The sequence below is a fragment of the Rhea pennata genome, chromosome 4 (genome assembly GCF_028389875.1).
Source record: "Rhea pennata isolate bPtePen1 chromosome 4, bPtePen1.pri, whole genome shotgun sequence".
Classification (NCBI taxonomy): domain Eukaryota; kingdom Metazoa; phylum Chordata; class Aves; order Rheiformes; family Rheidae; genus Rhea; species Rhea pennata.
This window is the reverse complement of record NC_084666.1, coordinates 20266194-20327141: the sequence shown is the minus strand read 5'-3', so window position 1 is coordinate 20327141 and position 60948 is coordinate 20266194. Positions and strand designations below refer to the sequence as shown.

General features: G+C 35.7%; 1 protein-coding gene across 3 annotated transcripts; it reads right to left on the bottom strand.

Moving 5' to 3' along the window:
* Positions 1–583: 583 nt before the first annotated feature.
* Positions 584–46649, bottom strand: TBC1D19 (TBC1 domain family member 19). Of its 3 annotated transcripts, XM_062574595.1 has the most exons (21): positions 46520–46649; positions 35685–35757; positions 34235–34280; positions 32451–32526; positions 25393–25467; positions 24360–24423; positions 23426–23472; positions 22303–22413; positions 21288–21360; positions 20465–20503; positions 18303–18415; positions 14086–14160; positions 13395–13457; positions 9369–9453; positions 8774–8818; positions 7525–7557; positions 4952–5061; positions 3640–3731; positions 2757–2872; positions 1982–2052; positions 584–968 (listed from the first exon to the last, which is right to left on the bottom strand). In XM_062574595.1, the coding sequence occupies exons 1-21, from the start codon at positions 46616–46618 to the stop codon at positions 894–896; spliced, it is 1581 nt and encodes a 526-aa protein (XP_062430579.1). In that variant the 5' UTR covers positions 46619–46649; the 3' UTR covers positions 584–893. The 3 variants fall into 3 exon arrangements, with proteins under 3 accessions (XP_062430579.1, XP_062430580.1, XP_062430581.1); XM_062574596.1 differs by lacking the exon at positions 25393–25467; XM_062574597.1 differs by lacking the exon at positions 46520–46649 and having other exon boundaries at positions 32451–32500; positions 35685–35750.
* Positions 46650–60948: the final 14299 nt, after the last annotated feature.

The window sequence follows — 60948 nt, the reverse complement described above, 5'->3', positions numbered from 1 at the left end:
ATGCTCCCACAGAGGGCGTGGGGCATAGTGAAAGAACTCCTGGCATCATTCGCAGGAAAAAATTTTGGCTCATGTAAGGACTGGCTTCAACAAGTTCTGAAGGAAGCTATGTTCAGTTCTTCTCTGCAGGGGAACATATTTCTGCAACATGGGGCCTTTCATGGGACTCTGAGTAGGAGTTTTCTTAGACGACACCTGAGAGAGCAGTGGATCTAACTGGAGATGAACATGAAATGAGCAACTTCATCTTTTGGACAATTTGAAACTTCTACCCTTAAATATGAACATTTTAGAAAAGCTATACATAAAAAGAATAAATAGAAGTAACTGACATGGAAAGAACACGGGGAAAACTTCTGTGGGGAGAATAAGATAGAGACAGCAGAACTGATGTATTTTTCTATCCTTTCCTTAGAAAATGAGAAAAAAATCTTGCAAGTTAAAGTGCCATTATTTTCTCATTTTACTGTACTTGAGATGATAGCCTCTGCAACGTGAGCTTGCAAAAGTAATTTAATGTGAAAAGAAAGCTTTTACAAATTTGACATTAACAGACACTCAAACATCAAACTCAAATTGGATCAAGAGTTACATTACCTTTATTCAATTCAATAGTACATGAATTTTAGACACTGATTCATATTGTTCACTTGCACAAGTAATCATTTTTGTACAAATAATAACCATTGCTCTTACTGTGAAATTCAGTATCATGCAGTGCACAAACCATTGTGCAAAGTTACTGCTTTCAGTTAGAAAACTGTATTAAGGACATGATTTCTAAATGAATTCTATACATACAGTTTAATTTTGGTTTTATGCAGACATTGCATAGTTGATTATCAGTTTCTAAGGAAAGACTGGAAGTGTGGTATCAGTATTGTTGAAGCAGATCAAGTGACAGTAGCAAACAAGAAGATCTGAAGAAGAGGCATAACCTTCAGGGTTGAAAGGTCAGCAAGTACAGCCTGAGATAAAAAAACAAAAAGGCTTGTTAAACTTGACATTTGAATCAAATTTCTTTAAAGCAGCTAAAGAAGTCTGAAAAAGATTCAAATGTAGACTACAATACTAACAATAATTAGGCTGTTTGAATCTGTCTGGAAACAAATTGTGCTGTTTTATGCTAGTGTGAAGAGGTTTCTCTTGCCTTATTTTTCATTTTAACATTTCAAAGAAAAAAAATACATATCTAGGTATATAAACCAAGTAACTTTATTGTAGCCTTTAGACTTTCTTCAAATATACATGGCATCATGAGTGTGTAAGAGGTCTAACATTTCAACTTGCTTCTAAAAATAATTGGGAATTAAGAATCCTTATCCTGTGGCTTGGCTAGTACTTGTAATGCAAGTCAATGTACTGACTCAAATAGTCAATGTCTTCTGATGAAAGTATGTTTAAAAAAAAAAAAAGAGGAGGAGTCATCACAAGCCTTCAATGTTTGAAAAAATATATATCATCAGATTTTTGGAAATAATATATTTTAACAAACTACTAAACAATAATCATCTTCATCTTAATCATTCTCTTCATTTCACATCTGTATTTACATCAAAATTTTAGATTCAATATTGATAAAAGTATTCTTGTAAAATATTCATAATACGAAAAAAAACCCAGATGCAACTACATTAAAATGTACTGACCAGAAAGGTACAAATTTCCCCAACATTTTAAAAACAATATACCTCACAAACATTAAACATTACACATTGAAATAGTAAAAAAAAATTCTGATTTTACAAAGTAACTTGACAACACTGAGTTTTTGTAACAAATATAACCTTTTACATCCTTTCACTCCAGAAAAGCAGTGTTATATATTGTGTGTTCATAATTTCCATGGGTTTTACCTAAGGCAAGAATTTAAGCAGAAAGATTTGCACTATGTACCACGTGCCATCTGAAGCTTAAGTTACTGTGGTTGGCAAAGCATCAGGAACTATTTCAATCTCCTTTAAGTGAAACTTATCCTTACTTCAGCTGCAGCCAGTGATGTCACCTCCATCAGGTTGACCGCTCGGAAAGCAAACACAGCAGCTGCCAAGACTGAAAGAAAATGCCCAATATTTAAGTTGCTGACCTGGTAATTAGTAGTTAAGAGTTAATCTTGTTGTAAAACACCAGTTCTTACTTATGGTAATTGTTTTGATTTTGAAGAATAACATATAACGGACATCAGTGTTTGAGTTTCTCTGGCTATCCTTTACGAAAAAGATAGGAACAACAGTATATTCTTTGTGAAAAGTTTGAGTGAAAATGCTTGATTTTAAAGTGACTAGCTTTTAATTATGAGGGACAAGGTGATTTACAGTTCCTTTACTTTTAAGCCATTAATTTGCATTTATTTAAATAGCAATTTGTAATAGTATTCTAGTTGTGAACAATATATAACATGAAATGAGAATGTCTTTTATTTTATACTATCTAATGTTGCTACATAAAACATGCAAGCTGAGAGAATATCCTATATTTTGATCGGAGAGCACTTAGCATTTTTGGACTGCTATCACAGCAAACAATAACAGTAAAGAACAAATATTAAAAATTACTTCACATATTTTTGTTAGAGATGCAACATGTCTACAGTTTCATTTATCTAACAGTTAGCCTCTGACTTATATGCCATCTGTTTTCAACATTCAAAGAGCAACTAAATTTTCTTCTTTTCACAACATATATTTTAAGCTAACAGTATCTGTCTTACATCCATCTAGATTTAACATTAAAAAAAATAATAATAATTTCATTACCAGCAAGAATTTCTAGAGAATTGTATCCTAGGATTCTGTCCCACAAAAGCAAGAGCTGGTCTGTAGCTAAATAACCAGAAAATGCTCGTACCATCCATTTAAATGAAATTCGTAGCCTGCAAACAAGTGATAAACAGTAATTATATTTCTATCTCCCAACATGATCAGATGCTTTAAAATATTCTAAAAGGTGAAATTATGTTGCTATTTTCCTCTATTTCTCTCCTAGTGAGAATAGCCATTTTCTCTTGCAATATTAATAATCCTTTTTTCCCCTATATTCTTCAGAAAGCTATTCAGCATCCTACTTGATAAAGCACTAGTTCCCTTAAATGAATTTGACAAAACAGTCACACTGGAGGGATCCTCAACTATCATCAGCCCAAATGTTTCATCCATTTCTGCTATTACCATGAAAATCAATTATAATGCACTAAGATCTTCAGATTCCATTACAGTTGGTGCTATGGCACTTAGGGCCATGAGTACGCTACAGAAAGTTACGGTCTCCTGCTCTCTCTCCTTCCAATAGCTTCTGCAGTAACTAGTATAAAAAGCAATGTTTAAAAAAAAAATCTTCCTCTATGAAGTAGACTACTTTTCTTGGACAAAGCCCATCAGATATGAATCTGAAAACTTAGCTGAATAATATAGCATTCCTCATATAAACACAAAGTGCAATTCTCCTTTTTCACACAACAGGCACAAAGCACATCTATGCGGGTTAGACATAGGACTTCAACTGACTTTCAAGGAAAAATGGCACATTGATGTTTGCATTTTTGAAAAATTTCTCATAGCTTTTAAATTAAAATACTACAGAATAGCATTTTCAGAACAATTAAACTGCAACTTTTGCAGCAAGCCAGAAGGAAGTACTTACGGTTGAGCCCCAATTTCTCGAAGGTGGTAAAAAAGCTGGGGCAGATGGGTTTGCAGAAGAGTCTCAAACAGCAAACATAATGACACAATGCCCTAATAAAACATGATCATATCCTGAATACTAATACTCGTGTTGTAAAATCTGAGAAAACAGTATCAGTATGACATTCATGAATTTTTAATTCAAGCAATACGATTATTAAGGACATAATACACAGATCAGGTGGATAGGGCACAACAGCAACTCAGTATCTTCAGCCACTACAGCCTTGATCCTACAATTACATGTATCAGCAACATACTAAGTTGTGACAGGCCCTTTTAGCTATAAGTTACTTATGGTATTTGTGTGTCAGGGGCTAAGTATCTACTGGCTTAGTTAATATACTTTATCACAATATTACTTAAAATATTTCCACTCTCATGAAACAGACTTCAGTTACATTGTACTGAATGTACACAAGCTAAAAAAAACCTGAGGATGTGAGAAATTATTTACCACTGATAACTAAAAATAAATAGCAATGGGTACAACTACAAAAAAGTTAAATGTAAAAAAAAAATATTTTTTATAAGTTACCATGAAAATGTTTACAGATTCCTGCCTGATCAGTTTTGCTGCTACTAATTACTCAAAGCACATGCCCAGTCTTATAATGCTTTATTAATAAAAGCATTACCTTTTAAACAGAAAATGTTCTTAAAATGTAATGTAACTATTCAGCACTTTGCAAAGGAGTAGAGAGAAATATTTAGTACAAGCACCTTTTCAAAAAAAGAAAATAAACAAACTTTCAACAATGTCTTACATTCAAGACAGCTGGCCATGAACATAACAAAATGTATTTAAATTCTCTCTCCAGCATCCGGTAATACTAAAGTGTGTGCTGTCACACAAAGATACATGAATTAACGAATGAGAGATTAATTTGAGATTACTGAAACTATATAGCATCTTACATTCCAATCCCTCTACCCTTGGAACACACTTAAGTGAGTACTTATAAATATGTCATCAATTAAAGTGAGATTAAGTTCACACTTAAGTGACATCTTGAATTGAGAAGTATATTACACAAAAGATGTGACTCCAAAAAAAGACTAACTAAAGCAAAGACTAACACTAAGGTAGAAAATTAAAATATCCAAACTAGTGTTACGTAATATTCTTTCTAAGGTTGTTTGAAATATTTTATTAGATTTAAAAGCATGTATTTTAATCACATGTAAAAGGAAAACCATGTCACTATATATTATCATCCCATGGCAAACAGAATATCAAGTGAGGGGGTTTTAATTCTTAATGAACTTACAGAGGGATGAGAAGAGATGGAATGGAGTCTGAAGAAAAAACGCACATACATCTCACGGAATATTTGATACAGTTTGGAAGGTTCATGGTACAGAAAACAAAGTGGAGCAACTGCAAGGATAAAAGAATTTAATTGACTCAACACTAAGCTGCTAAAAGAGTTCAGTGATTAAGTGCATGAAGTATAGGGGAAAACAAGCAATTTATAGCAGTACAATTAGCAAAATAATAACAAATCAAGTATTTAGAAAGATATTTTATATTAGATCCTATCATTTAAAGTAAAAGAAGCTAAACAAAGGAGAACAGTATGTTCTAGGTAATAGCATGATGTATTTCAAGAAGCTGAACTACTTAGAACCTGCTTACTACAGTGCTGGCTGCCTAAGCGTAAGGAATCTGTTTTGAAGATAGTGTCACTGAGCAATAGTAAGTTGAATAGTGCAAGTTTTGGATTCAAATGTCTGTGACTTCCAACGTGTTCCTGGGCTAGTGACCCTCTCCTACCTGGTTCCCCCTTTCTAAAATAGGAATAATTTTACTCTTTGAAAGTAGTTGTTGTTTAGTATTAAAATACTAAAAACCAGATTTTGTTTGCCATAATAACATCACATGACTGGTTGACAGAGACCTTTTTATTTCTTCTAAGATCTGAAAAATATGGATATTTTGTAGGTTACAATTTAGAAGGCTTCAATATAGCTGATTCAAAATCAGAAGTTAGCTACATTTGTAAAACAGCAGTTCTCAAACCTTTTTTTCAGTTGGTCCCATTATTCTTTTTGTAAAGGTCTGTAATATAGCTAAATTTATCTCTTGTATGTATACGCCGCACAAATACATAATCAGTTTCCCCTGATATCCACTCTGCTCATTCAGTGCACATTTCACAGCCAGTTACCCTGTATACATTTCAACAAACAGCCTTTGCATCTGTCCACTCAGTCCTTGGATCCACCTCTTGATTTTACAGATGCATTCATTCCACATGACAGCTTGCACTTAAACAGGTTCATAGTCTCTATCCGTACACTAACCCTCCCTTCCAGCTCTGTTTACACCGGATAGGCATACTGATACATTTGTCTGCATAAATATATGTACATATGCAAATAAATATACATACCTTTAAATATATGAATATATGCATGTGTGAATTCATATATATGTGTGTGTGTGTATATGTATATGTGTATATATATATATATATATATATGAATCAGAGAAGGTGGCTTAATAGAAAATAATGCATGTAGAAAAACTCTGTATGTGTATGAGAGGCAGGGGTGGAAAGGTAAGTGAGATGTTCACAGAAATGCATATTTACATAGGGGTGAAAAAAGTGAAGGGTGTTACTAGTATTTATGTATGAGGAAAGAAAGCAGAGGTGGAAGAGTTGTCAGAAAGGCCAGAAAAAGAGCAGTGTCTGGCAGTTGCCTCAAGCAGGCAAACAAAAATGAGTAAGATTCACGTAAGGCCCCCGATACTTCCTCCTTCATATGAGATGTTCTGCTTGGTCCCAGCTACTGTACCCACAGCTTGGAGGTACACTGGAGCTTCCCCTCCTTGCTTTCCAGCCTCCCACCAGTATATTCTGTGCCCTGTTGAAGAGGAAGAGGAAAGGAAGGAGGGAAGAAGCTCACGCCCAGTTTGAGAGCTGCTGTTCCAAAGGGCAGAGTAAAATCCAAACATTTTGAAAAGCAGTTGTGGAAAGCAAAGCTCCAGTTGCACATAGAAAGTAAAAGCCTCCTGGTGAGCACTTAAGGAAGAGTTTGTAACCAAGCTGTTCACTACTTCAAAGACTTAGATTCTCTACTGAGGTTCAAATTTGGATTTCATATTTAAATCGTCTCTGACCTCTTAAGAATCAAACAGAGGAGAGTGTGATCATTAAACTTTCTTCTTGGTGAAACATAGTGTAATCCTGAAATATGATTGCCCTGAGACACTACAAGCATCTTTGACAAATCGGAAAAAAAATGGAAACCTGTAAGAAATATTCTCTCACTGTTTGAATATCTCTGCACTAACTGCCTTATTACAGCTAAGAATTGGGCGGATTTTCTGCTCTGTTCTTAGAAATCTTGTCGACATTTAAGCTTTCATCTTTGCCGTGGAGAAGCAACCACTCTATCATTTGTTACTCCCCAAAAAGCTATTCAAGTCATGTGGATACAGCAATAAGCCTTTCACATAATTCATGTTCATAAGAACTCCTTTCACAGTTGGCTTGGTCTACCCAGAAGACACGGAGCGCCAGAGAAGAGCATGCTGCCACTAAACTTCCTCCCTCTATTCAGATACATTAAAATGCAGCTTCTGACTTGGAGGCCAGCTGCTCAGCTACTAACTCCCAGAGAAGGACCTCCCACATAATAGCAAGCTATAATATAGAGTAAACAGAAACAGGCTGTAATTTTTAAGAGTTATCTACAGCAATCTCAATACACAAAGAAAGAGAACACAAAAGTTTAAAAGTTGCAAAGAAGCATACGTAATTTTAAACTGCAATGTGATAAAAAGAAATCCTGAGTTGTTACGTTGTACAGTTAAGTCTGTATTTGTTACACTTACCATACATAGAAAAGCCATGAAAAGGAATTACACCTACAAAACAAAGAGATTTCTTCTTTCTTTTTATTCTTTCACATTTCTACTTATCCATGCAAAAATGTATTTTTTTCCCCAAGTTTCTAAATTGTATTCTGCACACCACAGGAATATTTCCTGTTACAGTACCTGAGGTCTTAGGTCTTGATCATTTAAGTATAGGAATTGTATTGCTTACTTCAATACAACTACATGTTTGAACACATGCTGTCGTTCCTAGAAGAGCCAAGCACAGCTACATTTCTATGAAGTTCTTAAGTATAAGCTTTACTGAAATCAGAACCTAATTTCAGCTACGACCAGTAGATGTCATGCACTGACAAGGAGGGAGCAGGAAAGGAGGAGGCCAGGACCTCTAGTAATTCATGTAGTACTCAGATAAAACATTTAGAGGACTTGGCAGTTATACCACGACAGTTCTCTCCTCCTTCCCAAATGATCTTAGCTCCCTTTCATTAATTTTCACACAGGACTCACGAAAGGCTATGTAAGGAGAACACTTCATGATTATAAAGCTGCAAGGAGGAACTGTGCAGGCAAAAATGAAAGAAGGAAGAGCAAGCGTATGTGTTATAATTGACACCGCTAGAGTAGGGAAGACACAGAAAACAAGGTCAGAGATACAGATTTAAGATGCTGCTCTTTTCAAAAGAAAAGAGCTGGAACTTTCAATGCACTGCAAAAATAGGGAATGGATTGAATAGACAGTGGTTGCAAAGGTTGAAATAAAAACTGAGAAAAGAATTTTAGCAACTGAAGTAACAGCAAGGGCAATGTTATTAAATTTATATACATATAGTTATGTCAGAATTTAAGAAAGAACGCAAATTTCCAAAGGAAAACACAACCACATGGTCCATATGGTTTGTAGGGTACTGAAAAGCAGGGGGTCAGATGGTTTCAACACGTATCATTCAGATCCTCTAAGTGGTGATATACAACCAGAATACAAGCTGCTGCAGGAGAAGTTGTTTCCCCTCTCCTTCCCACATGCCTAGACAAACTCAGTATGTAGCTACTAACACTAGGCTGAATGTTGTTTTGGAGCAGCAAAAACAACTTCAGCCCAGTTTACCGCCTTAAATTATCAAATTTAGCAGAAAAAGAGTGAAATATAATTTGTAATAGAAAAAGAGGTCAGCATGTATTTGAGGGAAAAAAAACCTGCATCTTTCTGATCTACCACTAGAGGTGGCAATAGCATAATTCTTACCATTTGGTGGATAGAAAACAGCATATTCTTCTATTCCAAGTTTTCCTGTGAATCATCAAACCACAATTAAAATGCAATTAAACTGTTAATGGTGTGAAGATGTAAATTAAAATATAAATTTTATTCTGAGTGAAAATTGTAAAAATTATAAATAGTGGCATTATTGACCATTTGATATTGTCTAAAAGTATGCAAGGACAAATACAGTTTCAAATGTAAAATGAAAATGCAGCATCAAGAAGGGAAGATGATGATCCATGATGATCCATGTTGTTGTCAACATTATATCACACTGTCAAGGTTCTCTTTTTAATTTTATTTATTTATTTTATTTACTTATATTTATTTGGTAAAAAAACGGAAAACTATTCACAGAAAACTACAGTAAAAGAACATCACCATAGCCTTTATGCCGTCTGTTTAAAAACTGTGGCAATAGAGCCTGTGCACATGGTAACTGTATATATGACTTTCTTACCAATATTCTTTTAAATATAGTCTACCCCACGTAATGAACATAAAGGAAATTCATAGACTGATTAGAGTAGCCAACAACAGAAATTCATACATTCTCTCTTAGAGCAACTCCCTTTACCTCGTATGTATGATTTAGGAGGGGTGGCACTACTGTAAGAAAAGTGCTCCAGTACAGATGTATCTCGGGAAAAACAGAGCAATACCTGTAGAAGACATTATCCAAAAATCAGCTGACTTAACAAAACAGTGTCAAACAGCTACAAGCACCTGGCTTAATTAGCACCTTTTAAATGTTACTGAGCAAAGCTAACAGAGTTGAAAGCTCCTGACCAACTTACTTTACTCTCCCCTTCAAATTTTTGGACTGGCTTTGAACCTGAGATTATTTTATCTTCACATTCATTCACTGTCAATAAAACATCCATGTTCTCCAAACCTTCTCTTTGCAAGAACATGGGTTTATGCCCTTCTGCAATGTCATATTGACCTACATGTGAATAATCAGCAGATCGGAACATTTTGAAATGTTTTCTAAGTATTCTAAGTTCGTATTTAGAGCTCTTTTACACTCTTCACGGTTCTCGCAGTGGCTGTGCATGCAACTGGCTGTTTTGATGTCTATTTGGTCATTTTCCTATTCATTTCCTATGACTGATGGAAGTTCTAGTAAATGAATAAACAGATGAAGAATTCACATTTTAGCATATGTGCAGATCTAAAAGCTGGCCCTTGCATTCTCACTCATTCCCATAAGCTTTACAAAATGCTTGCACTATATTCACTTATTTCAAAAATAATAGATTAAAATGCTCATCCTGCATTCATAAGTTCCGAAATGCATATATTTTGCAAAAATTTCATATATTGTAATATATATATTTGCATTTGTCATTGCTTATTTACATAAAGGAACAACCTTGTATTCACAGCAATTGAGTATAAAATTAAATATTAAAAGCATTTCTATAAAAATTCAACAATAATGTGATCGTACATACACTTGCATTATAAAATATATAAACATTGTAATAATTAGTTTTATACTTGAAAATTTTAATGTTTTCATGCAGTAAAAGACTGCACCATCATGAATGTACACAAGAGGGCAGAAATGAGACAGAAAACGTGATGCTGTTTCTGCACTCTCCTTCATTCACTCTTCTGTTGCAATTTTTAACAGAGGGTTTTTTAACTATACCCAAGGTATAAATTATCAATGTTTTAAATGCTGTTTCACTACATATTTTCTTGTTAATAAAATATATCTTTCAATTGATTATTGCAAATATTTCCCAGATGCCAAGGAAATATGCAAGACTAACTGTGATATCTGAACACCACAAGTGCATTTTTTTGGAAGCAGATCATATTTTGAGACATTTTCCTCTTTTAAATCTCAGAACTACTTCTTAGACACAAACATCTTTAAAAAAATAAATAGTTTCTTATCTTGAACAGTTTAAATTAAATATTATTTCTCTGCAACACAATCTTTTTCATAGCTGCCAAAATATAACTAACAATAAGAATACCCAGGCAAATATAATACTCTGTATATGTTAACTGAGGTAAGAGAAAGAAACTAATCTAAAAAGGACGTAAATTATTTTCTCTCTCATAGGGGAAAGAATGTAACCTTAATCTGAGGCCCTCTTTTTTTTTTTTTTTTTTTTTTTTTTTTTTTTTTTTTCAGGAATACGATGTCCAGCGCTTGTATCTGGAAGTCTTTAAATTAAGACCAACTACCTTTGTAAGAGGTAGACTATAAGACTATAAACATAAGTTATGACTGCATGTAAAAATCACTGAGTGAGGTTCTTTGCCATGCATTCGTTATGCAGGATGAAAGATTAAAGTACTTACGTTGAACCTCTGGCCTCAAGTTATGTATCATGAACTATTTTCTCATTTGCAAAAATATAATGCTAAAGGAAACAACGATAAACCCCCCTTTTTAAGTATACAAACTACCTCTAAGTTTGGCAAACTACTGAATAACAGGAACCAAAAATCAAAAACTATTGCACCCAAGCAACTGATATTAAGAAAAAAAGCCAAAACTTTTTTCAAAAACAGATGACTTTATTAAGTAACTATTCTATTTCAATAATAAGTTATCAAAATGTTAGTTTTGGAATAAAGAAAGCATATTAAAGCAAAAAAAACTACGTAATTTCACAGTGTTCTTCTCAAGAAGGACTGCATGCTACTGAAGAGCTACCAACAATGCAATATATCCTCAATATTATTTTAGGCCCAGAGGTTCTGGTTTTGATGGCTGCTTTATCGGTCAAGTTATATACAGACAGATGCCAATGTCTGCCCAAAGGCTTGGAAAACTTAGAGGCAGTAATTAGCCATAAAAAAACCCAACCTTCTGCGTAAGCAGTAATTTATCTGTTTTAAAATAATTTCATTATCTATTTTATGTACCTTTATTTCCAGTTATCATATGAAATCAATAAATAATATTTCAGATGACAGAGACTCATACTGCAAAATTTTTCCCAGGGGATTACAGAACAAAATCATTCAACAATAATGCGTTCACAAATAACATTGGAAAAGAAAATTATCAGGAAAAGTGGGTGACTTTCTTCTAGAAAATAGTCTGAAGAACACAAGAAAATACCAAACAAAACTAGAGCAAGTAATATTTAGAAGTTTGAGGTTTTCTTTGCTTAAAGCTCATGGAGTAAAACAAATCACTTCCTTTTTCAAAGACTGTTGTTTGATGTTGCTAAGGAGAGGCTGACCCTTTTTATGCTTTTCATTCTATAAAAGAATTCTTACAAAAATAAACTCTTCAATTGTGCTACATATTGAAAATGACAAGTAAAAACTATTTCTGAGTCTTAGATTACACAGTAAACCAGTGCATACTCCTTTAAGGATTATAATCCTATGTCCATTGCAACTGTCAGTTAATGACTAACTAATATGCATTAACAGCATTTATGATGAATGAAGCAGAAAAAAAGAAACCAGATTTTCACATCCGATGATGAAATGTGCAGCAGTAATGAAAAAATTCTTTGGTTCTTAAATTAGGACAAAAAGCTACACATACTTTTTTAGTGAACAAATATCAGTATTTGAATTATCACTATCTGGTCACTTCTCAAATTTTAATTCAGATACAGTTTTAATATCTTACACACTTTATATATATATAATTTCATGAGGTTATTCCTTTAAGTGTTAATGTTTAATTGCTTATTATGTTAAAAATATTACAAGTAGACATGAGTGAACAGTATATTTAAGCAAGAATGCATATTTATACATACATACATATATAGAGAGAAACTAAAACCAAGGACAGTTCCTTGCAGTTTTACTAGCAGTTTATTAGCAGTTTTATATATTACTGCCAAAGAAGTTACACAAAGCACTAAAACAAAAAAATAAGATAGTCTAACCTAACAGATATGACTAATGAAATTGAAAGCACTGTAGAAATAGTAAGTTTGCTGCATGACATTTAGGTTGACACTGTAATCAACTACACATTAGAAAATTCGTAAGTGTAATCTCCTTCTATTTAAGGGCATCTAATGGGCAGCAAATAAGATAATTCTGTATAAATTCGCTGGTTTCTCTGTTGCTAGAATCAGTTCTAGAATGCAAATAATGCTGAAAGTAATCATACATATCATTATCATTCTCAGAATCAATGTTTTCAATTTAAATATATGTCAAAAAATACCTTTTATTTTTATTCCAGTGAGCAATATTCCTATTTTTGATCTGGAACCCTGAATACCCTTCTCAAGTCTTACTTTCTTTGCATGTCACAGCTTCTGTCAGTATTTTACTACTGCAAAACTGAAAGAGGAAACATATGGCTGGCTTCATATTTTCTAGCACACTATATTGAAAACACATAGTGTAGGATCCTTCAGAGTAGGAGTTTCAGAGTCCTTCTTGCTTCATCTCTCTAAAGGTACTTGACTAATTTACAGTATTGTTATTCAGAAGGGAAAAAAAAATGTAATAGAGCAAACACAGATGCACCTCTCCAAGGTCGCGTAATATTTTGTCTACAAATAAAACACAAAGGTGGTCCTTACTCTAAATATTGTTTTATCGCAGAAAAGTACATTTTCTAGCTTTTCAGACGAAAAATTGGTTAGTTACATACCTGATATAAATAATCCTCAAATACAAAATAGTAGTCATCATTGCTTGCTGTCAGTTTTACATCCTGAAATCAAAAAACATAGCTGAAGCAGTTAGAAGCTGAAAGGCATCTTTTCAGACTCTCATAGAAGTTAAATTTTACATGGTGGTAAAAGAAACTGTTTCACCACTGAATCATAAATGAGCTGTAGTCAACCATGTACTCCATACTGTAAAATGCAAAAGCACTATATTAACTTGATTATAAACGTACTCAGAATTGAAACTCAGAAATGGAAAAGTTTGGACCCTAATGTTTTCTTCCTTCCAAAACCAGTTATTCCTTCAAGCCAACAATTTCCTAACCACTTAACAGTTCAATTCAAACATATTTTTCCTTACCACTTACTATCCTATCACTTAACGTTTCAATTCAAAAAAATGTCTTATATTAGAACTTAAGGTTCAATTCCATAGAACTGGTCTTTTGAGGATTTCACACAGGATTGAGTCTACAATAATAAATTCATACTAATTATTCCCACTCTCCTTAAAACCAAAGCATCTAGCATTTTCTTTGTTAAAATATATATATATATATATATACACATACACACACACACACACACATATATATATACACACATGAATACACACACAGTGTTGTGATGAGTACGTAATCACTTAATCACTATTTTTTATGAATTACTTACTTTATAAATCAGGCTGTCTACTAAAAGGTCATGCTGAATCACATTTGACTTAAGTTGTTCATAATACAAGACATCCTAAAATGAAAAATACTATTAGTTTCAGTCTGACAAAATTTAAATTTTTACTTAAATGAGTTATTAGTTATCCCTAGTTATTTAAATTAAGGAAGCAAACTGCTAATAAAAGTCTGGAAAAATTATAAATAGGCACTCAACTGAAAATTGTATTATTGATGAAGCATCATATCACTGTTTATTCTAGCTTAATTCATAAGAAGTGGGGCAGATATTTGAGACTTTATAAAATGATATCCTTTTCTGTTTATTCATATTTTATTCATATTTTAGAAAATTAGCAAAATGAGAATGAGGTAAACTTATTCAAACAGAAGATACATATTTTCAATCTTTCGGTCTCTCTAGAGCCAAAATCTTTTCAGTGTTCAAAATCATTACGATTTTTTGTTACCTTCTATTTTCATATGGCTCTTCACTAATGGGTTTAGTCATATTCCAGAATTAGTGAGATGCTATCAGAATTTATAATGTAATCTAATATGAATCTCTAGACAGTTTAATCTTATAAAAAGACAAAATGATAAAAATATCAAAGATCATATGAAGGATACAAAGAGAAGGAAGTCAGACACTTTTAAAAAACTTCAATTATTTCTTGAATGTCTACAGAACATGCACTAGGGTGAAAGAGCAGGAAAGCAAGAGCAATAAACACTTCTCTGCTTTTGTTTATTATATCCCTTTCTTCTTAGAAAGGGCTTGCAAGGGAAAAAAAATGTCATACTGTCATCCTGCAATCCCTAAATCCCCAAATACCTCCCTGCCATTACGCCTACAAATGAATACTACAGTTTCAAATTGTTTTCGATGGATTTGGATGATTTATAAATTAAATCTGCAATCCCAAAGGTCCTTCCCACTTCATGAAACTATTTTAACTTCAGTGCATCTCTACAGACACCATAAAACTGCTTGTATATTACAAGACTTAGATAATATTGTGGGTGATTTCTCTGCAAAAGAGATAAGTCTGGAATAAGGATTTAAAGAGCAAATGGGAAGTAAGATGAAATTTGGAGAGAGCATTATAATGAATGAGAACAGAAGAAAGCAGGGAGAAAGCTAGGGGGAATTCTAATTGTTGTTTGTATTAATCCAGTAGTGAAATGTAGTAAGTAGTAATTAACACATTTTTATGTTAATTTGACTGTTAATTTGAAATGAGGACAAAGAACGTATTCTTCAACTACTGATAACTACCCTGAGGAAATTTTTCATTTTGCTAAATGTAAATTAATTGCAGCATATATATATCACTCTGATCTTAAAAGCTATGGAGAACTATTCTAATATTCGAGCCACAATAGTTTAGTCTGGTTTAAGTGTAACACTGCCACATGAACAATCTCTGAAGAGTTTTCTTTTTTGCCATCTTAGATAACTGTACTTATTATAACAGAAGGAGCTAATAAAAAATAAACTTCATTTTTGTGCTGGAATTCTGAATCCCATTCTCAGTTCATACGTAAAAATGTAAAGTCAGAGAGAAAAGTATCTTAAATTGCTGCCTCAGAAGTTCAACAGCAGATGAATGGGGCTTTTACTTTGAAAACTCAGATTCTGAAAATCTCACCTTCACCCATATAATTTTCCAGATATACCTGTTAACCTTTTTACCTTAACTGCCCATCTGTAAGGCAGGGAAAATAGGATTGTCTACTACCACACAGACCTGTGAAGCTTAATTAATTTATGATCATATTTCAATGTGAGCTCTTAAGTTGCTACATATATGTAAATAATACTGTATATTTAAATTGCTTATATTTAGCGATACTTGAAAGCCAATACCATAGTATTTTCAGTTTTCAACTACAAGAAAGACCTACCCCTTACTTTTTTTGTCCACCAGAGAGCTTAGGGGAAAGGGAGCTCTGAAAGTAGTTCAAAGGCAAGAGAGAACAATGTCTTACAAGAGTACCCAGGATACTCAGCAAAGCTGACTTCAGCAGAATCTGCTTATTCACTCTCTTTGAAATTACATTACTCAGCGGTCTCCGTGCAAAAGCAGTCCACCTGTCTGTCATGAAATCCCTGGCACAGGAGCCGCATTATCACTGCTGAATTGTTGGCAGTTCATGATTCATTTGCTGGTTACCCTAGTTATTTTATTGCAGTACTTGTAATTATCTCTCAAATCTAATATGAGAAAAGGGAAAGTGAAGCATGGAACTAGGAATGTGGAGAAGAAAGTTTGAGATTGGAGGTCTAGAAAGGAGACACTAAGATTGTAGCATTTGGAGGAAGTCTAAACAAGGAAAATGAGAATTAATTAAGCAAGCAGTAGGTTTTGGAATAGGAGGACCACAAAAAAGCATTAAAAAAAATAAAAAGATTACATACAGAAATAATGGACAAGAGAGTTAAAGATATTCCTTCTTTGAGAATCCTGGAATAGGAATAAAGCTTATTTTCTTTTAGGCAAACACCTATGAAATTTACTTGTGAAGAACATCCTTCTCCAGTCAAAGATGACAGTGCACTACTGCTGCTGGTTTCTCTGCTGTTTGAATGGTAGAGGTCTGGGTGAGGTACCTACTGATCCTAATCCTAACCACCATTACTGGTTATGCACACAGTTGCATAATGCCACATTATGAAATTACATAGGAAATGTACAGGAAAAATGTACATAGGAAATACACAGGAAATTACAGTCAACAAAAGCTACAGTAAAGCAAAGCATTCCTACTTTCTGCCTGCTGGAATTTTCAGAATTAGGCTTGCTTTTCAACTCATTAACCCAACACCACAGGAGGAAAAAGAAAGCCTATTGGATAATGAATAATGTTGTCTTCTAAGCACTGTTTGAACAGCATGCAATGAATAAATTGTAGGGTAATAACACTCAACTGAAAGGATAAAAAGAATAGTAAACAGATTCTCTACAAGCGTGTGCCATCCAATTTTGTTAAATGAATGAGGCAGACGTCTCATAGGAAAATACCGTGATTGTGTGATTTGACATCATACTATAAAATACATACAAAAGAAATCAAATTGTTTGAACAGATGATATGAACTAGCTTTTAAATTTTTGACTTTTCAACCTTAAAAATGCTCTTGTAACGTTGTTTCCTTGAAATGTACCATTATATAGGAAGACTAATAAACAATTCATTGCTAGGTAGTATGTTTACACATTTTTAGATAATTCTGGATATGAACTTAGAGTTTATAATTTTTACTATTATGAAGCCAGATTACTGGAATCATCCCTTACTTTGTTGCATATTAGCTTTATACTCAAACTAAGCTTGAGAATAAAGAATAAAATTTCCCAAACAACATTTTGATGCTAACACATAACAGTGCCACCGAGAAAAAGAATTTAAATCAACCATTGAGCATCTCAGGTAAGTTTTATAATATTTCATTATTATTTCAACAACTCTTCTCCTACAGAAAATTTAATCTATTATTTACTACAAACAAAAGCCCTTTTTGTTTCTTCAAGAAGGAATAAGCTAAGTAATCCAGACCAAGTAACTTTACCAAAGACTTCTCTTACCATGACTGCTCCTTAGGTAAGCTGCCAATGAACAAGATCAGTATTTCTTTTCAAGGCTAAGAATTTATTGCTGTAATATGCAGTTATCAATAAATACCTTGTAATACCAGTATTACAAGAAAGTAACCACATCCTCAAAAGATACAAAACATTATAAAATGTTCACATTTATGTGCAAATGTATGTATCTTATTTCTTATTGAAATAGGTGGGAATAGGCAGAAAAGTTATAGCAAGTCTTTTTACAAAACTTAGCAAAGATAACACAGGTTCAGCCCTCTTCCCAGGCCCTTTCTCTTGTCCCCTTCTGAAAAAGTCAGCATCATGAAGGAAAATATCAGGAGCTAGTTGGCTGATTAGATCAAGCAAGCAGCTTTGTTCTACACTATTTTGTTCATATATCTGTTTAAAAACCAGGGAAAAGGCTAAGAGATGTCAGCATTGCATTGAGATTTTTACCCACGTGTGTGTGAGCATTGTGTGCGCGTGTTTTTCTTGTAAAATGTACATCAGTTTCTGTGACGACTCATTAAAGTATTTCTATTTTGGAAAAAAGATCACTAGAAAATACGTTTGTATTTTGTGCTTTCACTTAGCCTTTATATTTTAATCTCATTTTGCTCCTTACCTCTGGCTGATTAGAAATGTTCAGAATGAGGGCCCACAAATCAGCTCGGAGCGCTGTTGGACATCCCTGACGAACATACTGTTGAGCTGCAGCACTATCTTGCTCTGTTAAAACTGTAAGAAACAAAGAAGGTAATGAACTGATGTCATTTAATATTACCAAAGTTCATCAAATTATCAAGTTATTTAAATCTTAACTTTATGTTCTTTTTTAAAAATTGAGATTGATACACCTTCCATAGCCTATGCCAAATCTGCACCAAAAGTACCAGAAAAAAAGTTCTGCAGCCAACATTTTTTTCAAATGGATATTTATCTACTAGACTAGTGTAAAAAATCAGAGGAACAAAAGATCATACTAATAACAAATAACCTATTCACTGGAATTTGATGCACTCATTTTGTTCTGTTTTTCCAAACCTAGATTAGTTTATTACAGTTTTATGTGCAAACAATGTTTTGGTAAGATTTATTTTAGGCAGTGTTTATTATACTGAGAGAATTCAAACACTTATTTAACAAATAAAACATATACATGCAGGCATCAAGAAAGCAAGAGAGAGAGACTAACTAAAGTTTAACTATTTGATGGATATTTGGAGTGCAGTTTTGTCCTACATTTCTGTAAGGTGGCAGTTCAGGAATAGGGCATACAATCTGGTTTACCCTGCTGTAAGCATTAGCTAATGTGAAAATATCTAAAAAGGTCTGGTTTCCACAATGTAATTTTGAAGTAGCTCACTGGGAAACAAGGCAATTGATGCTAAGAAGCAAGGCTGTACTACCTTCTATCATAAAAACACTTAGTATGTACCTTTTATGGATGGGCAGCAAGTGGAGCAAGCACAGCCACAAAATACTCCTTTATTTTATAACTCTGACTACCTGAACATAGCTTCTGCTGATACTACCTATATAATTTTTTTTTTCCAGAGCGGTCTCTCATTTTAAATAGGAGATTGCCATGTATTTTGGGTTTTTTGTGCCTCCTCCATTTCTATGTTAACTATCTGAACATCTTCATCAATTGTTGCAGGCAAGAATTTTCCAGTTTGGAGTGTACTGTCATGTTTTCCCATTCTTGGTGTACATATTCAGGCGATTAAAGATTTTCTTTTTTCTGCAGGTTTTGCTTTTCCTTCAGGTAGATATGCAGCTAAAGTGCTACTGTTGATAAGTTTGCCTAGATGGGTCATTGATGGAAAGTTTTAGGCTCCTCTGTTATAATGGCCTCATTGTGAACTGAATAATGTGTATATCTTAAAACAGATTATTTCATTCTTTACTTAAATCTATAAAGTTATAAGGCAGGCATCTTTAGGTGTTCTAGACCAGTAAAAGTGTTGTCATTGATATTATGCAATCAACTGTACCCTCATACCTGGATAAGGAAACAGAAGATGAGGGATGAAAGAAAGACCACAGAAACAAAAATAAGAAAGGTCACTGCCCTGTTAGCACAACACACAAAGGGATGGAGGACTTTTGGGAAGCTATTCAACCTTTTTCTTTCTTGATGGTGATGATGTTTAGCAGAAATCACAAGAGACAGTAAGGAGCAAATATTGATGGCTTTCAAACATACTTTGTACGTTTCCCCTATGAGCAAACTTGGGTTAATGAATGATTATTTCTTTTTCCTTTCACGGGTAATTTCTCAACCTACAGGAAAAACAGGAATTTGTTTAGAAAAAGCTGTATACAGAGACAAATGAGTGAATTTTCCATGGTGGATATGTACTGCAACAATTTATCAAGCTCTGCACTTGCACATAACCATCAAAAAGTATCTGTTCTGATGCACAGGTGTAAAACCCATTACACTAATGAGAACTGTGTGTGCAGAAAAGGAAGTACAGAGCTTTTGATTTTAAAATGAAATTCAGTAATGGCATAGGTTAAGTTGTCATCAAAAAGTTGTGTGTCTATCCTTCCTATTTAGTTTTTAGTGAATCCGTGAAACTATTTATCTGTATCTACTGGTAGATGGCAAATGCTTGCTTGTCTGTCTTTGTCTAAATTACAGTGCTATTATCCACTATGTTTTGTGTTAGTTTGTCTAAATTAGTGAATTACCAAAGCTATATGTAACTGAGATAAATATAAAATCACTAAATGTATTCCTAACTTCTCGGTTTATTACAGATGAAAACAAATCCATACCTTTTTGCCCAACACGTACATGCTCATTTTCAAAGAATTCTAGAAAATAAATAGAAATTAAATGCAAAAATTAAATAAGAGATATTTTGTATTTTCACTGCATGTCGCAATGCTCCGTTCGTTTTTATAGCTAATGTTACTAAAAACTAACTTATATCAATGTTCTTTTTCAAGAAATAAGAAAAAGAAACTAAAGAATTTCTTCTTGTTTAAAGAACACAAGTATAAAAGTAGCAATATACTGCAAGAACCAAGACTCAAATTAGGTCACTTTCCATTAAAAAAAAAATCAGTTGATACTATTGCGTTATCCATTTTTATACTCTGTAACACCTGTTTCTACAGGAATAATAGTTTAATGGTTGCATACAAGAAAAAAAACAGCAATCACACTTTATATAAGATACTGAATGTTAGCATATGCATATTTTCTACTATCTTTTCTTAAAGATACTCATTAAAAAGATGTTAGATATATGCCCATCTGTGACAGTGGTGTCACATTGTGATTTAACATTTACTGATATTTTCTGTGTTTGTGCAGATAGTCAATTTTTTCTAGATTTGATCCTGAAGTATATAAACACCTGAACATATTTTCAACTTAACTTGATGATTTTCAATCCTCTTCAAATCCAACCCTTCACATTTGCAACATTGTCTAGTATTAGCTATATTTTATCCAGACAACCACTACAGTTGCAACTACAGAAAAAGTATTCATGGTTTATAATGGAAAAAAATACACAAATTCCTTGACGATTGCATAGTATTCTACTCATTAGTGTTCTATTTAAATGACAGAAGCACAGCATTAGCTAACCAGGAGGCACTTGTGCTGAATCATCAATACCCAGCTGTCCTATATTTAAGCCTAGCTCACTGAAGTCTTCTTTCTGAAAAGAAACAAAACCATAAAAAGTAATTAACAATTTTTTAAATTCTTTCAACCACTAGAGATTTCTTCTGAAAGAGTTAATGTAAATAATTTTTAAACCAAACATACTTTTTTTAAATGCATATATGAGAAATATGAGTTCAGTTTTTTAGAAAAAGAATCTTATACCAATCCTTACTTTAGTTTCAGTTACAGGTCTCAATTTTCAAGTCAAGTATGAGCTACATCTAGTTGAAATAAACTGAAAAATGAAAGACCAGGTTAGAGCTCTCTAATTTTCTGCTGTTTTCCAACCCAAATACAAGTTTTTCTACTAGCATAAAATCCTCAAGAACCTTATTAGTAGAGCTTTTAAGAATAGCACTCCTATTCCCCAATGTTAATACTGGCACACAAACACTTCCCTGCATCTACTGCTTAACAGTAAAGGGATTTAAATTGACTTTAAGGGGTGGAAAAAAAATAACTGCTCGTCAACTTAATGATTTTGTGCAAGTAGAATTAATTAACACAAAACTGAAAGTAAGAGGTCTGTAAGATTAAAAAGAGATGTTACATACAGAATCTGTATTTTACAGGCATAAATCACCTATTTACAGTTGTTTCAAAGAAAAAAATAAATAAATGAAGAAAATGTGCAGCAGTGAATTTTATGGCACAAATTGACTGTGAACTATATGACATAAAACAAAATCTTCCTTCCTGGCAGATATTTACTGCTTATATTTTTCATTAAAATATATATTTTCAAAGATCTTTTATTTCATCTGTATTTTAACTACTAACTAACTATGACTATGTTCATATTGATTCTGATTTTTAAAAAGAGAAACTTAGCTCCATATTAATATACTCTACTAAACTACTATGTTTAGTACCTTATTGATTAGGCAGGCAAAACAATTCTTACAGAAAACTTTTGTAAGAAAGAATTACTTACCAATTCTGGAATATCTTTAACTTTTAGAGGAACCTGAATTAGCCCTAGATGATTTCTGAAACTTGGCTGTTCTCCATTTTCATAATTTGGGTTTCGGAGATTCATCAGTACCTTAAAAACAGTAGTTCTGTCATTCTTTGTACATATTTAGAAATTTACATTTAGAACTGTTCTTAACATCATCAATATTGCACACTGTATTTTAGGCATAAAACCATTTCCTGTAACAACCTTAGACAGGTCCGACTTATCAAATTATTATTGATGCACTTGGATCATTAACAGGTATTCAGCCCAAGGCACCAGCCTAGACCTAGTGTAAAGTAAACCCCCTTAAATGTCTACAGTGTGAATACAGGGTCATCATCACCAACAGATTAAATCAACAAATCCACTTCCACTGCACTGTAACCTGCTAATGTAAACATAACTCTTTTTTTTTTTTGAGAGAGAGGCTATTTTTCTGCCATTATTCTTCTATTTTTGCAACAAGAATTGGAGCAGCTACAAAGTATAAGAATGCCTTTATTTATTCTACAACAAGGTAAGGTACACATGCATTCTTAAAGATGCATTGTCTATAAGCAGATTCATAGAGAGGCCACACACTTTACACAGAAGGAACAAGCGGGGTTTTTTTGGGGGGAGGGGAGAGGGACTTTAGAGATGTTCTCATGAAGGCTATATCAACCTTAACTAACAGTCCAATCAGGCAGGGGGCTCTTAAAAAGAGGAAAGATTGTGACTAAGTTGAGGAAGCCACATGAACAAGAAATGGAACTTTCCTCTATTGTAACTTGTAACATAGCAAGTGCAAGGGAATCGCATGCATAGGTCTCACTAGCAATGCTAATAACTTTGTCACAGTATAAATGTGCATATGGTGAATCACTCAAAAAAAAAAAAAAAAAATCAAAGATACTGAAAATCCTTTGTATCAGCTTCCTGTGACATCATCCCATGTACAAGGATCTCCATCATATCAGTCCATTTTTTTTTAGACTAATAGTAATTTGTATTGCTAACCAATCTGCCCAAGACTTACCAATTACTCTTTCCACTTCACATAAATGACTATAATGAATTCAGTCAATGGCTGGGTCACTGTTTCATGAATACTTACCTCAAGAAAATCTTTAGGCGCATAAACAGGCCGGAAGAGACTTAGATCTGAAATAAGATTTCAATAATGCTAAGTTAAAACTAAAATAGATGAAAAAAACATGCAATTTTACCATATCTGTGAGACTTTTTAGCAATCTCAATAATATGTTACTGCAAAGATTAAAACAGCATCATTGCAGATATCATGGATACAACCAACATACATTCTCCAAGGTTATGGTACTGCTGGTCACTGCCTCAGCTGTCTAAAACATACGTATTTATCTGAACAGTAGTCACAGGAAGCTTTTTACTTATTCCACATAAGTCTTTAGATTGAACCATTCTTAGCCATGTAGGTGACATGATATTCAGAAGAATATTTTTTAACAGTGTATATTGTTTGTTGAATTAAGCATGCTACAATCAAATGCAAACGGAGAGTAGTCATAGACAATACATGAAAAGTATTTGCCATCTCTTAGGTGGCGCTAAATGGGATACAAATTACTAGCTTTGCAAAATCATTTCTCAAGAGGAACTTAGATATTAACCAACTGTGGTTAGTCTGCTCTCCCAAAGGATATGACTATTCTGTGTGTTATTTTTATCTTTTGTTAATAAAACAGCTGAGCTTAACTCTCTGTAGTTATGAACATTTTTTTTCAGTGAGTCTGATTTCATAAAAACAGGAGCTGTGTATCAGCTGAATAAATCATTGAAGCACTGGAATGATAAGTATCAGACTATAACCTCCCAGTGAAGATTCAGTTAGAAGAGTGACTTAAAAATAAAGTAACAATGAAGTATATATTTACCTATGCACAATGAAGCATTACAAATTAGAAAAGAAAGACTGAAAGCAGATTTCTTTAAAGTGATTATGTTAATCTTTGACTGATAAATAAGATGTATATGTATAAAATAATGCACATAAGTATAGTTAATCTTACCTGGCTCATCAGTTCCCATTTCATTCCATTTATTAAGCAGTTCTTTCTGTTCATTTACGGGCCTCTGAAAGCACAAGAAAGCAACACTTCTATTTTAACTGAACAAGTAAAAACATGCCTGTTTCAAATACATAAATGATTCATAAATCTCTTTTAAAAGAGACTGCACTAGCAACACAAACTTATTTTGCTTACAAATTACCCCTAGCATGAAGATATAGTTTCTCTGCTGCAGAAAGTTCAAGTAAGGGATATAGTTCTAGGAAAAAAGAGCCATTAAATAGTTTTACATGTTTACTAATGAAATTTTAGTCTATTCACTAGTCAGGTTCATATTATTGAGGCTTTACTGCTCATTCACTACAGCTGCTGGATTTTGTCATCAAATTCACCTCTGTGGTACAGTCATGAAATGCAAACACAGATGTATCCTTTATCTCATGTAATAAACCATGCTACCTATCATAGACATACAACAGCAGAAAGATAAAAACCAAAACATTCTAACATTATTCATTTAGAAATTGTTTAATTATTAAGATCCTAGAATTGCAGAATAAAGAAACCCATGTGGAATGAATGCCAAAAATCAGTAATGACGTGCCAATATCTTTCTCTCCCAAAGTGCCAGTTCAGCTGTAGCCTTCTTCAGCAAACAAAATATATCTATATTAGGTACAGCTATGCAGCTAGAAGTTACACAGTTCAGCCTGCACAGAAAAATGCTCTAGTAAAAGCAATGAACGCAGCAAATAACAAAGATAGCAAGTAACTCTCCAACCTGCTGCTCCCTAGAGAGGAAAATTACTGCAAGAGCGTAGGAAGATCAACCTACACACTTCATCCTCTCCTGAGTTCAATAGATGCATACACTGCCACTATCCCTGAAAATTATTCTGTACTATAATAATGTGGATAAGTCTTGCAGCTCTTGATAACCATGTGTACAATGAACATACATTAGAAGTATGCAATACCAGGCTTAATTTCCAAAAAATGTCATTATGGCAAGAGAAAGCTAATAATACATTACCTTCTGTGCTAATGGGATACTGAGTTCTGTGCACATGCTATTTAGACTTTTTAGAATTCGCTTCTCCCAACTTCCCTGAAATATATATATAAAAAAAGTAAAATTTAGAATTTCTTTTTCTTCCAATACCCCATGTCTTAGAAAATAATCAGCTTTTTAAAGTCATGTAAGAAAGGATAACAATCTCAATGACTGACATCAGCAAAAAGACTAAGGAAATGCTTACATGATTGTTTAGATGTATTTAATCATAAAATGTAGTATTTCTCTACATCACAATTAAGAACCAGAAAAAATGAGTTGTTCACATTCCAGATCTCCAAAAAGCACCTGTTTCACAATTACTGTCTAATGCTCAAGCTCCCATACATATCAACATTCAGAAAATTTTTCAGGAGTAACAAACAATTATAGGACAGGCAATGAACTGTGTATACAGGATACCTCCTCCACTGTGTAACCTGAACAGACTGCAAGTAAGTCTTTCTGCTCAAAAGATATTCTAGATGGTACTGATTCTCAAAATTTTAAAAAGTTAGGAATTTGGTATTACCTTATGTCCAAAATTAGATCTTCTAAAACAGCACTCAGAAGATAAGTTCCCTCATCAAAGAGGAAAACAGAAGCAGGAACCACCTCAATAGCAAGTGAACAGCTTAAAGAACTAGATTCTTGAGTCTATTGCATTAGGCTTCAAAAGTTCCATACAGTGTCTGATCCATTGATAATTCCTCTGAAGTTAATGCAAACTGGCATTATTCAATTGACTAAGAATTTTGCTCCTAAGATTACAGCAACACTGATAAGGTTTATATTTGATTTAATTTTTTCTGGATGATGAGTCAAGCTCCAATTAAATGAATGCAAAGACTCCAGTTAATTTCATTTAGCTCTATCCTATTTATTACTTGCAATTTGCTCTAGCCACAAATTCTGCAATAGTTACCTATTGTCTAACCACAAGTTCTTAAAGCTTAAAGTTCTAACTGAAGGAGACTGCAGTTTATTAGATAAGAAGCAAATGAAGGGAAGGGCAAATGTTCAATTGTCCTGTTAAAAAATAAAATAAATCTTGTCTACATTGCCTCATTCTAGCTTCCATTTACAAGATCCTCTTAAGACTTTTTCCGTCAGATGAAAAGGTTATCTGCTACAAATAATTTCTCTCACAATCAAATCATCTCTTCACCTTCTCTTGCATAAACAAAACAGACTCAATATTGACCGTAAGAAACATTTTCCAAATTAAAATAACTTTTATAATATTGTATATAACACTATTATTTTACTGTATTATTGTATTCAAATGCCTTCCAAATGCTGTAGTTACACAACAACACAACACAAACTAGTTACTCTCTTTGGAGAGTGAAGCATTTACAGCATTTACAGTATTCTATCTTGTTCAGGATGGTGGTTTTGTTGCTGGAAGAAATTAGAAGTGCAAAAGTGCAAAGGCTACTAAGCCACACAAGATAAGAAAGTGAAACAGAAAAAATGCAGAGGTGTTAGCAGGAGTTAAGAACATAAAAGTGGAATCAAGATCAAATGAAAAAAAAAAGGCAACAAAGAAATAAAACCACTGACATGCTATGACAGAAAAACTACAGAAGCAGCACAGGGAAGGAAGACAGCAGCTCAGCAAAGACTCATGACCCGTGCCATGGAGCGATGGAAGCTCACACTTGGTGTGACTGACAACAGCCAGACCAGAGATTAACCTGGGTATTGTGTTGGGAGTGTAACATGTGTATAATAAACTGTTTATAACTCAGTTATTAATAGTAATAAATAACTTCTGATCACCCATAAGTTGTGCTATAATCCAGCCTTCAAGAGTCTGCCTAGTAAAAAACGCCCAAATAAAAGAGATCCAATGCCCAAAAGCAGGGGTAACACCTCCCCAAACAAGATCCCACTCCCTCTATGCAGCACTAGAGGATAGTGGAGCTATCTGCAGTGATTAGAAACAGAATGCAGTATCCTGGACTGGAGTAAAAACCACAGGCACAGTTCAGAAAATCATTTCATTGATTGTGAACAATATTCTTTTTAAGATGGTTTCTATTAACTTACAAAGAAATTTAACACTTAGAAATGCATCACTGCACAGTTACAATAATTCAGTAAAACAGTGGTGAGTAAGGCAGTAATACAATTTGCAAACAACTTCAAACATCTATGTTACATATCAGATTTACCTTATCCTGTACCAAAATCATTTATAAACTTCCACTGCAGTTAACAAAACTGGGTGGATAACAAATAAACTGAAGAGAAAAGCTAGCTAGGATTGGTTAGTTTCTTTCATAATAATGAATCCTAAAATTCTTTCTTTTAAAAGACTAGATAAAAATGTGATTTATTCAGAGTTCACCCAACTAAAATTACTCTGTAGGTAGAATTCAAAGTACGTGGCCACAGATTTGATTGCATGCATCTTCTCTAACCAATACCTGTAAATTTCAAAAAGAAAAGACAACAAATAAGACACTACTCTAGTCCTCAGGCTCATGAACTTTTCTTTTGGCTACTAGAACTATACACTGCCAGAGTTTCTCTGCCAAATAAAGGCATAACTTAAGTTGCAAGAAATCAATTAAATACATGATCTAAGAGAGTTCTAAATAACTCCTATTCCAATTTCAACTAGAATGAGAAATTCCTTTAGGAATGAAATAAATTTGTCAAATTTCTTTTGATTTTAATACTTTATAAAGAGGATACTATTTTCTTTATAAACTATTCAGGAACTCAAGTACATTTTACCAAAGAGAGTTAGAAAGTAGGAAAGGTGAATTAACTTTTGAAGGAAGATGTTTTAAGCAGACCTTCAACAGTCTTAACATTAGGATTTAATATGTAATATTGCCATATTAATCTTTCTCAGAGTCCACCAGTCTATTTCAAGAAAGAAAATAAGCAATTTTGCTGCTTTTCATCTTTTTGAGGATTACTTATTTCTTCTGGAAGAAATTAGGATATGGAGGTGAGTTTCTCTATTATACTTCAGAGAAAACATTCCTAGTACCCATGCTCCCATTTAAATCAATTGGAATTTTACTTACAGTTTAAATAGGAATGGAGCACGCTCTCCATCACTGTAAATCTATATATCAGAAGGCTTTTTTGACTATGTGTCTGCAGATCATGTACAACATGGGAAATCTGGTCTTAGCTAGGCAAAAAAACTCCACCAGAATACTAATAGCAAACATAGTAATGCATTTCAAAGCAATTTTTTCATCAAATTTGTTGTTTATACATTGATTCTCTTCAAGATGCAAGATACAAAAACAAGCAAAAGGAAAACAGGAAAATTTATGCACTAGGAGAAGAGGATTTGCTTCAGTAAGATCTTCAAGATCTTCACAGACTTGTCTAGAAGCACGAAAGTTAACAAAAAAAAAAAAATCTAGTGGAGCAAGGGACAAACAAGTTAAAATCCAGACAGTTTGGTCTTCCATTTTCCTGGACGTCTGAAGCCTGCAGGCCAACAGAGGACAATTTGTCCTTTCAACTACCTTTGTTTTTAGATAAGCAGCTGATGCTACTCATGTGGAAAACACTGAGTTACCCTTAATATTTCCTTAAGAAATACATTAGGATTATAGTTTTTGTGAATGCACTCCAGTAACCTAGTTTTAAGAACAGCCATACTTTCGGGAAGGTGTACCGTATTGCAAAAGATTACTCAGAGTTATGTTTCTCAACATACAGATTTCAGATAAACTTACTGCTTTTTCATTTGAGACAGATTTGGAATTACTGGACTAAAACTTTAAAGAAGATCAAAGAAAAATAAGTATTATTAACTCTGACAACATGGTTTTCCAGAGTCAATATCTCAGCTTCCTTTGAAGATGGTTAGTTAGCTTCTATAACTTAATGTTATACCTTTCCTACTTTTATTGTCAAAAGTAGTTGCCGGAGCCAAGCAGACCTACGCCAACAACACACAATTGGCTTCTCCTTCTCTGTTTTCCTGCCTTGTAACCTGGGCATCGTTTCCTATCCACGCACATCCTGCTTAAGACTACTCGATTAACATTTCTCTCAAAAACCTGAAATATCAAGCTCCTGGCATATAGATGAAAACCGGAAATAGGAACTGTATGTATTAAAACACAGTAGTTCAAATTTACGCATTATATATTACAGGAGTATCACAATAAGAGTTCCTGTTACGATCTGTAGCTTATTGTGAACTTCATAAAATCCACACATGACACATGAACACAGTCAAAAAGACAGCTTCACAGGAGGTGTTGTCAGACTGTGGAAACACTACTTAATATCTCTTTGGATTCAATTTCTTATTCTTCACTTGCTCTTTTTATTCTTACTTTTATATTGTCTATTTCTTCATTGCTGTTTGCAGCAGAGTTCTGCTAATGGATTCTGGAAATGTTCCAATTCACATCAGGCTCTGCTGGGCAGGTACAGCAAATTAGCAAAGTTAATATTTTTTTTAATTCTAAAACCCAGCACTAACACTTCAGTCTTTATTAAAAAGTTTTAAGTACTAATTCTGCTATTTAATAAGGTAGAGAGAGTTGAGCTGTCTATCAAAAGCTGTAACCAGATTGAAGAGCATAATAGCTCAGAAAATAAGAGGGATGTAAATCAATCTGATGCTTGAAAGAAAAGTCCTAAATATCATAGCCACCATTTTTCAGGGAAAAAAGACATAATATTTTTCTGCCTAGAAAAGGCCTAATAGATTACAGATTAAAGCTGTTGTAGCCACCAATTTATCTCAGCCCAAAACCAAGAAAAGATCTCCAGTCACAGAATATAATTAGAAAACACACTATATTTTATATTAATATTAAGGATATGTAGATATTAATGGCAGTATTTTTTCCTATAATGGACAATAACACAACTACATGAATAATTCACATCATACTATTTGTTTTCATTAATGTTCCACACTTTCCTACAGAGCTGTTTTTCTTTTCACGAAGAGTGTACACTATGCAAGTTCAGCTGTCAGCTAAGAATATGAAAATGAAACCAATTTGAGAAGAAAAAGGGTTAATTATGAAAATTTTAATATCTACACTTGAAAAATACAGTTTTAATTATTGGTTCATTCAAAGTCATTCCAACAGCTGATATTAAAGTAAGATGGCTAACAGACAATATATCTCTTCTTTCCAGAATTCTGAAGACGAGCAAAATTAATTAAGATAGAAAAGGATAAAGAAAATGTCAACTAGTCCTTAACAACAGAAACAGCATCTTAACCCGTGTCCGTGCCTAATAAAATTAAGTGCATTGTATATGAAAAACACTTTTTTTCTAGGAAAAATTTTGTTGATACCATCAAAATATCCTTTTCCAGCTGTGATGTTATGATGTTAAAGGACAAACAAGGTTAAAAAAACTCTACTTACAAACAAAACAAATAGTCTTCTACTGATAAAACATCAATTAGATTTCTGATACTTAAGAGAAATAAACTAGTGAGTTTCTAGTTTTAGTTTACTCCCAAAAGGTGTTAGCAAACTATATATTTGAATTTCAACTGTTTGCAAATATGTTAAACAACCAGAAAAATATCACAGTAACACTGACTTTGTAAACATTTTAAAAAACTGTTTATTGTTCCTTATCCAAAAATAGTAGCAAAATAAAATCTAGTTGTGATTAAACTGATCTTTTCACATCTGTTTTTTTATGTGCTCACTACCTATAACAACAAGTGTGGCTTGAAAACAAAAAACTCGCACTGTGTTTTTAGAAAATGTAACATTAATTCCCTAACCATATTTTTTTTAAAAAAACTATTTTGCAACTACCACCATTATCAACACTTCTTAATGAAAAGGACTAGTATCTCTTTATTTAAGAGTTGTATTTTGAGAAAGGATTTGAAAGAGGAGATTGATACTTAACGGCTTATGATATAGGGCTATGAAACTTTGGAACTCTTTAAGGCAGGGCTTTTTCTATCCCTTCCTAATCTACTGGAAAACTTGTCTTTTCTACACAGAGCTAAAATATCAGATACAACAAGTACTGCATACACGTTTATAAAATAATAACCAATGAAACTGGATTAGACAAATATAAATCTATATACACCTCTGTTTTTACAGTAGGAAATTGATATGACTGATTATTTGGGGGCACTAAATTGTGGCACTATGTTGCATATCACAGAAGAAAAATGGTTTAATACAATCTTTTTCCCCAAACGGTAACGATGTAAAGCACAGGACAATGAGATAAGACATACTGGAACAAGCAACAATATGATTGAAAAAGTAACACAATTTGTTGAATAACTTATAAAAGAATACTGCAATATATTTCTAAGCACGATTGACTTTAATGTAATTTTATCCTTACTGCAGATATTCTGAGGAGAATGGTGACTGCATATTCTTGAAGCATTTTTCAAATTTTTATGTGGATTTTATTTATTTATTTCAAATGGCATGTATTGGCAGAACAATAAATCCAACAAGTAAAAATATGCTTTCTCCTAATATCAAAATCCTCTTTTAATCTTTTATAGTTGTTTCTTTTGCTTCTACAATAGTCCTTAAGCTCCTTATCTCTAGATTTTTCATCTTCCTTTCACATTTTAAGTATTAAATATATCTTTTCTTCTTGAATATCCCTCTGTCTGTGCAGCCTGTTGTCTTTCATTGTCAAACTGCCTGCCTGTATGTCATCAAAATAATTTTTCATAACCATAAGTGAAATGACCTATACCCACCTACCTTTTCCTTTTCCCAACAGAAACAAATTCTCCTCCTTTTCACATTTCACTTTGTCTCCATTCTGCTATATTCACCTACTTGACACTATATCTTACTGTAAACATTTTTCTTTCACAGCTGGAGAATTACTTTATGATTTTTAAATATATATAAAACTTCAAATATACACACCTATGTACGTACCTTGATGCACATACAAATACAAAAATTACAAATCTATTTTTTCCTAAACTAAAAATTGTAATACAAAACTGTACAGCCTAAGTTTGTAATAATCTAACCAAAAATCTGATAAGAATTTTAAAATTGATAAGAACTAACCTGTGCTTTCCTCATATAAGCTAATGGCTCTTTCATGTGTTCAGGAGGTGCTGCAGGATGACAGGGTGAAGGAAACCTTAAAAAAAGTATAGTATATTTTAAATGTTCAGATTTTTATTTTGCTTACTTAATGCCTTATTTGTAAACCTAAAAATAATTTCTTTCATGAGGACACCAGTAAAAATATTGTGAATGATGATCAAAGCTAAAAATAAGCATTATGTTTAAATGCATCTTTTTTCTCATCCTTTGTTATGGTTATACAGGATACAAAACTATGTAAAATTTTACAGTGTATTATCCTAACATCACGTCATCATCTTTTTGACTCCCTGGAATTTGCAATATCCAGGAAGTGACATTTTTCCAAGAGACATTTTACTTTCATTTTTTAAAGGATTTTCTTTTAAAATCACTAGTGAAAATGTAGGGGTCCAAAGCAATAAGAATTTTGTAGTGTTGATCTAAGCAAACTTCTGTATGCATCCATAACTACATTATGCTAAAATATAAAATCTGAAACAATAACTTTTTTTTAAGCATAATTAATCCCCTAGTAGTGCAAACTTCTTTCCAGCTAGTTATTTCTAAACATTTAATCCAGTCTAATTTTAACCAACTCAAAATAAAAGAAAACTTATGAAGAGATTTTGTCATATTCCGTTTTAATTGTAATTTCCTTACATGTCACTCAGTCCCTATCCTATCATTTTGAGGAATCTTCCCTCAAATTTCTCTCCATTTTAACTGGTAAGGTCATTCTTGCTCTTCCACTAAGTAGTTTTAGAGGACCCTCTGTAAAATAAATTGGTATTAATGGATTTCAGCTATGCTGTTTCTTGTCTTCCCCACAATTTGCATGAAATCATGGTATCCTCAGTTAATTTTTTCCAGGACTGAATTCAGTATTGTTTGCAGCTTATTCTACTGAACTCAGAGAACACATATGCATTGTTCTAAGTGACATGTAAACATTCTTCCCTTGAAAGATATGATCAAGACGAAACCTTAGTATCTATCAGGTCTATAACTTTTCCTACTAACAGATATATTTACAAGTATTTTGCTGAATCAAGTCCCATATAGTATTGCAACACATTGTTCAAAACTAATAGCTAGTTTAAATAAGAATAAATAGATTCAGATACACAATTCTTACTAGATTAATAAAATTTGGGGTGTATTTGCTGTTACTAAATTCAAATTTCTGCCTCCCCAGAGCATAAGGGAAACTTACAAATACACCTCCCAGAAGCCTAAGCCAAAGGGCATCAAACAATAACAAAAAGTGAATTTCAAAAATTTCAGTGTGCTTTTGATCACATCTTACTCATGAGGAGCACTGATCTGTAAGTCTAGAAAACTAGTATCTTAGTTTAAAGAGCTGTTACTAATTACTACAACAAATATGTGGAATTCTATCATTAACATATGAAAATAATTAAAACTCCATTACAGTAAATACCTCAGCTACACAACAATTACAATATGACTGTTGACACTTTTGCTAGTACAACTGTAAAGAAATTACTAAGGTAACTGTAGAATTTGGGGATAGTTGTTTCATTAAGTCTTCAAAACGCATTTGAATCCAAAATTTCCATTAGAATGGAAAAGAAATAATGGCACTTTAAAAACAGAAATAGAGTGGGCATCCTTGGTATGACAGATATATTTAAGATTTTTCAGACAACAGTAACACACCACACTCCTATATAAACACAGGAATTAAAAGTAAATCATGCAAATGAAACTTATTTAATAGAAATACTAAATAAACTCACACATTGAGTTCACTATAAACAGCATTCTGAAGCTTCTTTTCCCAACCTGTTAAAATAAAAAAAAATCCAGTGGACAACTTTTACTGATCTAATACAGTTTAAATGGGTTACTTGGAACATAAAACAAAGGTTCTTTTAGGGGCACTAGTCTGCTGTCCTGTTCCAATTTATATCTACCTGCTGGACAGACAGGAAGAGATGGAGAAAACCTAAACTAATTAAGGTAGGAAAAACTATAGGTTGAGGTCTGTATAAAGGATGAATATCCTTTAATTCTGTCTACTGTTCAAATCATTGCAAAACAGTTTTGGTTATAGTATATGTTATTTTTCAGAACTATCATATTACTAAACCTACCATAAATATTAATAGACACAGGTTGTTTACAGTGATTATGAATCTTCAAGCACTTATGATCAAATATTGACATTTTAGAGTTATATAGCCCACAACTTCCAGTAGAAAATGGAAGCCTGACTGAAGGTAAAATTTTCAAAAGTAGCTCCATGACACAGAATGTTAATTTCCATTTTAAAAGTGACTAAACTCGTACATCATTCAGAAAATTCGAAAAAAATATATACTACTATATGTTACAAAGTGATAAAATCATTTCTTTAAAAAGTATGTTTTTCAAAATGTTCCTGGAATCCAAGAACATTTTCCCTATTAATTTTCTCTATCTTGATTTAATAAAGAATACAGAAATATTATTTATGTGTATTTTGACATTGCCTCACACAACTCAGAAATAATTTCCAAGTTGAAGAGTTAACAATTTAATGACATTTTAAAACAAATTTTTTCCACACACAAGACATCTTGCTGAAAAAAGAATTAGGTCTCAATCTGATGCTCAAACCTACAGTAAGTTCAATTTTTTCATTCCACTAGATTTACTACAAACTGTAACCTACAACCTTTCCTCTGTGGAGCTCACCCTTACAAAAAAAGAACATCACAAACCATTAATCGAAATATAAATCAGAAACAAAATTATAAAATTGTGACAGTTTTATAAAATGATATCTTTCGTCTTCCTTCATCAAATGTGAAAACCATTAAGGGACTACACTAGTCCACCAACAGGATTATACTTACAAATACTGATTTAAAGTTGCACATGTGTACACTTAATTATGGCTAATTTATCATGTCATCTTTAATTAAATTAAAAACAATTACAATTGTTTTTTTATCTTTAACAGATATTTTAAACATAATCAGTGGAAGGTTTTGCAAAGTTTTCAAATCTGGTAGAATATGCACTAGAGCTCCATAATCTGGAATTACCAAATGTCTGCCTCTGGCTGCTGTCAGTTACAAGATACTGAGCTACGTGAACTATTGTTTTGACTAGGTATATTACTTATGTTCTCAGAAATAGCTATAATTATTCATAGAAGTATCAATTCCTCCACAAACATTACTTAAATGAAGTATTACAAACCTGATGTCTTCAGAAATTCCTTAATGTCTTCTTTTAGTGATTCCAGTTTAATTTCTGGCTTGTGTAGGCTAACCTAATATGAAAAATAAACAAACAAATATATAAACAAACCTAATTAATATAAATATTAACAAATTAGCAATGTAAAATATTAAGTACAGCATTAACTATAATATAGCAATATATTTAAAATAACATTAATAACAACATAAATATTAATAAAAATAAATGAGTAAGCATCAAAAAAGTACTAAAAAGAAAGTAAAGTTTGCATTTTAAGTTATGAAATAAGAAACATACACACTTAATATAACCCATAGAAAATAAATTGTTCCATATTACTTCAGCCAAAAAAACAGTCAACCTTTTCCTCACTAGATGCTGTTGCTTTCATATCAGTGATAAAAGCCAAAAGTGAGGAAAGGTGGAGAGGAAGGAAGGGGGAGTATTTGGTGGCATATATGCTTAATATTCTGAGCAAGCATCCTACATACTTGGCACAAATGCCAGACTCTTCACATTTAAATAAATAATTAGATTTAAAAAAATAATTAGAAGTCACTCCCCATGACAGGATCAAACTGAAAAGTTCCATAATTTCTCACTTAACCTCTCACAGCTCACCTCTTTCAGATAGTAAGTGCTATCTGCAAACTTCAAACACACACTGTAGACCAACCACTCCACACTGCAGCAGTGACTGCCAGCTACAAACTGCCATGTGTAGGGAAATGCATTTGACAGGCACCAACCACCTCTACCATCCTACCACGGCACTACCAAGTAGATGTTACTGCAGGTTTTCCAGCAACAGCAGCAGCTGTAGTATCTCCTTCCTCTTCTACAGCTAGACTAAAGGGAAGACAAACAGACCAAAAAGGAAGGAAAAAAAAGAGGAAGCGATCAAACTCAGGAGTTTTTATGAACTTTTAATACCTTTTTTCCTAAACAAGAAGTGCTGTAATAGTTGATTAACACAAGAGAATGAAGCTAGAGTGCCAGAAAGAGTAACTGCCCTGGCTGCTGGCTTGAAAATGGCCGTGGGACATGTGTGTGCAACTTGCACACACTCCCCAGCCATACAAGTCCAAGGCAGATGTTAGAAGCATATGGAAACCCAAGAGACCAGGTACCAAGAGCTGCTAGTCAGTGCAATGGAGGCAGCCCAGCGGCTGAACGCTCACCTCGTGCAGCCCGCTAGCCTGAGCCGCACGCCAACAGCACCACAGGCTACACAGCTAACAACCCCACACCTCTGTCTGCACAGACCCTACAGTCTGCACACAGAACAGTGTTGGCTGTGCTGCGTAGCTTGCTAAAAGCGTTGCTCATTCACACTGCAGAATTTTAAGGAAATCTTGCCATTTTCCACGGTTGGAAAAGGGAATGACCAATAATACAGAAATAAATTATCAGCATTTCTCCTCTTATTTCAAGATTCCTTGTCGTTGCAGGTAATAAGGACTTTTATATTTGCTTTGTAGAATGCAACAACAAAGTGGCTCTAAGCTTGCCTTTTGAGAAAAAAGGCAACACAGGCACTAGCTACGACATGTGGTGAGTTACAGAATCCTTGCTCCAAATGACAACCGTCTATTCTGCTCAGCATCACTGTACCAACAGCAGAAGGATCATCATTAAAAGCCGGGAGACAAAGACTTGTCACGGGAGTCCTGAGCAGCTTGCAAAATACCCTTGTAAACAACAGTCTCGGGGAGTATTTTATGAAGGATTCCTTCTGAATCTACTTTGATGGAAAGTCAAATGTCTGGTTGGGACTGACTTTCATGGCCTGCCAGGCTGAGCTGAGTTTTTTTGCTGCAGGGCACTGGGTTTGTACCCGCTTCTGTATGAATTCTAAATAAATTAACATATTTCAAACTGGGCAGAAAATATCTTTCTGTTCGTCAGGGTTTTTTGTGCATGGTTTTGTGAATTTTGAACTTTGTCTTTTGGGATAAGTATGGCTAATTTTAATGCCAAGGCCCATGAGGTGTTCACCTGTGGGGCCTGGTACATGTGCTTCATTAATCCTTTTTAGGAATGCAAAAAAAAAACCCTCACAAACACAACTCATTGGTGGATGATGAATCACAACAGCAACAAAAAGCTTTATAATCTAGTAAAAAGCAGTTTATCATCTTTAAACTGTGAACAGTACAAGAAGTAACAAAAGTGCTGAGAAGAATCTGTTGCTCATACGTTTGTAAAATTTGGGAGCTTTTGGCTCACTGAGGAAGGTCTGATGCTCCCACTGATGACCTCTTTTTCTTGTGGCTTCCTGGAAACCCTTGGAATTAGGATGGAGTGATATTGGGTTGGAGGGGACAGAGGGGGGTCAGGCCACACAGAAAGCTTCCTCTTTCCACCGTCAGATCAAAAGATACAACAGAGCTGTGAACTGCTATTCCCCACATAACTTATTTCCCAGGCTTTGGCACACAAAAAAAAAAAAAAAAAAAAAAAAGCAGTGAAACTTCAGAATGCAGCAGGACAGGAATCAAAAAGAAAGCAGGACTACACTTCGGGGAGCACTTTCTCCAGGGATTATGCTAGCTCATCACCTCCACAAGTTACCTCCACATCTTTATATCCATTTATTTAGTCAAGTTCTATTTCATTATTGCTAGTCCTGCTGTACCAGCAAATATTCCCACGCTCATCCTTTACTTACCACAACTTTAACATCTCAGCCTCTGCATTTCCTGTGTCCTTTTCCTTCTCTTGTCTGTAAATCCCCCTACTCAGCCAAACTTTCATAGTGCTCAGAAACATGAAAAATTCTCCTAAGTTTATGTTATTTGCTAGATATGGGGCACTTTTGCCCCATTCTTGTCATTTTAGGATGCAATTCCAAAGGCTCCTTCCCATTTCCCAAAGACTTTCCCACATTTTCTTGTGCTCACTTTAGGATTACAAATTAAGGAGTCAAGAAGATAGCAGAGTGGATTTTAATGTTTCAGAAATTACTAGACCAGGTTTCCCCATATACGTTTGTTTCACCTTTGGATTAATATTATCTGTTGCTACACTGCAAAAAAAAAATTGGGTATTTTAGCAGAGTTTGTGTGTTGTAAACCAATTTGCACAATGTACTGCCTAAGTATAGTTTGCATTTTCATCCACTACAGTTCATCGGTAGAATGAAGAACATGCTGACATTTTATTTACGTAGAAAGTATCAATAAGATTTATATTGATAAAAATGCCTCGCTAAAGTTCCACTGGGAAATAATACCTTGATGAGATTTGTACTGATGAATTGAATTAATTTCCTGCATGATCCAACTGCAGCATGCACACAAGTAGAACTACAGACTTTCCAATTTCAACATGCACATCTTGATGAAAGGGGTTTGGGGGGAGGGTTGGTTGGTTGTCTGTTTTTTTTAATCTAGTACTATCAGGAGCCAATCACAAGCAGAGTAAAGGGGAGCAAGCAATGGAAGGGAACAACCCATGAAGGGGCAGAAAGACACTCAGATAAGAAATCACGTTGTTCACTCAGTCAGGGCAAGACAGAGTTCCTAAAAGGATAGGGATTGATGTTGTATATTTCAGCAAGCAATAATGAATGATTTTTAATAAAATTTTGTTTTACCAGTTTCTTTTCCAGCATAACTGGCAGCATGCGTATTCTTATGGGAATGGTTCATGTACTGGGTGTCCAAGTTAAAGAAACTATAGTTTAAAGACTACCAAAATTCTGCCAAACCTTCTCCAAGTTGGCTAAGGTACTGGAATACAATACAACACAAAGCAATCCTTCGTATTTATACTCTGTGTAAGTCTTCCTCATTTTTAATTTTAGTAAGGAATCTTGTTGTGACCTGGACAGTCACCATTATGAGTGATACTCTAAATGTATCATGGTTTCTGTATTTGGATTCCAAGAAGGAAGAAAATGCAGAGAATCAGCATGAGTCTATCTGAAAGCAAGCAAAAGGATAGCACAGAGCTGGTCAGAAAAGGTTTGCTAGTGTAGCAAATTGTTTCACAGAATAACTGAACACAAAGAGACAAATCTAGATGCAAATCAGTATCTAAATCTGGAATGGCATTCAGTCAATATGACTGGAATAGTGCAGATCACATGAGAAAACAGATGGACCATCAAGGCACAGCACACAAAGAAGTATGGAAATGTGGCTAGATGGCCAGCAGCATACTTGACATTCACAAATCCACGAGCCCAGATGGGATGCACCCACAGGGACTGAGAGAGTTGGCGGATGTTGTTGTCAGGCTGCTCTCCATCATCTTTGAAAGGTCCTGGAGAACTGGAGAGGTGCCTGAGGACTGGAAGAAAGCCAGTGTCACTCCAGTCTTCAAAAAGGGCAAGAAGGAGGACCCAGGCAACTACAGGCCAGTCAGCCTCACCTTCACCCCGGAAAGGTGATGGAAGGGCTCATTCTGGATGTCATCTCCAGATATCTGAAGGCAAAGAAGGTGATCAGGAGTAGCCAGCATGGATTCACCAAGGGGAAATCCTGCTTAACCAATCTGACAGCCCTCTGTGGTGGAATGACTGGCTGGGTAGGTGAGGGGAGAGCAGTGGACATTGTGTACCTTGACTTCAGCAAGACTTTCAACACTGTCTCCCATAACATCCTCCTAGATAGGCTCAGGAAGTGTGGGTTAGATGAGTGGACAGTGAGGTGGATTGAGAACTGGGTGAAAGGCAGAGCTCAGAGGGTCGTCCTCAGTGGCAGAGAGTCTAGTTGGAGGCCTGTGGCTAGTGGTGTCCCCCAGAGCTCAGTACTGGGTCCCATCCTGTTCAACTTTTTCATCAGTGACCTGGATGAGGGGACGGAGTGCCTCCTCAGCAAGTCTGCTGATGACACCAAGCTGGGAGCAAGGGCTGATATATCAGAGGACTCTGCTGCCATTCAGAGAGACCTGGACAGGCTGGAGAAGAACCTCAGGAGGTTCAACAAGGGCCAGTGCAGAGTCCTGCACCTAGGGAAATATAACCCTAGGCACCACTACAAACTGGGGGTTGACCTTCTGGAGAGCAGCTCTGCCGAGAAGGACCTGGGAGTGCTGGTGGATGACAAGTTGACCATGAGCGCTGGCTCATGTGCCCTTGTGGCCAAGAAGGCCAATGGTCTCCTGGGTGCATTAGGAAGACTGTTGCCAGCAGGTCGAGGGAGGTGATCCTGCCCCTCTACTCAGCCCTGGGGAGGCCTCATCTTGAGGACTGTGTCCAGTTCTGGGCTCCCCACTACAAGGGAGACATGGAGCTACTGGAGAGAGTCCAGTGTAGGGCTACGAAGATGATCAGAGGGCTGGAGCACCTGCCCTATGGTTGCGAACGGCTGCAAGAGCTGGGCCTCTTCAGCCTGGGGAAGAGAAGACTGAGGGGGGATCTTATCAATGTGTACAAGTACCTGAAGGGAGGGTGTCAAGGGGACGGGGACAAACTCTTTTCAGTTGTCCCATGTGACAGGACAAGAGGCAATGGGCAGAAACTAAAGCACAGGAAGTTCCACCTGACCGTGAAGGGGAATTTCTTCCCTGTGAGAGTGACAGAGCACTGGAGCAGGTTACCCAGAGAGGTTGTGGAGTCTCCTTCTCTGGAAATCTTCAAGGCCCATGTGGGTGCAACCCTGTCTAACACGCTCTAGGTGACCCTGCTGTGCAGAGGGGTTGGACTAGATGATCTCCAGAGGTCCCTTCCAATCTTACTGACTCTATGGTTCTACGATACTAGAAAGAAGAGGCATACAAGTGTTACAGCGTAACTCTGGTTTTAAACTATTTCTTTTTCCAAAAATAATAAGCACTAAAGAAATGCTCTAAATATACTGACATGAATTGCATCAGGTGAACATACCTTTTTACTCTGATGCAAATAGTCCTACAAATAATTTTATACAGCTTAAATATTTTTAAAGGCTACCTGCCAAGTGTATGCATTGTCACAACATTTGATACTGTTCATTTTGTGTAAGTGCTCAATACTTTTATCTTTTATTATTTCCCAAATTAAAATAAAGCACTTTACCCTGAATATAGTCCTGGTTTAGCAGAATTACATTCAATGAAAGCTAAAAAAATATTAACTATTTTCATAGATTCCATACTGTCATAGCTAGATTTTATCAGGATCAAGCTCACTTGTTTAATCCACTTCAGGTATGTCTAAGCTACTTCAGTCACAAGTTTCTACATAGACACTCCCTAAATATTTAATTTAAAAAAGTGGTTTTGGTTTTAACTTAAACCATCCTTTACAGAAAGAGGAATAATTCTGAGCATAACTAAACAAATTTCAGTAAATATAAAACCTTGATTCTGTTGGCATTTTTTCTAACACTTCTGCATTTCTACAGGTATTACACTAAGGGAAAAAGTATTGTGAACTTTCTTAGAGAAGTAAAAATAATCTAGCATTTGAAACAGAAAGTTTACAATTAGCCTCAAACAGGAGTAAACAGTTTTAAATGTAACATTCTCCCACAGGATAAGCAAGATGTATTTTAACAATACATTTCTGATGTTTTAATCATTTTCCTAGGTTTTATTTGACTATAACATTAATCCTGCAAATAAACTACACGCATGCAAGCTGAAACATTCAAATTCCACATTTCTAAGAGACCATCTGGAAATCAAACTTGCATTTCTTCTGAACTCCGTAATCTGTTCAATGTATTCTCAACTGCATTCAATTGAAGATTCATTGTGCCGCCTACGGCCTACGGTGCTGCTGAACCATTTAGATCAAGTACAAGCTCTGTCAGAAGGGGACAGTATGCCCTCTGTTAAATACACACATGAAAAGGAATCGTTAATTATCTGTGATGACTCACGCGCCTACCTTTACTTGCTAAGTTGCATTAAATACACGTTATGTTTCACAGAAACATTCTCTTTCTAAATTTGATCTTTTATTAAAATAAGGATCAGTATCAATTTCTCTTTTTTCTTCTGTTGAAGAAAAATGTTATGAAAGTAATATCCTCGGTTATCATACAATCTGCTCACTCTACACAAATTACTGCAAGATGTTTACCTGTCCTCCCTTTAGAAATACACATTCAGGCAATAATTCCAGCTTCAACAAGCATCATTCCTAGTGTTCCCACACAAGCTCACTTCCCTGTTTGCCCCATCTGAAGTCTCATGAAGACCCTTACCTCTCACCTTCATTAATCTTCTTCTTTCAGCCTTTCTGGTACTAGCTCCAGGTCTATTCAAAGAATGATCGCAGAGTCTTTTTCCCTGGACTATCATTCTAATCATGGCATATCCTAGAATAAGTCTTCACCACAGCTTGTTCACACCTTTAAGTATCACTTAGAATCTTTTCTATATTCCCAAACTGTACTCCCTTCTTCCTCTATACTACAAACCTCTATACTACAAACACGTACTCAGTTGCAGGGCAGAAGAATAGGCAGGAGCTTAATAAATACTTTTGCACTTTTTTCAGGGCTGATTCTTAACTCAGGTTATCACTTTTAGTTTACTTAGACAGCCAATACCCTGTTTCCCTGAAAATTCTCCTTCAAGTCCTCCCACTACAGACATACCTACAATAAACAGAAATCTGAAAACATCTACACGAAAAACGCCAGGAGGGATTCCCAGCACTGTATCTCTTTTCAAATTAAATATAATCTAGTACCTATATCTTTCATTTTATTCTATTCTCATGTCCTATTTCAGGAAAGCTCTTTATCAATAAACCGTTAGGGTTTTCTTTCTTTTCTTTAAAAAAACTTTAATTGTCTGAAAATGCAAATGTTAGAAAAGTATCGCTTGAGATCTCCTAAAATGTTCTATTTACATTCTCACCTCATCACCAAAGATTTTCTCTAAAACAAAATTCTAGAAAGATTCCAGAGAAAATTTTGCTTTCAGTCAAACTGCATTTTCTGATCGAAGACATCTGCTTCAGGTTTTCTAACCAACCTTTTTTTTTTTTTTTTTTTAACTCTTCGGAATAAAATCTCCATTTTTTTAAATCTCCAGATTAATTCCAGAAAGGGAAAATTGGGATGAAGAGACAAGCAAACAAATTGCATACAAACTCACACTAAAAGCTGTGTCTGAGCAACTGAGATCAGACTTCTCCTCAGACACTCCAATAACTCCAACATCATTCCTACCTTTTGAAAAGCTATTATCTAACATTTTGGTTCTCTCTAAGAACCAAAAATTATCCATTGTTTTCTTTCAAATACAACACAAAGCAAAACTATCCTCAGAAGAAATTCCAAAGCAAATGACAGGCACATTTATACTCTTCCCTGAATTAATCTCTTTCTATTAACTGCAGGCACATTGTCAATATATCAAAAGTCAACCTTAGAATTCACCCCAGCATTTATTTTCCAAATCCTGATTAACAAACATATGACTCTACTTCTACCTTATTCCTCTGTACAAAAATGTGATTTTCTATAGAGCTAAAGCTATGGCAGCAAATCATTTGGTACTGTATCAAACCATTCTATTTTAAAGAGATTGCGTATCATAGTCTTTGACACTAACCCAGGTAAATGCCAAAAATAGCACTGATGCCAACAGTTCATAATCACAGCATTACAAAACAGTACTCTGGTTTTAATTTTAAATTATTTAAAAATAATGCTTGCTAGATTCAGAACATTTGAAAACTTTAGGCAATATTATAAGAGATTTTAAGATCTATTTTGACTTTCATGTTTCAGAGATGTTAAATATTTTTGAAGAATCAAAAATATAAGTAATGGCAGTTTCTACACTAATTACATCTTTTTAAAGGTAAAGTATACCTATTGTACAAATACCAAAACAAGAAGTAAGTATTATCCTGATGCACTGCCTCAACAGACTTCTCAGAATACAATGTTTCTTAAAAACAGCTTAAAATTGATCCAAAAGGGACCACCTGTAGGTCAGTAATGCCATAACTACAAGCAAACACTCAGTTCAGAAACTGAATGTTAACTAGCAGATGAAAGAACAAGCTGTGGTCTCCTGACAAACAGGAGTTCAGGTGTGATGCACCACAACAGCAAGATTTCATACTTGACAATGTAGCTTCAGAACTACTACATGTGATGGGTGGATCAAACACTAATTTAATATAAAGCATGAAAAGATTCAGAAATTCAAGAACTGTGCAGAGTCAGTAAGCAACGGAGCAAAGATAAGGAACTCACTGACAGCACCTTTGCAACTGCATAGCATAGCAATAACTGACAACATGCTACAGTAGTATACAGACTATACAAGCATTATAAACAAAACAAGAAGCCTATTTTGAAAGAGCATGAATGCATGCAAAGTCTCTAAAAATATTCAAGATCAAGCAGAACATATGGATTCTTGACAAACAGGATGTAAATTTGGCCCTATTAATTTAAACTACATACCCCAAAAGAGGACTATCCACAATGAGAAATCTACTTGGTATCGCTCTTCACTTTCCAGCCTTCTGGATCTCTCTACTGATTTATAGCTCTGATTTTATCTTCTATTACAAACTCTTGAAACACCTACTCTAAAAATCAACCTTAATCTTTGTTGTGCTGGCGGGGTTTTTTTTTCCTCTTTCCTTTGTTTCCATATGACTAGAACAATCTTCTGACCTAGACATGCACTAAGTTCTTTTCTTCTCCTCCAAGAAATCTGTAAAACAACACCGTTCTGCAAAGCTATCACAGCAGATTTGGCTGTGGTCGTTACACTTTTTCTATTTAGTCTACAGGTTACCCTTATGCTTTTAGGTTATGCACAGTTCTGCCTCTATTGAACAGGCACTGACCTACTACTAGAATTAGGGAGGAACTTAAGACATCTAGCTGCCATTTCAGACATCAGGCATAACTACTGAGGGGCACCGCTGAGACTCTCAAGCTGCTCACTCAGGGGTGCATCAGGTGCACAGCTATCCACCAGCAGCATGCAAATACCCTGCCAAGCCCTGATGACCCCAAATTTCCTGGTCTTTCAAGACTGATTTGCAAAGTATCAAATGGCTATGGGATCAGACCTCACAAAAGATAGAGACCAGAGAATGGAAGCACAGGTGAGCGTATGCACGTTTCATTCTACTCAGTAATGCAGCTGTTAAAAGACAGTCCTGTTCTCCAATCCCATCACTGCCTTTATTTAGGACAAGGACTTGAACGTGATTTCTCACTATCTCATGCGAGACCATCTACTTGGCGTGCTGAATTCCCTCATACTTAGCAGAAACGAAAGTCTAAACTCTTTTATAATTCCACCCCACCTTAAACTTAAATCCACACACATTTGCTTGTTCGCATATTTAGAGAGCAGTCCGTGAAGATCAGGAGCAATAGCAGAGACATTTACAATGGCATTCAGGGAACCAAACCAGCAGTAAGGTGCCGTTTAGGGGCATTCAGAGAACAAAATTACATCTAAAGCGCAGTTCAGCTGAAACATGAAAAGATGGTTTCAAGCGCAGAGAAATTACTTAAAAAGCATCTGCTTTCCCAGATGCGTAATCACTGCAACGCCTACTTTTCATTTATTTTCCCTTCCTTCCCCCAAATCCTCTTTCCCCCCGGGGACAGCCCAGAGGAGGGCAGGGGCGGCCCGGCCGGCGGCGCTCCCAGCCTCCCCCACCAAGGGCGCAGAGACAAAGCGGTTCTTCACGGACTACGCGAGATCTTCGCGGGACACTCGCTATTCACGGCGACACCCTTTATCCCCAGAGCGGGACAGGGGACATACAGCTGCGGGAAGGAGCCAGCGAGCCCCCCGCCGCCGCCGCCGCCAGGGAGCCGCCGCGGGGCCGCGCCGCGCCGCGCCGGCAGGAGGGGACGGGAGAGGGAGGCAGGGCCTGGGGGCAGCGCCGGGCCGGGGCTCACCCGGGCCTGTCGCTCCAGCTGGGAGTGGAGGCTGGAGCCCTGCAGCCGCTGCACGATCCGCGCGATGGTGAGCGACAGCCCGCTCTCCGGGTCCACCATCGCCGCGCCGCGCCCCGCCGCCTGCCCGGACCGCCTTCGCTGCGGCACCCCCGGCCGGGGGGGGGGGGGCGTTGCCAGGCAACCGCGGGAGCGCGGGGCGGGCCTCGCGGCGGCTTCCGGGCGGAAACTCGGCCCTCACAGCGGCGTTCCGCCCCGCGCGGGCTCCACCGTGTCGGTGCGCTCGGCCAGATCAGCTTGAAAATACAAAAGTCTTCGGCTGCGGATTAAGCAAATTTAATTCTAGAGGACTGGGGCAAAAAATTCTTTAACCAAATGCGGAGAAACCTTAAAAAATACCTTATGCTAAATCTAGGAGATTTAGCCGAGGGATGCCGTCCCCTGAAGCAGGAGGAGCAGAGACGATGCAAATGCCCAGTAGTGTGTCAATGCCTTGGACATCTGATCCAGTTTACACCGAGTTTTCTCTTGCTTCTGTATGTAAATGCATATATGAAGTTAACTACAAACTGGCATTAATATTTCTGGGTTGTCAGAGCTCATATTTCATAACCTTCAGGGAGATGTAAAGCAGTGTGCTTGCTCCTTATGAAGGTAGCAAGGAATGAAGGGAAGATCCAATTCCAAATTGTGTTCGTGGGAGTGGATTGTGTGTGGAAACAGAGCACCTAAGTGCTGGTGGCAGCAGTGAGCACGTACACTTCCCTCTTTGTACTGAGCGTTAATGAAGTATTTTGCTACATTCCCAACTAAACAAGGATATAGCACGCGCTGGCTTCATGTACTAGCTCCTACCGAAATTCTGCAAAGAGTTCACGTGGAGGCAGTACAGCTCGGTGTTTGGTGAGAAGTGTCATTTGTTTCTGCAAGAACTTTTATCTTCTAAGAGCGTCGCGTGGAGCAAACCGTGTCGTGCCACCAAACTCCACAGCTCAGGGCCGCTAAGTTGGGGGGTTGACGCTGCGGCTTGCAAGCAGGAGAGGAAGCATGCCACAGTCCTCAGCAGCATTTTCTTCTCCAGGGTTTGGGAAGCAGGGGACTTTCACATGCAAGAGGACATATAGGAAATGCTGATGCAGAAAATAGAGGAGGCGCTGCAATGTTACACTGAGCGTCACTTAGCAGAAGCTCCTGATATGTCAGGGCTCCAAGATTTGGTACCTTCGTAGCAGTAGCTCAGCACCGCAGCTGGCCACCACCCCATTCTGTGAGCTGCAGGCGCCAGATGCAGCTAGACGGTAGGGTCGTCCAGCGGGGCAGAAGCTGTGGTATTCTGCTGGTGCAAAGTATGAACACGGCCCTGCTTCTGGGGGGCACGGGAGGAATACATCATGTATGCAGTGCGTAAGACTTTACAGGTCTGCAAAAACTGTCCTTGTCTCCTCTAGGTCATCAAAACAGAGGATAAATCTAATGTCAGCTGCAGATCAGTAATTTCCTACAGTTGTCTGCCTCCACTCTAAATCTGTGTTTGTTACCTTCTTCACTTGCACATCTGTCACTCCCTTCATTCCCTGTTTTCCAGGCTATTTCTAGTCTATTTTCCTTCCTCTCATGCACTAGGTTTTCTTGCTGCCAGTCATGTTTCTAACACAACTAAAATATTTCTTGTAAAATGCCAATCAAAGCTAAAAAGCAAGGTGATAAAAAGAGATAATCTTTACAGTATCTCCTAGAGTGCCTTGGACTGCTACTTGTGTATTCTTGCCGTACCTAGTTAAGAAATTTAATGCTAAAGTGCATGCCTCTTTTCTGTTCCCTTACAAGGAGCTTACCACATTGCAGCATGTGAAATGCAGGGTCATTGTTAAAAAATATCCCTTAAATAACAGGCAATGGCAGAATTCCCAATGTGAATGGCATTTTCTCTAGCCTGTCCATCTTGGATCACATAACTAGTTTAATTTGGTAAATGTGATAAGTGGCAATTACTAGTGCTTTTTCATTGTGATTTACTTTTAAATTGCAAGTACACAACTGAAGTACAGTCAACGCAGAATGGATTTATGATGTCCAGTACCATATACCAAAGGTAGCTTGCTGCATTTGGCAGAAGATCAGGTCTAGATGTCTTTGGCTTTCTGGGGGTTTTTTTTGGTGATCTTTCACTCTCTTCATCTCTAGCTCATCCCCCTGAACACTTTCTGTCTTTCCCACCCTTCCCTCACCTCCATTTGCACTTGCAGTACTCTCAAATGTTATACCTCTCTTTACTATGTTTTATATCAAGATACTGCCATTAATTGTAAACAATGCTGGTATCCCAGCTGTCTTGTATTTATCTGCCACTGCAGATCTGGAAAGTATCAAGAATTTGGCAAGGGAAAGTAAAAATTACACAGTTGGCATCTGATATATTTCACCCATAGGCTCTGCCTCCACCTCTCTTTCCTCTTGTGGGTTTCAGGTTGAAAAAAGGAGGATACAAAGCAGCAGATAATTCATACTGTCATTTTTAAGGCCACATGAGACAAAATGCGTTTTAATGCTTCCAATTCTGGAGATCAGTTTATTTCCTGGAATGTAAAAGGAGTCAATAAAAATAAAAGATATCTGAAGGAAGCATAAAGTGCCTGAAAGCTTGTGTTTTTACCCACAACTGCATTAAGGAGCAGGGCTGTTTGTAGGTATTAGCAAAGAGGGCAGTTGCCTTGGGTAACGTAATAGGGGGTGAAGGAGATCAACAAAACTAACATTATTTTTAATGGGTAGTTCAAGTGGTTTTTCTATGATCACTGACCTAAGGGGTACAAGAGATCTGCCACATACTGTTAGAGAGTTGCTCAGAAATTTCTTCAGGAATTAGGTACATCTTTTTTCTTATGATATGAAGACGTACCTCTTCACTGCTAGCAGAAATTCACTTGTGAAATGAAGTTTTAGGTTGAAATAGGTACTCCCTGGATTTCTCATCCAAGCAGGTTCTGTCAGAGAAGCACATGTTCAGTCCTTTGCTCAGTGTGCTCGTTCTTTCCACTAAACTAAAGTAAATTAAATTTTAATCTCAGTTGTGGCCCAATCCTGCAAAATCACCCTTATCACATCCACTAGTTTACTTGTGTGATCAGAACCACGATATATTGTTTGCTGTTGATAACATAGAAGTTTAACAAAAAATACAAATAGAAGAAAAGGAAATTTCTGTCAGTGCCTCACCCTCATCAATTCTAAGCTTTATTCAACCTGCTGCCCAAAAAGTGACAACATATTTTGATAAGTTTCAATACTTTATTTAGAATAACTAGTTCCTGTGGAGTAATGAGATTTTTTGCTCTAATACCACTGATGCAATCTGAAGAATGTAGGAAGCTTAGATAATGTGGCTTCGCTTATCAGAACAGAAAACATCTCTTATTGCAGACTATTGTTCATGAAAACTAATATATTTTATCTAATAGATGGCTGAACTTGAGAGCTAGGCTTCACTACCAGTGATGCCAGGGATCATCAGTCTTGTCTGAGGAGTTTCGCATTGCTTCAGTTCTTCATTTTAGGTAATTTCCTACCAGACCTTGGCTTTACACAGGTATGAGCCTCCCTGGAGAAGATCGTGTATCTCAGGTCATTGTATCTATTAGTGGTACTTTTTAATAGCATTGCTGAGTCATAACATTAACATTGAGTCATCAGGCATGTAAAACAAATAACATGAACCAAGTTCCTAATTCTTCCACTGTTACTAGTTTTAGTCCATTTTTCATGTGTTTTGTTGTTAACCAAACCTAGTAGTAATAGTATGCTTTTTCTGCTTTTAAAAATCCTCCTGTGTATATTTATCATGCCTATTAAGAAATCGTTATGCAGTTCTAGGATTTCTTAAGGTACAAAAGAAATGAAATCTATTGGTCTAGATCAGTTTGGAAGAAAAGTATGTCCTGCATCCCAAATATACTTTCTGTACAGAGTAGTATAGTGTATACTTTTATATGGCATATATTTTGTATCTTACTTTTAATCATCACTTTCACCTATCAGCAAGTCTCTCTGGAAATTTACACAATTATTGTACATATCCAAACTTTTAAAAAGTCATACTTCAACATCTGAAAAGCAACCATTTTCCCAATATGCATAACCACTTCAGTTACGGTTCTTAGCAGCTTTAAACACCCAATCAGTACACAAGAAATGAACTAAAAAGAACTCCCTTGGGACTCCCTCCCTCAGGTAACTCTTAGTTGACATCTTAAGGGCAGGTTTTATTAGGATATAGATATGCCAGGGTGAGATTCGGTATTGCCTCCTCAAGCTTATTGATTTCAGTGAGACTGAGTGATATAAATATGTATACATACATAAATACAAATAAAAACAGAACTTGGATTTTGTTTATTACAGGAATTACTCCCTTTTTTGAACTCCCTGAAAAATGTATGGAGTGGTAGAGTTCTGTATCTAGTATATTATTTTACCTAAAACTCTGATTTTTCACATTTTTATTATATAATGTTCAATATTACTCTACTGAAATAACTTCCGAGTGCGATATCCTATTCATAGCAGTAGAGGAATATTTTTCCCATGGAAAACATAGTAAGTGTTCTAAGGTCATCTTTTACATCTTTGTTCACTGCCTGGAATATATATGACTTATTATAGAGTCAGGTCAGTATGTGCGGCAAGTCTTCAGCAACCAATAGGTCACCTAGAATACATTATTTAGTGTCTAAATCATAGCATTTCTCTCCTTAAGCATTAAGAAGCAGAACTATAAACTTCACTAGGGACTTAGCAGAATAAAGTTCCCTGTCTTATCAATTTCAGGTATTTTTTATTTCTCTGATTAAGATTTGATGACCATTAAAGAGGATCTATCCTTTTCCCAGAAAGTTTTTTTTTCATTGTGAAAGATTAGTAGGCTGATAGTTTCCTTTTTAAACTGTTTTCACAGAGAAGAATAAGCCAAGAGGATATAGAAACTCTTAAAAGGTTTTTATAATTCTTCTCCAATGGTTATATGCTTGGAAGATAACCAGATGCAGTAACTGTTAGAAGCAGCACTATAGTTTGGGCCACAGGGGTGCTCACTTCCATTACTAGGATTTTTCAATTATCCTTTACCACTAAAGCTAAACGTCCTATTTGTTCTATTAAAAAGACAGCTAGAAATGCTAGTAAGATAAACTACAAAATGAAAAGACTGCATGAACTGAACATAACAAACAGAACCTTCTTGATTTCCCTGTAGTTTTTTTTCCACTGATGGTGCCTTTCTTTCCTTGTATGGAAAAATGCTTTATGCCATCGAAAGGGAGCACAGGGCACTGAATAAATATCTTAACCAACTATGGAATAGAATCTCATCTGATAGATCTCAGGCTGTGGCAGAGGCCTAAATAATTCTGGATTGAAATATTTGATAATTGTCTGTATTAGTCCCAAAGAGATTAAGTCAAAATGTAAAACTGAGCTCTAATTTCTAGATGTAATTTCTCTGTTTTTATGTACAGGAGTAGCTTATAAGAAATATATTTGCAGCAAATAGTTTCAAAGATTGAGTACTAATGCCTCTGTTACAAGAATTGATGTGTATAGATATGTCAGTTTATACCACCAGTTTCTTCTTGAACAGCATTAATTCTGAAAAGCCTTGAATACTTAGTAACTTCTCAAACCAAAAGTACAACTGTTTCTAATCATTTTAATTTGAATTATCTTGACCTACCACCTATGTCATGATCTGATTTTTTAGAATTGATCTGAATATTTCCTTCAGAATCCAAATTTAAATTTCCAAAGTTCTATATATAAGGTCTTGTGAAGAAGATATTCTAGCACAGTATGATTCAGTTAAACAGTTAATGAAACAAATAATACTTTTCTCTTTATTTTGCCAGAACATCCCAATTAGACTTCCAATAAAAACTTTAATGAGCAATCATTTAGAATTAAGTAAAGACTCTTTGGGAGGGCTGTCTTTAGGAGGTATAAAATTTCTGCTGGCATTTCTGTTTTCCTTTAAAAACAAAATTCTGACATTTCTGGCTTTCTTAACTGAAACCTAAATTTAATTTAAAGAGATAAGCTCACTGAAAGTTTATGGTTTGAGAAAGATTATACTTCTGGTGCAAAGAGGTTTAAAACCAGTCTGAGTGACAGTAAAATCTGGAGGCATTCCACTAACATATAACTTAGAATATTTACAATAATAACCTTTCCTTGCTTCCCCCGACTTTAACAGATGTTTTAAGCAAAGTTTGTAAAAATAAAAAACTAATTGTCACTGATCTTTCATCGAGGTGCAAAAATCTTGTCAGAATGTACTTCCTGCTTCAGTTATTCCACTTTCCCAGACTGCAGGATTGCAGAATGGATACATTAGAATAAAGGGAAAAAATGAGACCAAATAAGGTAACCGAGTAGAGATCCAATTGCCACAATTCATATTCATAATTGAATATATGATCTGTGACTGTTTTACACTGCTTTGTCTCTACAAAGCATGCTTAACACCAATACAGTTGACTACTGAAAAGCCCAAACCAATAAGCATGAAATTGCAAATATAACATACTGATTTCAGATACAAAATAGAAAAAATTATTAAAAGGAATCATCCACATTTATGGCAAATTTTCAAACATTTTAATGGTTAAATTAACAGAATATGGTACAACTTTTCCATATAAAATGGTTAAATCCCAATTTCTCATTTGGTTGATAGGTTTATAAGCCCCTGGATATTTGGGAGCCTTAAGTGATGTCCTTGTAACAAAAAGTGGAGGTAGAGAAGTCTGAACAGAATTTGGTTGTGGACTTTGTTTCTCCCTTTTTTTGAGAGTTGAGTGTTCTCATTGGCACCTTTAAAACTGTTTTGTAATGTAAGCAAAGAGTGAACAATGAAAATGAATTTAAATCTTACATGCTTTCGGTCACATTAACTCCCTGCACAATGTAATATTGTATAAACACAGGCAAATAGTCCAAACTAGCTATGGCAATTGTTCCTCAGAGTGTTTTCTTTAGAATTATAGAGACAAAAAATATGACAAGTAATGCCAACAATACTATCTTCTAACAGCCCATCTCTAGTGAAACTCTGGAAATAATTTTCAATAAATTGGCCAATTTGAAAATTAATATAAAAATTCCCAAAATAATGACCTGGAATAGATCTTCATCTCTTCATCTGCCCTAAGTTGTCTTTGCTGAAGATCTCCCTGTACCTCATCTCACTTAGTTCAATAATTAGTCCAAACTGTCAGCTAGCAGAGTTTCAGTTAACAACAAAATATGGCCTGGAGATTGTCACAGTAAAAGAGCAAGAGTCAAACAGCACAGTGCTTAACTTGTACAACAAAATACGTAGCCATGACACTAATTAAAAAAATTATTTTCATTCTAGGAGCCCAAGTGTTTAAATGGAACTGTCCCATTATCACACTATCTGAAAGCTCTTCCATGTCAAATCATGATGGTGGAAAATAGTAAAATTCTAGTAGACGTCACATAAACTTGTGCTTTGCTTTCTGTTAGATCAAAATCCTATTTGAGATAAGTTGTTTTAAGAACTTTTTAATAGTAGAAAGATCTTCTGAAGGAGAGAGGTTGTGCAGTATCCCCTAAAATGTTCAGATTCTTCTGGATTCTCTGGATAGCTATGTCATAACCAGATACCCTACTGAAAATACTTTATGTTCTCTTTTCTTTACCCTTGTTTCATAGCCTGAATTGTTTGAGATGAGTTAAGTTCATACTAAAAATTCAGTCTTTGATAAGAAATGTAGACAATTAGTTACTTTGATACCTGGGATCAAGACCTGGATCTGAAGGTCCTTAGAAGCTTATTCTGAAATGCTGGTATAAATCTGTCAGAAGTATGTGCATGTATACAGTTACACAATTTTAAGTTCATCACTGAAACAACACCTATAAAGGAAAATGAACTTTTTGATCTATTTGCTCATCTCCTACACGACAAGGATTAATTATATTTCTGAGGTTCTCATTCTCATATAACCAACATATTCCTCTCCAGGAATCCGTGAATTAACCATAGATCCTACATGCAGTGGGAGTCAAAGATCTGAAGTCTCCAAAGAACATAAGTTATGTGCCTATTTTTTGACTAACAAGTACCAAAGAATTTGTCGAAATACATCAATTTGTATATTTGATTTCTTGTGCAGACAATTTATGTCAAAGCAGAGGACTGTTGACCAGGGAAAGTTTATGATTCTAACAAAAGCTGAAGTTTTCAGAACTGCTTTTGTTGATGAAATTAATCTATAACTGTAATTTTCAGTATTTTCCTCAAGACAATACTTCTCTTGCTGATCTTAGCTTTGATTGTTTTAAGCCAAGATTGTGGTTCTTGGGAATTCAGGTAGCAATGAACAAATTTGAACAGTTCATTTCAAACATGTTTGGCTCATCTTACAGAAACTGATACTCTTCCAGAACTTTAGATATTGAATGAGATACTAGAAAAGGAACTTCTCTCCACTCTAAGATGCTCTAAACTTTGAAAGCTTAGCTATGGCTTCAGACATACTGGTACCAATTCACCTAGTAAAATATCAGCTGACTTTCTCTATTTCCATTTTCATTTCATAACATCTGTTCTGTTTCCTGCTAACTATACAGCCAGTCTCTTAATAACTTAGTAGGTCTCATGAAACTAACATCTTTTTTTCTAATTCTGCAGATATATGGAAACCCATTTGATCGTAATGTCCTGAGTATAGCCTGGTTTCTCTTTAGAGCACACTTCTCTGATAAATATAGAACTGCAGCAAGTCTGAAGAGGCTGTCCTTTTCCTGACTCTTCCACTGGCCCATTGAGTGGCCTGTGCCAAATCACTTTGCTTTCCTGTGCTTCTTTTTTTCACCCGTAAATTGAAACTCATAGCAATGCAGATAGCATAATTAACTTCTTTCATATGCTTCTTTGAGATCTACTAATGAAAAGCACTGTATAAGAGCTGTGAAATAGTATCACTTTCTGAAGTGGCTCTTTCTTTGTTATGTATTTCATTGGAATCTTAGAAAGAAAGAATTGAGGTTCTTGATTGTTGCATGTACAGATTTATTTTGCAGTCTATTCCATTTGTAATGTATTGCCTGTTTGTTGTATATGATTGTCACTGTCATGACCTTATCCCAGAAAATCATCTCAGATGACTGAAATCTTTAGAATTTGACAGATGTTAACTGACTGACTCTGGCTCCAGTGTGCAAAAATATGATCAAAAGAATCTGTACATGGTACCAATAGCTGATGGGGTTAATATAATAGGATGCCAAACCACAAGTGACATCTCAGGCCTTGTGTTCATGTTGGTAAGTTGGTGTGTGGTTCCAGCATCCACTACCTCAGGGTGTGCAGAGCTATTTCCTTGCATCTTCAGCTTGAATTCTGAATTGTTAATTCTGGCAAACTAATATCTTCACAGGATGAAGAGAACCTTTTCTAGGTGTGTGTAGGTGTGCACAATCCAGTGTATAGCCTACAAAAGATACAAGCTATTTTTTTAAATATCTATGTTTCTCTTTCCCAGGGTACTATTCATTTCTCATAAGCACCTATGCATCAGTTATGGTAATCTGCAAAAAGGAAAGGGTGGGCTCTAGTTGTGCAATGAGCATTTTACCCTCAATTTTAACACGACTTTTTACCTGGGGGACTTCAGCGCCTATAGAGAGGACTGTTGCAGCTGAGCCTTGTGCTAGGCCAATATCGGCTAAGACACGCCAACATGAATCACAACCTGTACTATAAACCATGTTGGAGGGCTGAGTGGATAATCACGTAAACCAACAACCACAGGCCTCTCAGATGCACCCAGACCTCACTAATGATATCTTATTGACTGTCACCATGTGTCAGAGGGACTTTTATGTGATCCTGTATTACTTTGGGCAGATGATATTATACCATAAATTACATATAACTCTTCTAAGCAATCTTCCCTAAACTTTGTATCACATCTGCATAGCAATCACAGGGCCAAAACTGAATTTCTGAGTGTTCTTTTATCCAGAAAGCCATCACAGCCTTTAACATGACTCTAAAACTGGAGAGAGCTTCTTACCATGGTATATTCCAACCTGAAGGTTTACAGAGAGGATATGCTGTATTCTTTGCATTCATCAGTGACACTTGAGCATTGTACAAAAATCACAGTCATCATCTGAGCTTTCTTCTTCTCGTCTGAACAAGATAGTATGGCAGTCTCACTGAATACCCACAAAGGTTTCAAGGCCAGCTGTAATGTGTCTGGTGGGTAGTCAGGCGGATTATACTGCAGCTTACCAAGAAGTTCAAATATTATGAATTGGCACTTAGAAAAAAAAAGTGGTCACTCAAAAAATCTTTTAAAAGATACCTTGAAATGTATCTAGATTGACTATAATCTACCAAGGCCTGTAGAGTCTTCCAGACATTTATTAAACTACATGCCACAGCACAGTCATCCGTAACTACAGGCGAAGCATTGTGGGGACAGCAAGAGCACCCTGTTTGCCTTTTGATATCCTTCACAGTTAGCAAATGCTATTTCAAAAATCACTCATTGTACAAGGTGCTCTGAAGCAATTTGCTTCCATCTGATATTATTTAATTCAGATGGTTATAATATAAGGTGGTTTTAACTGTAGTTATTCTGAGACACTAATGGAACTCAAGCTCAAATCACCTTGAAAAAGCACTTGGAATGTACTACACTTAAAAATAAATGTGTTCTTGAGAATTTCATGTATTTTCCGAAACTATAGCCTAATTCAGATCTCCCAATAGTTTATATTTGTGTGAGTAACTCCAGTGAATTAGTGGCAATATGCCAACATAACCCTGGCAAGTGAGACCAGAAGTAGACCATGACTTTCCAGATACATTTCTTCTAAGTAAGTCATTTATTTTTTTTCATTTGCCAAGACAAAAAAGACCTGGCAACAAACGCAGAACTATTTGTAGATCTGACAAAAGAAGCTTTTCCAAATACATCATTTTACAAGTAGAGTTCTATTTAAATTTATGTAAAGATCTTCTATGGCAAATTAATTAAAAAAAAAAACATGGTTATCATGAGGCAACTGTCATTTCATATGGTTTGGTCTTAGATGAGAAAAGCATTATATATATAATATGAAATGACAAAGAACAGCCATTTTTTCTGGCTACTAAGTCAGTAGCCAAAAGATGTTCAGTGTTTGACATCACAGGAAAAGAAAAAGGATCTGGACTAAAATAAAAAAAATAAATAAATAAATAGCAGATTCTTGTTATGCATTAGTAGGCCTTCTTCTTCTTCTACAGAAAATTAAAAACGAATATTTCTATATACATTTCTTTAAACTATGCACAGAGTCACACTATGGTGCCTAAATTATTTCTTAATTTTCAAAGTCAATTTTATTAGTAAATTGATGTTGTTAATAAAGCAGCCAACTCAAAAGGCCTTCTTGGCTAGAACTTCCAACGTCCCAAATAATGCATGGCTAAATTCAAGTGGGAGAGACATTTAAATTTTTGTTTTTCCTAAATAATAAAATCATACCTGTAATAGTAAACATATCATTAGAACAGTTTCCTCTTTTTAAAAAAAGCTTGTGGGGAAGCAATGAGATGATACTGATTAGCTGAAGAGAGTATTCTACATGCTATTAGCCAAATACAGCAGAAGGAGAAATGGTGTTAAAAGGCAGAAACTCAGAGCTGTCCAGACAGTAAGATTGTTGGCTGTACATTAGAGAATATTATCTATTACATTTATGCAAAAATGCCTAGAAAAACAAAATCCTTTGATCTTAGTATGTTTCATGCAGAAGAAGTCCACTCTGAAAAGTGAGGCAAGAGTTCACAGCAAACTCTTCCTCCTTCAGAGATACTGAATCCAGCTCTGCCCGGAGACAGATGGTATTCATCCAGAAGTTCTAAAGGAAATAGTAAAACTATTAAACATGATGTGTAACCTCTCACTTAAAACTTTGCTGCCAGAGAAAAGGCATTTTGCAAAAGTAATGTCAATGTTTAGAAAGGGCTCCAGAGAAAATCCATGGAATTACAGGCCAGTCTGCAAGCCTGGCATCCACAGAAAGAAAACTGGTGAGTACTGTAAGAGCAGATAAAAATCTCTGGACACATTCTCTACACAGCTTGTGGAGAGGAAGGTCACACCTTGCAGCGTTAGAGAGCTGAGCCTGTGAACAACATGATCCAGTTTGTGTAAATTGTAACTACATAGTCATTGGGATGTGCATAAGGCAGCCTTCCCTCACTCGGTGCAGACTTGTTACTGGTTGAAATCAGTGGCTTCTGAGGTGAACCATGGCTCAGTTCTTACCCTTCAGCTGTTCGGGTCTCTCCCTCGGCTTTGCCGTCCGCCCCTGTGCCTCTGGCTCATGTGCTTTCCCCATAGTATGGCCACACCAGCAGGTTCCACCAAGCAGGCTGTGTCCAAGTCGCACTGGTCTCTTTAGTGTTCTTGTGACAACATGAGCTCTCTTGCCACGGCCGTCCTACACTGCTGGTGTTGCAGGTTTTACCCCTCGTGCACGCACTCGGGGAGCATGCCTCATCACTGCAACAAGCCATCCTGTGGCATGGGGCTGGGTGAGGTGACACTAAGGGGATGGACCCCCACCATGCTGGGAAAGATGGTCCTTCAAAGCTTCCCACGTATGGTTGAGACACAAACTGGCTATACAGTGCCTGTTGTACTGAGCTCACCCCTGGCCATCCTTGCACCCTTGTGAAAGCATACGGATTAGCACCCAGCATGAAACCAGATTATGCACCTGTGATGACCACCTCAGTCCAGAACTATCTGAGATGAAAGGCAGTATGCTAAGTCTTCTATGAGAGTCCACCACTGTCTGCTGATTTAGCTCTTTCCATATAGAGTGGTCATGGCCGGTGTTTTTATGCACAGGCTAGCACTGTCACTGCCACCTCCAGTGGGCTCGCATTGGCAGGCAAGTGGTGAAGCTGTCTGCTTGCATGTAGCTCAAGGCAGCAGGACTAACAAAGTGTTATCTGGACTTACATATCTAGAAAAATTGAGCTGCAAAGTGAACATGGCTCTGGGATCTCTTTGCAAAAGTGGAATGCAACAATCTGACTTCCTCTTTTCTCCTCAGGAAAAGAAAGGTCGAAAAGGTACTCTTTCCTTAGGCTGCAGTCAGAGGCCAATCGCTTGGAAGCCAAGTTCCTGGCAAGCGTGAGTGTCACATGGATCTCCAGATACAGTTCCCATGAGCCATGAGCAATGGTAGTGATTCAGTGGTGACTGCACTGCTAAAGATCTGAACAGTTTGGTAGAATACATATGCCGAGTAGCATGGTTTCTCAGTGGCAGTCCTAGCTTGTATGCATGCTTCACGATTCTTGTTTTGTTTTTTTAGCTTAAAGCATTTTTCCCTTGCACTGTGGGCAGAACACACAGCACTGAGCTGTTATATTACTTCTTGGTTTGTGTCTTTATTGCTTCTCCAGGAGGACTTTCCAAAGATCTGAGATGGTTTGACATGTGCATCAACCAATATCCACAAATAGTTGTGGAGGACTGTTCTGGGTTGAGGGAGCCAAAGCTGGCATAGATTTGCATGCCAGAAAGAACTAACTGAATCATGGAAGCAGGAGTTCAGGACCAATTCAACATCCTGATCAATCAGTAGACCATTGGTCTGGAGTGAAAGACGGAACAACATGATTAAAAGATGAGAAACAAAAAGTAAGAAAAAAGCTTCCCGACAGAAAGCTTTGCTGCAGCTGTTTTTCATTTTCATAAATGCTCTAGAAAATATGGAAAAGGGTGAAGTGTAAAAGTTCTCTGCTGATGCTAAGTCATTCGGGAGAGAAGAAAAGAAGGCTGACTCTAAAGAGTTGCAGAAAGCTTTCTGATAAAATGGGAGAATAAAAATCAGTGTAAATTAGAAAACAATTAAAATTTGTCAGGTACAGTGTAGGGCTCTAAACTAGCTAGTACTATGCAGAAAATAGACTACTGAACTCACAATAGATTCCTCTATAAAAATATCAATTCGATTCTCAGTAGTTATAAAAAAGCAAATAAGATTACAGGAATTATTAGGAAAAGAACAGAGGAAAAAAACAAAACAAAAACTCAGTACACTGTTATTTAAATCTCTGGTCACCTGTTATACAAGACTTAGGAAGAACTAGAAAACTTCTATCCCTGGGCTACAACGTTAATGAAAGATGTGAAACAGCTTGTTTACAAGGAGTGAGTGACTAATCCGATACCGTTCAGATATGAGAACTATGAGCTGTATGGAGAAGTTGGATACAGAATGGTGATTCACTGTCTGCTGTAATACAGTGAGAGGGAACAGCCTCAGAGGAGTTCCTTTAACAGCGTTTCATTTCTGGAAGGGTCTCAGTGATCCCCCCCATCTGGGCTTCCCTCCTG

Coding starts and splice junctions, on each gene's coding strand:
- TBC1D19 (XM_062574595.1), bottom strand. CDS start 46,618: ATGGTGGACCCGGAGAGCGGGCTGTCGCTCACCATCGCGCGGATCGTG. Junction 32,527..34,234: donor GTTTATAGTGAACTCAATGT/GTGAGTTTATTT, acceptor ACTTTTTTTAAG/GTTTCCTTCACCCTGTCATC. Junction 9,454..13,394: donor TTGAGGATTATTTATATCAG/GTATGTAACTAA, acceptor TGTCTTCTACAG/GTATTGCTCTGTTTTTCCCG.